General features: G+C 33.1%; 2 protein-coding genes and 1 pseudogene across 3 annotated transcripts; 2 read left to right on the forward strand and 1 right to left on the reverse strand.

Annotated features, from left to right (window-relative positions):
• The window catches only part of LOC114411232, a 7,775-nt pseudogene extending 7,146 nt beyond the window's left edge, over positions 1 to 629 (forward strand).
• Positions 630 to 22,361: 21,732 nt separating this feature from the next.
• On the forward strand, positions 22,362 to 26,330 carry LOC114412419 (heat shock factor protein HSF24-like). The gene is made up of 2 exons (XM_028376313.1): positions 22,362 to 23,088; positions 25,408 to 26,330. Exons 1-2 carry the CDS (start codon positions 22,879 to 22,881, stop codon positions 26,056 to 26,058), a joined length of 861 nt encoding a protein of 286 aa, XP_028232114.1. The 5' UTR covers positions 22,362 to 22,878; the 3' UTR covers positions 26,059 to 26,330.
• Positions 26,331 to 34,867: 8,537 nt separating this feature from the next.
• LOC114412420 lies at positions 34,868 to 43,670 on the reverse strand. Of its 2 annotated transcripts, none has more exons than XM_028376314.1 (7): positions 38,484 to 43,670; positions 38,149 to 38,399; positions 37,933 to 38,074; positions 37,437 to 37,635; positions 36,958 to 37,299; positions 36,133 to 36,857; positions 34,868 to 35,901 (listed from the first exon to the last, which is right to left on the reverse strand). In XM_028376314.1, exons 1-7 carry the CDS (start codon positions 43,242 to 43,244, stop codon positions 35,281 to 35,283), a joined length of 7,041 nt encoding a protein of 2,346 aa, XP_028232115.1. In that variant the 5' UTR covers positions 43,245 to 43,670; the 3' UTR covers positions 34,868 to 35,280. The 2 variants fall into 2 exon arrangements, with proteins under 2 accessions (XP_028232115.1, XP_028232116.1); XM_028376315.1 differs by having other exon boundaries at positions 35,255 to 35,901; positions 36,133 to 36,851.
• Positions 43,671 to 72,089: the final 28,419 nt, after the last annotated feature.

A 72,089-nucleotide genomic window follows, 5' to 3' on the forward strand; every position in this document is an offset into this window, starting at 1 on the left:
ATGACGTGTGTATTAATGATGAATCAGAAATCTGAAGCTTTCAATTTTTTCAACCATTAGATGATTTATGAAAAAAAAAACAAAAAGGAAAGACAGTAAAGTGTCTTAGGATTGACAATGGCTTCAAATTATGTTCTACTGAATTCAATGAATTCTATAGAGATGAAGACATAACAAGACAACATATTGTATGCTATACTCCACAAAGTAACTGAAAGAATGAATTGGACCTTATTAGAAAGGGCCAACTGCATTCTATTAATTCACGATTGAATAAGAGTTTCTAGGCTGAGGCAATTAGCACAACATGCTATCTCGTGAATCGCTCATTGTCCACTGCCATAGACTTTAAGACCCCCATTGAGGTATGGTCTAACAAACTAATTGAATACTCAATGTTGAAGGTGTTTAGATGTCCGACATACTATCACGTAAGTGAAGGTAAGCTACAACCTAGAGCCAAGAAGGGATTCTTTATGGGCTATGGAAATGGAGTCAAAGGATTTCAAGTCTGGTCTCCATCTGAAAGAAAGGTCATTCGGAATGGAGATGTCGCCTTTGACGAACTCTCTATGTTGCATTCTAAATTTGATGAAGATTTAGGCAAGGTTGAGTATGTCACTAGGTAGGTGGAGTTTGAGAGATCCACAATCAGAAACATTAGTGATCAAAAGCAGTTTGAAGCACCTGATAAGATTGATCAGGATATTCAAATGCACCATCAACATCAAAATTCAACACCAGTTAAAGGAACTAACTAGAGGAGTTAAAACCATCTGAAGTAGCCCAAAACCCCAACACCTAGAAAGTCACAAAGGCAAATCAAAGCTCTTGAAAGATATTGTTGGATCAAGTGGCCTCAGAATAATTAAGAAGGGGGGGTTGAATTAATTATTAATGAATCTTTACTAATTAAAAATCTATCATTCTTAATGTTACTATATTTAATTAGGCTTTTACTACCAAGTTAAGAAAGTAAAGAATAGTAATTGAAACTTAACCAAAAGTAAAAGCGATAATTAAAGTGCACAACGGAAATTAAAGAGTGTAGGGAAGAAGAAGATAAACACAAGAGTTTTATACTGGTTCGATAACAACCCGTGCCTACATCCAGTCCCCAAGCGACCTGCGGTCCTTGAGATTTCTTTTCAACCTTGTAAATTCCTTTACAAGCAAAGATCCACAAGGGATGTACCCTCCCTTGTTCTCTTTGAACAACCAAGTGGATGTACCCTCCACTTGAATTGATCCACAAGAGATGTACCCTCTCTTGTTCTCAGTCACAACAACCTAAGTAGATGTACCCTCTACTTGTACCACAAAGGATGTACCCTCCAATGTGTTAAGACAAAGTTCTCAAGCGGTTAGTCCTTTGAAACTTTGTGAAGGGGAAACAAAAGATATCTTAGGCGGTTAGTCCTTTGAAATCTTTTGTTTAAGGGAAAGGGAAGAATCAAAAGAATTCTCAGACTGTGTCGTTTTGAATTCTTTGAAAAGGGAGAAGGGAGACACAAAAGAATTCAGGCGGTTAGTCCTTTGTTCTTTTGGAAAAGGGAGAAGAGAAACACAAAAAGAATTCAGGCGGTTAGTCCTTGACGAATTCTTTTTGGCAAAAGGAGAAAAGAGACACAAAAGAATTCAGGCGGTTAGTCCTTCGTTCTTTTGGAAAAGGGAGAAGAGAGACACAAAAAGAATTTAGACGATTAGTCCTTGTTGAATTCTTTTTGGCAAAGGGAGAAGAGAATGAAAAAAATGAATAACACAAGTTTTTTATCAAAGAACTTTTCTTGAAAGAGAAAGTTTTGAACAAAAACTTTTAGAAAGATGAAGAGAAAAAGAATCAGAAAAATTTTGTAAAAAGAAATGAAAGAAGATGTTGAAAGATAGATTGAAAGATATAATGATTGAAAGAGATGATGGATCATTTTAATTCATGTCATGATCACATATTTATAATCTTTTGATGACTCAAGTCAAAGTTTGTGGCTCTTGGCAATTTCTTTTAAAACTAGTCACTTAGAAAAGTTGTGACTTTTGAAAGAATCTTGAGAAACAAGTCACTTGAAGAATTGTGACTTTTGGAAATGAATTTTTCGAAAACAGTCACTGGTAATCGATTATCATTAAGGTGTAATCGATTACACATCAACAGATGTGGCTCTTCATTTTGAATTTTGAAAATCTTAACATTCTAAAAACACTGATAATCGATTACATGATTATGGTAATCGATTACAGCTAAAACAATGCTGGCTACTGGTAATCAATTACTACCTTATAGTAATCGATTACCAGAGAGTAAAACTCTTTGGTAAAAGATTTTGTGAAAACTTCATGTGCTACTAAATGTTTTGAAAAACTTTTTAGTACTTATCTTGATTGAGTCTTCTCTTGATTCTTGAATCTTGAGTCTTGAATCTTGATCTTGATTATTCTTGATTCTTGAAACTTGAAACTTGGTCTTGAAATTTGAAACTTGATTCTTGAATCTTTGCTTGAAACTTTGTTTAACTCTTGATTCTTTGGCATCATCAAAATAACCTTGGAAAACATTGCTTCCACAGATATGTCTTTGATATAGTATCTTACGTGTTATAGGTAACAGAAGAAATCAATTCATTCGAACCAACCACTTATCAGGAAGCAATTTCTTGTTTTGAAGCTAAGGAGTAAACAATGGCTATGGATAAAGAGATGGAATCCCTTCATAAGAATTAGACTCGAGATTTAGTTGAGCTACCTGAAAGAAGTCGAGTAGTGAGGTGCAAGTGGATCTTCAAGAAGAAATCTAGATCGTCCATTGAAGAAATCATTTGTTATAAAACACATCTGGTAGTTAAGGGCTACAGTCAAAAGGAAGGAGTGGACTACAACGATATATTCTCTTTAGTAGTTTGACACACTTCCGTATGTGTTTTGTTGACCCTAGTGGCAACTCTAGACATGGAGTTAGAGAAACTCAATATCAAAACTACTTTTCTCCATGACAGACTGGAGGAAGGCATTGTGATGCTACAACTTGAAGGTTTTGAAATGGAAGGAAAGGAAAATTTTGTTTGTAGATTGAAGAGGTCTTTTTATGAGTTGAAGCAATCACCAAGGCAATGGTATAAAAGATTCAATGAGTTCATTATCTCTCATGGGTACATCAGAAGTTCCTATGACTCATGTGTTTATCATAGCAAGGTGGAAGATGGCTCTCACATCTATCTACTACTCTATGTTGACGACATGCTCATAGCATCTCAAAATTTGTTAGTAATTTAGAAGTTGAAGTCACTACTTAGTAGTGAATTTGAGATGAAGAAGATGGGAGCTGCTAAAAAGATTCTAGCCACGGATATCAAGAGGGATTGAGTTCAGAAGAAGTCTTTTCTATGTCGGAAGGAATACATTTAAAAAGTGTTGAATCATTTTGAGATGACATCCACAAAATCAATATGTACTCCTCTAATAACGTGTATTTATTTATTTGAACTCAATACTATTTAATCAAAATCAATGAAGGAATACATGTTAGTGTTCCTTATGCAAGTGCTATAGGTAGTCTCATGTATGTCATGATATACACTATACTAAACCTAGCACAAGTAGTAGTCAGTGTTGTGAGTAGGTATAAAAATTAATGTATAATAAAAAAACATTAAAATTAGTGTTATATTTATTTGTCTTACTACTAATGTAGATTTACATTATTTATATTAAAAATTAATTAAATATATAAATAATATTTTATTATTTGATTCTCTCTCTCAATATATTTTTATCAGTTAATAAATGATTTTTTTTGTAATAATAGACACGCACTATATAGAAGTGCTTAATTGTGATTAAAGTGGGTTATGAGTCTTATGATTCTAAGGAAATTTTACTACTACGTTATGGTGTTAACTCTGTTCTTGAAATTCAGTAGAAAAAAAAAACTCTGTTCTTGAAATCATTACTCTGTTGAGAGGGTATTCGATTTTAATTTTTGGTAAATAAATTGTACTAGGGTTTACATTTATGACTTTATACAAATTACTTTAGCCTCTTCACTATTCTAGTCTTAATAAAGTCTCATTTTTTGCTGTTAAAAATAAACAACTCTAGTTCTTTTTTAAAAGGCACTACTCATTCTTAATAGCTTATTTTGTTGAGAGTTTTATTTTTAAACTTAGGATATCTGTGGGTTGAGAATTAAAGATTAATCCTTTAATGTAGTGATTTTTACTTAAGGGTTAATATCTTTCAATATATATTTTTCATATATAAAATTAAATTTAGGAATTGAACTTTTTAATATATATTTAAGAGAAAAGGTGATTTCTCAATCCTGACACACTATGATGATATATGTTTCAAACTTGAAAGTTTTATATCTAGTTACCACATTTCTATCTAAGGTCATACAATAAGTTTAAGTAAAAAACGATCACCATTTGACATTTATTCGGACTGAATGCACCTTATTGAAGGAGAGAATTCGAAGTGACTTATACAAAAGGAAGAAAAAAATTGAAAGTGTAAAAATATCGCAAATGTAAGTTTAATATATATATATATATATATATATATATATATATATATATATATATATATATATATATATATATATATATATAAAATCCAGTAAGAAAAAAGATATATATAGATATTATATATTTTGCTTATTCAATGTAAAGACTTTTCATAGGAGTTGAGATGTTTGAAATGATTGTTTGGTAACAGCTGTTTAACACATGCATGGCTGCTGTAAAAAAAAAAAAAGAAAACACATGCATGGCTGCGAAATTGACTACACGACGTTCACCTACAATATTTTGATTAATGACTCGTAGAAATTTTTATTTCTCTGTTTACGGCCACCCACGACCACGAAATTCAGATTGTGCATCGTAATATTTAGCGGTTTAAACTTTAAATCGGTTTTGAGATTAGATTTATTTATAAAATAAGTTGTAATTTTATTTGACTTAATTTGAGGATAATATTATATTTGAATTAATTTAATGTAATTTTTGGTGATTTAGATTGACTCTATTGTTTATATTTATCTTATTTTTCTAAAAACTTTTAAGAATCGATAATTTATATTTGAGCCAATATATTTCATGTTTATTAGTAAAATATATATAAAATTACTATATTTGTGGTTTTGATCGATTGTACGTAAATATGAAACTTTAAAATTAAATTAATTCAAATTTTAATCAATTTTTGTTTTCTTTTTAATTTTTCTAATCAATTTAGGAATTTAAAATGATTTGTATAAATTGTTAAATGCTCCTAATAACGCCCTACCGTGTGGAATTCTAGATTGAAAAAACGACTTCCGTGAACAACAGAGGTTGCTTTCATCACCTTATAAGCATCGACTCCCTAAACATTAGATAGGTTGCTTTCTCAGGACATTTCTACGATGGACCAGTAGGTTTAGTGGTCCATTTTGGTCCAACTTTTATTGTCCATTGGATTTATTAGTATAATAATCTAAGGTCGGGATTTGTGACCAGAAACCCTTTATACCAGTTTTAAAACATTTAAGTAATTAAATTAAGATTTTATCTTTATAAAAAAAAAGATTCTATAACATAAATGTTCTTGACTCATTTGTCCTTTCATTTTATTATCCAAAATTATTTGATAGGCGTTGTTGTTTTATGAACCCGTCGGAAAGTGATTGTCGTTGAGAACAAGTCCTTGGATGGAAACCAAGGGTTGGAGCATCGCCGACCAGATATCCTGCATATCCGACCTTTTTGGATTCATGATTTTTGCTCTCCTTGATAATTGTTTTGGGCGGTAGACTTTTAGTCTTCCCTCGTTGAATACTCATAGTATTTTCCATTATTTGAACCCAAAAGTGGTGATCGAAGGCATCCGCAACGATTTCGGAGTGCATAAATGTTTTGGATGTTAAATTTGTTAGATTGCTTCTCAGTCAATTGAATCAAAAGCAACGGTAAATTTGTGCATTACTGTAATTGGGCATTGAATGTCTATGTAAGGTGGCTTTCGTCAAGATGTAGTTCACTTCGTTCAGGTGTATAGCCGATGCTGATGTTGACGGAGTCTATTTGTGATTTAAATTTAATTATATTAGATTGAGTTTTTTAAAGTGTTTAGATCCAACTCAATTCAATTTAATCTAATTAAGATTTAACTATAAATAGATTGGATAATAAATTTTATTTTTTTAATCCGACTCAATTCATATCATATAATTAAATTTATTACATTAATTTTTACCTTATATTATTTATTAAATTAAACCCACTCATACTTTATTCCTATCTAAAATAACAAATTATATTAGCATTGAAATTATTATATATTTAGAAAACTTTAGATAAAAATAAATTATTGTTTTACAAAAAAATTACAAAATGTTTCTTTTTCTAATATTCTAATCCGATTAACTCAACCCAACCCGATCCTAAATGAGTTAGGTTGGGTTGTATTTGTAAAAAAATTGCACAAATTTGATTCAACTCAACTCGTAAAAGTTTGAACTATTTGGATAGCAGGTTTAGTCAAACTCGACTCGTGAACACCCCCTAATGGCGGATGTGTTGTGACTTTTGTAACATCTTTCATTATCGACTTCTGGGTGCTCACACACTATGACACTTCACACGATGATACTTCACTCAATTTCTTGTTAGTCAGAATCTTTCATAGATAATCTTTTTTGAGACATCAACAACCAACTCTGACACTGCTCGACCTCTTCCAGGATCATTGACTGTCCCCACAAATCAATATGAGACTTTATGGCATGCTTTGTCCTCACTCACACATTTTCCATAAAACTTTTCTGAAGGTCACCCATCTCATAATTGTTCCAAATCAAGCATATTTAACTGTGAAATTGTTATGTGATGTGTTATTGAAAAGTAAATGCATCTTGTTGGTATATGTAGTATCAATCAATTCCTTTAAGTCATCTTCAATTGTACAATCTCATACCTGCAAAGTCCATAAATCCCTCTCATTGCGGTGTGATTTGCACGAGGTGTTACAACTTTAGTGGAGATGCAGTTCAAATTTTAGTTCACCTTCGTAATCCCTAGTAGAAACTCATAGGATTGGGATCCATTCTCTCACTAACTATTGAACTTTTGCTAGTTAACGGTCAAAAGGTCATTTTCCACTTAATAAAATATTCATTGCAAAAAATATAAAAGAAAATACCTACCAGTACAACATACTATTCCAAGTATTATCGCATGGTCCATTCTGGACCATTTAAATTGCTTGTCCAGTGAAGCAATGGCCGCTTTCATATTAATGTTTTGATTTGTGCTTGTGAGAGTTGTGAGCAAGGGATTTGCTTTTGAGACTAAACTGAAATTTTGGTCATTTAGGTATCATAATTGTGTGATTTTAGATTTTACCTTCTAATTGTGTCAAGTTCCTTAGGTATCGCAAATGTACAATTTTACTTCTTTAGATTTTAATTGTCTCATTTTGGTCCCTAGTCCTCACGTCTTGTAGATATGTGGTTTTAGTCTTTTAGGGTTTTTTTTAGTTGGAAGTAAGATATCCTTGCAGCCGGAAGTCATGAGACTAACCCTTAAGGCATGGATCACGAAAGTGAGTTTTGTCTCTCCCAACAAAGTTTTCTTTATAGCACAGCTAGGGAATCAAACTCATCACACAATTGAAGCCTAGAGTTCGGCCAATAATTGTTTTCGCCAAGGATTGAACTCAAATGATACTCGAACGATTTAACCTTAACTTTAATACATTAACCACTATTTCCAATCACTTGATTAAAATTATTTATTTAATCAATAATGTGTGTGTGTTGAATATTTAGAAAGAGAGGATAGAGGTTGTTGTCTATAAATATTTTAATTCAACTTAAATAAAAATTGTCTCCAATAAATATAACAAAAAAAAAAAAGGGTGAAGTTAAAATTATACATTATTGTTATGAAAAATTATCTTGCTTTGCTTAAATCTTTAAATCTTAAAAAGGTGTCATTTCTTTTTTTTTTAAAACAAAAAAGGTGTTATGTTTCCAATCAATTGTTAAAGCACATATACTCATGGATATATATGGATACACATCATTGCTAAAATATTATATATATATATATATATATATATATATATATATATATATATTATTTTTTTTGTTAAAAAATATATAAAAAAATTAATTAAAAAATTAAAAATATTTGATAGGAGACCACTTAGGATCGTCTTAAAAAATAGGTATAAACAGAAAGGAACTTGACCCTAACCGTGACCTACCAGTAGAACCAAAGTCATCAAAAAGAGTGTGACCCTAACCGCGACATGCCAATAGAACCAACACTATCAGTCCTTAATCCAAGAACAAGGGAAAAACTCTCATAGTAGAGAAACTCTCAAATTTTATTAATCTTAAAATTCTATCTCACAAAGTGTTGAAGGAGTCTATTTATAACTCCTATTAATAACCCTAAATTAGGCCCAGTGCCCAATAATTAATCTAATAATTAAAAGACTTAAAAATGAAAATAAATCTTATTCTAAAAAGTTGACTAAAAATTTATGAGTATGTTGGACTTAATTATTATCTAATTAGCCCAATATTAATAGTCCACCAAAATTGATCAACTTGACCCATGGATGCTTCTTGTCTTATAAATTGGGCTTTCCAAAGTAATTCTTCAAGTTGGCCCAAAGCATCTTGTAGGAGAGTGTTCCAATTAGGTGCAACCCTTAATTCACATTGTTATTTTTTCTCTTTGATCTTCAGAATCAGGCCTTGCAAAGCTTGCTTCATCATCCTCTTAGTCTTGGACCTTATCATAGGACCTTCAATCCCATGTAAAGAATCATTAGACGGGTTGGTTGCACCTCTATCATTCTCTCCCTCTTTGAAAGGATTCGTCCTCGAATCTAATTTGTTACCTACACCAAAGGAAGATAGATCAGCCACATTAAAGGTAGCACTTATGTTACCGTATTTTCTTGGTCCAGCTTGTAAGCATTGCCATTTATCTTTTCTAGAACTTGAAAAGGTCTATCTCCTCTTGGTTGCTGCTTGGATTTTCTTTGAGCAAGAAATCTTTCTTTCCTCACATGAACACAGATCCAACCTACTGTTCACTAAAGTATGCAACTAGTTTAGAGTCCAACATCAATACAACCCCTATTCCAACACCAAAAGCATCACATTCAATTTCAAAAGTTTTATCAAAATTAGGCAAACAAAGAAAAGGTGCATTGGTTAGCTTATCTTTCAATAAATTAAAAGCTTTCTCATGCACATTAGTCCACCTGAACACCACATTCTTTTTTACAAGTTCATTTAAAGGTGCAGCAAGTGAACTACAATTCTTCACAAATCTTCTATAAAAACTTGCTAAATTATGAAAACTTCTTACTTCATTAGCATTCTTAGGTACAAGCCATTCCCTAATTACCTTTACCTTTTCTTCATCCACACTTAATCCTTTTGAGCTAATGACAAAACCCAACAACACAACAGATTCATAGCAAAAAGAACACATTTTTAGATTGACATACAATTTATTTTCTCTCAAAACATTAAAAATAACATGTAAATGATCAACATGTTCCTCTGATGTTTTGTTATAGATCAAAATGTCATCAAAATATACCACAACAAATTTTCCAACGAAAGCACGTAAAACATGGTTCATTAACCTCATGAAGGTACTGGGTGCATTAGTTAAACCAAATGGCATCACCAACCACTCATATAAACCATATTTTATTTTAAAAGCTGTTTTCCATTCATCACCTTCTTTCATGCTGATCTGATAGTATCCTCTTTTCAAATATATTTTTGAAAACACACACGAGCCATGCAATTAATCAAGCATATCATCCAATCTAGGGATATGATATCTGCACTTTACAATGATGTTATTTATGTGCTATGTCCCTTCTTTATTTGGAACCAAGATCATAGGAACAGAACATGGGCTAAGACTTTCCCTTAGAAATCCCTTTTGCAAGAACTCATCAACTTACCTTTGAATTTCCTTTGCTTCTTTTGGACTTGACCTATAGGCTGGCCTGTTTGGAAGTGAAGCACCAAGAATGAAGTCAATTTGATGCTCAATACCTCTTGAAGGAGGTAATCCATATGGAATTTCTTCTGGAAAAACATCAACAAATTCATGTAACAAGGAAACAACCTCACAAGACAAAGAAGAGTTAAGATCGTTAGTAAAATAAACATCATTGTACATGAGTACAAGTAGCTGCTCTCTAGCTATCAAAGCACTCTCAACCTCTCTTTTTTTTTTTGCAAATGCATTCATTTTCTTATTTTTCTCTTCTTTGTTTTCTTTTATATTCTTTTCATTCTTTTGCTCACTCTCATTTTTCTTTTCTTTTCTCTCTTTTTCTTGAATGCTCAATTGCTTTTCTCTCAACTTACACTTTCTTACTATTATGATTTGATCGACATAGGCCTCAAAGTGTTAACACAATGGTGCGATTGTTCAAAACAAGAGAATATCTATTTTTGTTACCAACATGTGTAATCTTCCTATCAAATTGTCGTGGACACCCTAGCAGTATATGCCTAGCATGCACAGATACCACATCACAAAGAACTTCATCTTTGTATTTACCAATGGAAAAAAGAAACCAACACTTGCTTGGTCACCCTTATGTCTCCACAATCATTTAGTTATTAAAGTCTATATGGATTAGGGCGTTTTAATGTGGGCAAACCCAATTTCTCAACTAACAAAGTGCTAGCAACATTAGTACAACTTCCACTATCAATGATCAAATTGCATACCTTGTCTTATATGTGGCATCTTGTATGAAAAATATGCTCATGTTGATTTTCATCACCTCCTACCTTAGACTGCATGTTAAGAGCATGCCTAGTAGCAAGCACATCTCCATTTACAGGTTCAACAATAACAACATCACAACAATTCTCCAATGATGGTATTTCCTCATCACTTGAGCTCTCACTCTTTATTTCTCCATTATCCAACAATATCATGGCTCTTTTATTTGGACATTGAGAAGCAATATGTCCAACTCCTTGACACCTGAAACATTTGATATCATGAGATCTAGAAGATAAATTAATTTCCATTTTACCTTTAGGTGCATCAAATGAATTTTTGGACTTAGCTTCATCGTTTGACTTTGTCACAAATTTGTTGTTTTTCCAATTTGACTTCCATAAAAAGTGGAAGCAAATTTGGAAGTACTCTTACCTTTCAATTGCCTCTCCACTTGAATAGATTTATGCAGCAAGTCCTCCATCTCCGTATAATGTTGCAATTCCACCACATCAGTTATCTCCTTATTTATACCTCTAATGAATCAGGCCATAGTTGCCTCATGGTCTTCTTCAACATTGGCTCTAATCATGACTATTTCCATCTCTATAGTAGTCCTCCACACTCATGTAACCTTGAGTTAGAGTTTGCAATTTTTTGTGCAAATCCTTATGATAGTGGTTAGGTACAAATCTCCTTCTCATGGCAGTCTTTATCTCCTCCCATCTACTAATAGACCTTTCACCATTCCTGCGCCTACTAGTCATAAGTTGATCCCAGTAAATACTAGCATAATCGATGAATTTAACAACTGCTAGTTTAACATTTTTCTCCTCGGAATAATTATGGCAATCAAACACATGTTCAACCTTTCTCTCCTACTCCAAATACAATTCAGGGTCATTTTTACCTTGAAATGTAGGGATTGTCATCTTAATGCTCCCTAAATGATTATCTCTTTTTGGTTTGCCTCTTCGCCTTCTTCCATGACTTCTTACATCTAAATACTCCTCATCCTCCTCTTCTTCTGAAGTTGATTGTCTACAACTTCTAGATCAAAATGGAGATTGCAAACTATCCAATCTCAAGTATAAAGCTTGAAATTGTTCATTAAAAACTTTAACAAACAACTTGAGATCCACTCCTTCTTCTTCACTCATGATTAAAGTTGCAGCAAGAATTGTGTTAGAAGTGATCGTAAATGGACAAATAAATATCCTCACACAAACACTCTCTCACATGTTTACACTCAATAATTTTTTTTCACTCGTGTTTCACTCTTTTTGGCTTTTCCCCTCTAATAGTCTCACTTTTACCACCCAACTTCTCCTTATGAGCTCTTAAGTAAGAACCTTTGGTGTTGATTATACAAGACAAGACACAACAAGGGATCAATGATAACTTAGTGAGTGAATAAGAACAAACAAAGGACAAGGAACAAGGGATTTGATAAAAACATTTTTTTTCAACTTGGAAACAAATGTAAAAAAACTGCCCAAATTTTTTTCAGGTTTTTTTTGCATTGTTTTTTTTTTTTTGCACGAAATTCAAATTTGAACGCAAATATGTGATTGGGCAGATCCGAATCTAGATTGTACCAGAATTTTGGTTCCAAATTTGAAAATCAAATTCAGATCCTAACAACTTTAATTATCCAAATATGGATTGTAACAGAATTTTGCCAACTTTAATTATCCAAATATGGATTGCAACAAAATTTTGGCTCCAAATTTGAAAATTGATTTTTTTTTCTATTTTTTTATGAATTTTTGATAGTAAATACAAAAAAAAAGAAAAAAAGATATTGACACTAGGTAGAGTTCAGAAAAGAAAGATAGACTAAGAAATAGAACAATGGAAAACAAAACAATAATATAGAGTTGAACAAAAGGAAAAAACAAACAAAGGAGGAAACACAAAAGAAGAAAGAAAATGCAAGGATAGATAACACCTGATTCAAGAACCGAAGCTCTGATACCAAATGATAAGAGAACACTTAGGATCGTCTTGAAAAACAAGTATAAACAGAAAGAAACTTGACCATAACCGTAACCTGCCGGTAGAACCAAAGTTGTCAAAAGGAGTGTGATCCTAACCACGACCTGCCGGTATAACCAACACTACCAGTTCTTAGCCCAAGAACAAGGAAAATCTCTCACAATAGATAAACTCTCAAATTTTATTAATCTTGAAACTCTGTCTCACAAAGTGTTGAATAAGTCTATTTATAACTCTTACTAATAACTTTAATTTAAGCCCAAGGCCCAATAACTAATCTAATAATTAAAAGACTTAAAAAATAAAAATAAAAAGATAGTAGTCCATTACAAGTTCAAACATAGGCCCAAAATACAATTAAAAACGAAAATAAATCTTATTCTAAAAAGTTGGCTAAAATTTATGAGTATGCTAGATTAATTATTATCTAATCAGCTCAATATTAATAATCCACCAAAATTGATCAACTTAGCCCATGGATGCTTCTTGTCTTGTAAATTGAGCTTCCCATAGTGATTCTTCGAAGTTGACCCAAAACATCTTCATCAATTTGTAAGAGAGTGTCCCAATTAGAAGCAACACTTAATTCACATTGGTCTTCTTTCTCTTTGATTTTTAGAATCAGGCATTCCAAAGCTTGCTTCATCCTCTTAGTCTTGGACCTTGTCATAGGACCTACAATCCCATGTAAAGGATCATTAGACGGGCTAGTTGCACCTCTATCAATATTGTAGAAGACAACATGGTAGAAGTAAGAAATATTAAATTATATAATTATAATTTTAAATTTACACAAGTGTATAAATACTTACAAAAACCATTTTCAATAAAATTCATTTTGTTTATTGTACTATCTAGGGCCCACAAAATACACGTGGTGGCAACCTACATGGCACTCTGAGACACGTGTCAATCTTCAACGTCAGTCCTGCAATAGGAGCACAGACACTCAACCCTTAGTAGTCAGGCTCCTTAATTGACAAGTTATCTCTAACCTATTAATATTTGAATATCTTTATCTTTTGGCAAGTAGTTAATTATCTACAAAGCAACACATTATCTACAAAGTACAATTATCTTCTATCATTCTCTAGCTGCTTTTATCTATAAGCTATAGTTTATCTCTAACATTGGCTAATATATATAAGTCTAGAATTATATGCAAATGTTATAATAGTCCCTACAAATAAGGACCTGCAACTACACTCCACTCCTATAAATACCGGATTCCATCGAACCCTCAATACAATTTCACACACTTCAGCACATGAACAACAAACTTGTGCCTCCTCTCTTTCGCTCACTCGAGCTTATATTTAAGCATATACTTACTTTATCTCCTAACTCGTATACTTACTTGAATGTCGAAATCTTTTATTTTGTAAGTCTCCCCTCCTATCCTCTTAACAAAGATGTCTCTATAAGCCGACGTGTAAACTTCGGGAGCCCACTTTAGCCACGTCTACTCTGACGTGTCCTAGCTCCGAATTTTAATAAATACATTTATCTAATCAACATTGTATTATTGTACTTATATATGTAAATGCAAAAAAAATCTAAAAGTAAAAAAATGCATATTTAAAATGTTGAAATAGTATCTACTCCCTCCTCCATTCTTATATATAAAACTCAATTACCTAATTTATCAAAATTAAAAAAATGATTAATTTAATGGATGTTAATAAATTTATCTTAAATTTATATATTTTTTTCAAAACTATGCTTGTCATTAATATTCTTTTCTATTCTAATTGTTTGTTAATACATTGTCTCTATTCTTTAATGAGAAATATTTTTAGTCTAAAAATAATTACTATAAAAAATTATAAATTAAATCTTATAAAAAACAAATAATTTTAAAATTAATTCTTATAAATAATAAAGGTGAGAGTATTATTGTAACATTGTACAACAGTTTTCTAGTGTATATTTTTTTTTTTTAAAAAAAAAATATTCAAAGCATTAGACCGGTTCAAGGAGAACATAAATGACAAACCAAAATTTCTAGATAACGGTTTCGGTGACCAATGTCCTAAGATACTATTTTAAGGAATTTTTTTTTCATATATATATATATATATATATATATATATATATATATATATATATATATATATATATATATATATATATCCTATTATAAAAAGTCAATTTTATAACTAATATTTATATTCTTAAACGCTCGTATGTCATAAAATTTACATTAATCGTTTTATATAATAGTCTCTTTATTTTTCCAAATTTTTGTTTGAATTTCAAAGCATGTAATTTTTCTGTTTTCCCCTCATTATGGTAATTATTTTTTTAATCTATTTTTTATTTTTAATTAATATTTATACATCAATTTATATATATATATATATATATATATATATATTATATTAATGTGCATTTGATTTTTCTGTTTTACAAATTAATTTTCTAAACAATGATAGAAATTGTAATATATACACACACATAATATTCATTTTTATAATAATTACATGATGTCTAATAATAAATTATGTTTTAAAAAATATTATATTTTATTAAAAAAATAAATAAGTTTTAATGTATACTTACGCAAATACAATATTTGATGATATTATTAACATTAATAACATATTATATTTAATAAATATAGTATTCGATGCTTTATAAGAAAAATATCCATTTATCTATATGTTCATGCAAATACTATATTAATAACGTTAATTAAATACTACCTTAATTTGATTTCTTTGAAATATGTTATATGAAAGATTTAAAATATTTTCATTTATTAAAAAGCAGTAGTGTAAAGAATATTTTAATAATAATTTTTTAATGGGAGGTAATGGAACATTAACAAAAAATTAAAATATAGAATAAAGTGTCATATATTTAAACCCCATAGGAAAAAGAAAACATGGTATTATTTTTATTATTGGCACGGAGTGTATATCTAACATAAGAAAACCCCATAAACACTTCTCGCTAATAATATAATAATTAAAAAATATATCATGAGGGAAAATTCCGTTTATATTTAACATAAAAAAAACAAAGTGACAGTTTGATTTAAATGTTTTTTATTTTCATTTAAAAAAACAGATAAAAAATAAGAATGAAAATACCTTTTGTTTAAAATTTAGAAAAACAAACTCATACTACAAACAACATATCAACATTTTAAAACTTTTTTAAAGAAGTGAAAACGTGATAACATTTTATTTTCTTATCAACATGATTTCTAAATCTTAAGAATTTAAAAATAAAAATTATTTCAAAAAAAAATACTCAAGTCAAACAGCAACTTAGAATATATAATAATATTTACATTTGGGAGAAAAGGAGTGTATTATGATCATTTCCTTAATTACGATTTGGGTTAATTAAATTTTTAGTTCTTAAATTATGGAGTTTTGAATTTTTTATCCCTAAACTATTTTTTTAAAAATTTGATCTTTAAAGAATTTGTCATTATTAAAAATAGTCTCTGTCGTTAATGATTTGTTAAATGCTGAAATGTCTAATTAAGTGATCATGAATATCACCATAGATTATAGATGAAGAGGATGAGTTGCTCCTCTACATCACATATCTACTGATGAGTAGTTATTGAGGGGTGCTTAGAACGTTAGGATTCAATAATAATTCTTCTCTTTTGATTTTATATTTTAATAACATAATATTCTAATTATTTATCTAAATATAATAAAACTTACATGACATATATATTGCATACACCTGATATTTAATTTGTCTTGTTTCATAACATTTCATCACTTGATAAAGGACATTAACAATAGAGAGTAGAGACTATTTTTAACAACGACAAATTCTTTAGAGATCAATTTTTTAAAAAAGATGGTTTAAAAACCAAAACTCCATAATTTACAAATTCTTTAGGGATCAATTTTTAAAAAAAATAATTTAAAAACCAAAAATTCAAAACTCCATAATTTAATTACTAGAAACTTAATTAATCGTTTCGTTTTTTTTTCTTTAATTGTCCATCCTATTATCGTTGGGCGGTCATAAAGAGCCACAAAGGTTTAAATACCAGAAGATGGGAAACAACTAGAAATTCAAGGGGATAGACAGCGTACATAACAATAATCAGAATAGCTGCGATAACGATGAATATAAGCAATTGAGAAATGGAAGGTGTTAGGTGGGGATAGAAGAAAAAGTCACCTTACCCGCTTTGCTAAGCTTCTCACTCATTCCCATTCTTCTTCGTCTCTTCTCTTGGGAAAAAGTAAAAGAATGTCAAGCCCACACGTCCATAGAAAATATACACATTCCATTCTCTAGTAGTACATGAAAAAAAAAAAAAAAAGAGTTTCCAAAGAGAGAAAGGTGTTGGAAGTTTCCTTTAATTTCAGAAAAAGAAGGCTTGAAGAAAATATGATCACAACAATTACCAAAAAGTGGGTACAGTTCTTGGCTTCTCTATGTTGAGCCTTATGTATTAGGCAGGTTTGTTTTTACCAAATTTTTTTATCATTTGACTGGTACAAGTATCTATCAACTTTTTTTTATGATTAATCTCTATCAAAAAATTCATTAAGTAAAATTATTTCTTCCTAATTATGATTTTTTCATTCAAAGATTTGAACACAATATCTTATCTAAGAGAACCAAATACAGTACTACATACTCCGACCAATAATTTGTTAGTTGACTAAATATTAATAATTAGGTTTTATTGCATTTTTCTCTGTCAAGTATAATGAATTTATGATTTTAGTCTTTCATATTTTAATTGTATAAATTTAGTCTAGCACCAATATCTTTTAGTTCCTTAAATTTTATAATTGTGCAATTGAAACTATCTTTTAGGAGGACAAAAATTACATAATTATGATACTTGGAAACCCAATTAACACAATTAAAATTTGGAGACTAAAATTGTAATTTTATAATATTTGAGAGAGTCAATTAGCACCATTGAAATTCAAGAAACTAAAATTATACAATTATGACACATAAAGATCTAAAAGAACAATTAAGTCTAATAACTATATTTGTCCAGACATAAATGTTTTAACTATTTTTTTTCATAGTATTTTGAAACTGATTTTTGTAACATTTATTTTTTCAAAATAGCAATATGTGATTGGTTCAAGTGGAATTGAATTGAATCTCCTTAATTAAAGTAACGAATTCAAGCATTCTGAATTTAAAAAAAAAAAGTGATTAGAAGAAAAACTTTCTTAAAAGTGGTCAAATTTAATAGAGATTAATTATTATCAAAGTTAGCCAATAGTTTACACCAATATCTTTTTTGTTTATAAATTGTCTACACCAATGTCATGGTATGGAAAATGTATATTTGTAAGAAAAATGTTTAATATCTATATACACTGACATTGTAAAATAGTTTTATATTGACATTTGATTACAAATCATCGTTTAAATTACTTTAAGATAATTATTTTAAAAATTAATAAATTTATTATACATGATAGATTATGATTGAATGACTATATAAAATTTTTGACAAATCTATATATATAATGATTTTTCTGTTAAATGGACAATTAATAAAGTTAATTGTTTTTTTAATCATAATAGTTTTAAATAGTTTTAGAACAATGCAAACTAGATTCAAAGTAGGAAATTCTCTCTAGAATATATATATAGAGAGACAATATATCTTTTGGTGACTAGTAAAATGCATTTATAACTTTATTATTAAATGTTTTCTCTAATTTTTTTAACATATAACTAATAAAAATTTTAAAAGTAAAAAATCAAACTCCTTTTAACTATTCGCATTTATAAAATAATTAATAATAAAAATGACTACCTGATTTAGTCAATCGTGAAATAAAATAACATAGCCAGCCTTAAAAACTGTAAGAAAAGCGTCTAAAACATATTATAAAGTGGTGTATATTTCTTTTGAATTATTCCCTCCGTTTTTAAAAATTATTTTTATTTATCTGTGGTCTGCAAGTTTAAAAGCGATTGTGATTATTAAATAATAATAATTTAATAATAATAATATTTATATATTAATTTATTTTAAACATTTTGTCAACATCTTTAATATTTTTTTTAAACCACAATATTCCCAATAATTTTGGTTAAACCAGAACAACCTCATGCCAGTTGACTCATGCGGATTAATTGTTTTTCTCTTTCTACCATACTCTCACTTTACTTATTATTATTTCATTCTCATATCTTTTAATGTTTAAGGTTACTCCATATAGATTAAGAAATATTTAATAAAACTAAAAATCGTTATATTTGGGGTAAATAATCATTTTCGTTCTTGAATGTGTAATTCATTAACAAATTCGTCTATGAAAGATTAAAATTCTAAATTTAATTCTCAAAAGTGTAAAAAATGCAACAAATTTATTCTGTCGTTAACTTCTATCTCTTAGCATTAATAAAATAACTTACCTAACACAGATGAACGAATTTGTTACAAAATTGATTGTCAACATGACCATGCTGAATATATTAGATGGAAATATCAGTAATTTTTTGTTGGACGAAAATGTCAGTAATTTTTATTTAGAGGAAAATGTCAATAATTTGTTTGGGACCAAAATGTGAGTAAGTTACCTTTATTGGATTAAAATGTCAATAGTTTTCCATTGTATCAAAATGTTAGTAATTTTTTATTAGACATAAATGTCATTAATTTTTGGTTGGACCTTAATATTAGTATGTTTCTATTGGACTAACTTGTTAGATCCCAAATTTCATTTCATTTAAGTGTAAAATATAATTTTAGGGTAAATTTTTTTCCCTTTTTTAATTGTTACAAACATAACATAACAATAATCACTTAAAAAATATTTTAGCAAACATAATTTAAAACAAACATAATAATAACTAATCATAATATTGATTAACAACCATAATTTGTCTGTTATAATTGGAATTATCCAAAATAAACATTCTACTAGTTTACCAAAATAAACATCTTAACATTGTACCAATCATTATAAATTTATCTAAATTATAATAATTAGTCACAATATGCTATAAATAAAAGATAAACATATACCATATTTCACTTAAAATAAGGGTGACTATTTATTATTGTTGTAGGAAACAATCTTCATACCTCCACCATGTCAACTATGTTTAGACCACTTCCAGTTAAGCCTTCAGCACCAATTCAAATTATATTTCCAGATGGAGTATCTCATAGGATGAACCACAAGTTGTAATGATGTTTATTTTTTGTTTATAGCAGATTGTGACTAATTATTATAATTATAAGTGAAATATGATATATGTTTATCTTTCATTTATAGTAGATTGTGACTAATTATTATAATTTGGATAAATTTGTAATGATTGATATACTATTTTGGTAAACTAGTAGAATGTTTATTTTGGATAATTTCTATAATGTTATGTTTGTAACAATAAAAAAATGGTGAAAATTTATTATAAATTATATTTTACCTTTAAATGAAATGAAATTTGAGGTCTAACAATTTAGTCTGATAAAAACATACTGATATTTAGGTCCAACAAAAATTTACTAACATTTATGTCCAATAAAAAATTACTGACATTTTGATACAATAAACATTAATGACATTTTGATCCAATAATGATAACTTAATGATATTTTGGTCCAATGGAAACGCACTTACATTTTCTTTAAAAAAAATACTAACATTTTTATTTAATAAAAAATTACTGACATTTAGGTCCAATAATGTTAACTTACTGATATTTTTGTTCAATCTATTCAGCATAACCATATTGACAATCAATTTTGTAACAAATTCGTCTCTATGTATCACGTATGCTATTTTATTAACAGTAATGGATGAAAGTTAACGGTTGAATAAATTTGTCACATGTTTTATACTTTCAGGACTAAATTTAGAATTTTAATCTTTTAGGGACAAATTTATTAACGAATTACATATTTAGGGATGAAAATGACTATTTATCCTGTATTTTAACTTAAATGTCTATATTTAATATATTGATTTTTGATACTTATACCACTACTAATAAGAGTATATTTGAGAAAAAAATACATTTATTAGAGTTTGAAATCCTAAAATATCAATTGTTTTGAAAAAAAAGAAAGTTAAAACATTTAAAAATATGAGAAGGAAGTAATATATCTGTAATTTATTTTTTCCTATTAAATGTTGAATACTCCCTCTTTTCCTTTTATGTGTCGTTTAGAGTTGTTATGTAAAAAAAAAAACAATAAATTTTATTGATGCTAATAAAACAGTCACGAAATTTCTTGTTTACCTCTTTTTCTTCTCACTCCAGAGTAAATAATTAAGTATTAGAAAACAAATAAATATATAATTGATAAAAAAATAATTAATGTGATCTTGAATTTTATAAAAGGTTTGTTTAATTGAGCCAAGATACACATGATGTTAAACAATTCCATCCATCTTTAATGACCAATAAAATTGAGATAATTTTCTGGTTTTAAATTCTGCCACTAATTTTTTGCATTTTTATTTTCATACTTTCTGTTTTATTTTTATTTTATTCATTTTGCAATGTACACGTATAATATTTTTTAATTTTTTTATAACATTTTGATTATAATTGTTAATTAAAAGTTATACAGAAACACTATAATTGTGAAATTATAGATAAAATCTTGAAAATTGGAAAATTGAAATTATAAGATTTTGATTATCACGTACATGTCATATTATTTATTACTTTAATAGATAAAGATTTAAATTATAATTTTTAATTAAAATTTAATAATTAGAATTATCCTAAATGCATAAATATATGTAATACAATATAAAAATATTAAATCTTAATAATTATTTTTTAATTAATTATAAAAATCTATACTCTTTATTCACTTAGATAAATAGTTTTCATTTATTTTAAAATTAGAAAAATTAATTTTAATTTATTAATCCAAATTAAATATGTAAAATTAACTTTAAAAAAATCGGACGCCTGACAATTTTAAAGACCAAAGTAATAGTTTATTCATGAATAATTCTTAAAATACTCTTATTTAAGAATAAATCTTAAAAATAGATTCTTATTCAAAATGATTATTCAAATTTAGTTATATTACAAGAGTAGATTTTACCGAAAAATTCTTTGTGGTTAAAAATTATGAATTAAGTTCAAATTTAACAACTAAAAATAACTAGATGTTAAGTAATTAATTAATATGAAAGTAAAATGTTGTTGAAAAACTATTTTATATATATATATATATATATATTTCAATCACATTCAAATATAAAAAGTAATTTATGTAAAGTTCTAATTTTAAATATAAATGACACGACAGAGAAAGGATGATGAATTAAATATAATGATAGAATTTAAAATAAAATAATTGTCCAATTTTTATTGGCCATTGAAGATGAAATTGTTTAATTTTATTTTCATCTTCAATTAATTAGATAAACCTTTTTATAAACAGCAGATAAATAAAAGTAATTTTTTTAAAAAAAAAAACTGACTCTTGAAAAGAATCCGAGGAAGTAATATTTCGTGTATGCAAGTATATTTTTTAATTAATATAATATAAAAAAAAAACATTGAAACAAAAGTGTATTCGCTGTAGTCAAAAGGTTCTGGGGCCAGGAATCCTTTGAAAGTGGGTTCGTTTTATTTCGTCTGGTCTCGTCGCTGTGATTAATTTTAGACTTGAGTGCCTGCCTCTCAAAAATTTCTAGAACCCACGTCACTTTGGAAGTTGGCTTCCTTTTCTTCTCTTTTCTCTTCTTTTCCTTCCCAATATTGATGCTAATATTTATACAAGAGTCCTTTGCAAGAATCCATAACAACACCCTCTATTAACCTTTCTCTCTCCTCTCTTTCCTCTCTCTTGGAACAAACGACAAGTTATGGTAGTATTTGTCATTCATTTCACAAAACTGGTTCACCTTTGGACCCATGGCTTCTAAAAACTCCACGTTGTTCCAGTCTCGCTTCTTCCTCTTCGGCTTCTATTGCTGGGACTGGGAGTTTCTCACCGCTCTTCTCCTCTTTAGTTCTTCTTCCTAATCAAATAACCTTCTCCACCATACATAAACCTTTTTTTTTTTGTCTTTTGTACTTAAATTTCTCATTACTACATCAACAAAAGAGGCATAGATTTTTTCTTCTTTTATTAAAATAATAGTTTGTGAGGTAGGTGGAGGGTAGATCGGGAAGAAAAATGTCGCAGCAGCAGCGTTCGATGCCGGCGCCGTTTTTGACGAAATCGTATCTGTTGGTGGATGATCCCGCCACCGACGACGTCGTTTCGTGGAGCGAAGGTGGCAACACCTTTGTCGTTTGGAAACACGCCGATTTCGCTAATGATTTGCTCCCCAAGTACTTCAAGCACAACAACTTCTCCAGCTTCGTTCGCCAACTCAACACCTATGTAAGTGTCTCTCTCCCCCTTGTCCCATTGTTTTTTTCTCGTTAAAAGATTACACCATAACCAGTGATATAATTAAAATGAAAAAAAATTATACAACTTACATTAGAAGTTAGTTTAGTAGGTTCAAATGCCTATTCTATGAACGTATATATGTTTGTGGAGAATTATTAGATAGTCTTGAATTATGACTTATTCATGGTGTCATTTATAATAGTACTTGACTATGTGATAACTTCTCTTGGTATGGGCATGACTAGATTCATGGTGTCATTTATAATAGTATTAGGAGCGTGTTAAAACAAATATTTCTGGTATAGTATTTCGTCATGTTTGCGTTACGAATTCTGTGTGAAATAAATTAATGACGCTTGGTGCCTTTTAATCATATGATTTGATTATTTTGCTTGGTTTTTTAAATGCGTGAAATCGTGGGATTGGATTCTGGTGTGGAAGTTTCCACCCGAGTATCATTTTGGCGTATATCGAATATAAAAAAAGTGGGTTGTAAATTGTGGAGGATTGCTTGGCTTTGACTTTGTCTCTTGATTGTTGAAGCATCGATGTTTTTTTTTTATCAGTGTTATTCTTTTTCCTAAGTTTTTTCCACACCGAATATTCTTCGTGGAAGATTACTTCTCCACATGCGGTTCAAGAAACAAATGTTAAGATTTGAAGAGATTTTTTGTGGTCGAAGGCACGTGATGCTTAGTGCTTCAGATCTTTTCCTGTTGGGTGGCCTAATTGGAAGAATTTCTTTTCATTTTTTCCCCCCAGCAGTGGAAGGCCTTTAAGTGCTTTTTGGTGATTTTTTAACTTGAAAAAATAGCAGAAGCATGAAAAGTTGAAAACTGAAAAGTGTAATTATGGAATGGTCAAAATAAATAAATAAATGAGTGAACTGAATGGGTAAGGAATTAAGGATCCTATGCCTATACATAAGTATCCTTTTTATAAAATAAAATGAAATAATCTCTACTCTCATCCTTTGGAAAACTACCTTCTATATAATGCATTGATTTAATTTGGAAAATAATAGTTTTTCCTAATAAAGTTAATGGTGAGATAATTGTGAGTTGGGTTTAATTTTAATATATGAAGTTGTTAAGGAGGTTTAACTCGTTGAACAGGATGGCGTAAGTTTTATAAATCTCTTCTTTTGATTTTTATACATAAAAAAATACAATATGCTCAAAAGTCAAATAATATTACCTTTGGAGTGAAATATAAAGTACTAGTATATCATATGATGAAAAAATGATATTATAGTTAGTGGGGTTGGTGGCTAAAATCCATAATTAATTTTGAGTTTTGTTAGATGGAAATTGTAGTTGCCACCTGCCTTTGTTTAAATGCGAAACTGAATAGTGGTGAGTGGGGACAGTAGTTGTGCTGCCACTGTACTAATCGATTCGACTATGCTTCGATATGAGCTCATGGCGGATTGCGCGGATCATGATTTATTTTATTTTTTTTCTTTTCTGTTCTGTTCTTTATTTTTGTTGTTTCATTTTGCTCTATTTTTTATTGCATGCTGTCGTTAATTAATGAACTGGGTCATTTCAATACTAAGGTAAAATTATAAAACTATATTCACTAAGTTATATGTTAATTATTCGAACTGAATAACAATATTCAAACAAATTCCAATTCCTTTGAAAGTTTCTATATTTTTTATTTACTTAAATAGAAAAAGTAATTTCTAATTGATCAAAGAGGAAGAAAAAAGAAATAAGTAATTTTGAGCCTCAAATGCTTTTTTAGCTGTTCCCCCTTACTGTTGAATTAATTAAAATTATTAATTGAAATTCAAAGGAAGGATAAGTACTTTCCAAAATAAATTTTATTCAAATTAATTTTAATTTTATTTAATTAAATAAAGTTTAATATACTTTTCCTGTTTATATTTTAAAAAAATAAAAGAATTTAACATCTCTCCATATTTAATGGATTTAGTTTCATATTACATTAGTTATCTTTTTTATAATAAGTTTCAATATGTTTCTGGTCATATTTTACCAAGTCAAAGTAAAATATTTTTATTAAAATTTTCATTAAATAAAAATAATGAACATTTTTATTTTTTATTAATTCAAAATATGTAATTTCTATGTTATAAAAAATATATATAATATGTAGGATAAGTTTTATATTTTCATATCATATATCATAATCCATTTTAGAAAAACCGTTTAGGGTAGTATATTATTAAAATAATTTGATTTTTAATATTGTTATATCTGTTGCTAAAGAATGAAGATGAATGAATAGATAAAAAAATATTGGTGGTTTTTCACATTTTTTTAATGTTGAATAATTCAGGGATTCCGAAAAACTGTTCCCGACAAATGGGAATTCGCCAACGAGTATTTCAAGCGAGGACAAAAGGATCTTCTCGCCGAGATCAAGCGGCGGAAGACGGTGTCTTCGGTGTCCGGAAAATCCGGCAGTGGCGGTAACATTTCGGCGTCCCACTCCGGCGGCGATGACATGGGGTCGACATCGACGGGGTCGATGGAGGCGGCGACGGCGACAGTAACAACGACTCAGTGCGCGGATTTATCGGGCGAGAACGAGAAATTGAAGAAGGACAACGAGAAATTGAGCGACGAGTTAGCCCGCACGAAGAAACATTGCGACGATTTGGTGGCGTTTCTTAGAGACTCGCTGAACGTGGGCCCCGATGTGATAGATTGCATCATTCGGCAAGGAACGTGTGGGTCCAGCAACGATGATGCGGTGCGTTTTGATGCTACTGAAAATCTTAATAATCATAATCATGATGACGACGAAAATGCGGTAGGTGAGTGTGAACCAGAACAACCCAAAGGTGACAATGGAGAAAGTTTGAAACTGTTTGGGGTTTGGTTGAAGGGTCAAAATGGGAAAGAGAATTCAATTGGTAGCTGCCGCAAGAGAGGGCGCCAAGACCCTATTGCTGCCACTGCCAAGGAATTGAAGACCCTTGTCTAGGACATATCCTAAGGTTGTTAATTAATTACCTTATAATATTTCAAGAAACAACTATTATAGTCAGATCTAGAACACAAAAAAGAACTCTCTCTTGGTCATCATGGAACATGTATGGTCGATAGTAGTTGTTGTTAATTCATGGCATTTTGTAGTTTGGTTTGGTGATGGTGCAAGGGACTTCGTAAATTATACTAATAATGATGATGATTAAGATTATGTGTATAAGCATTAATTTGTATGATTGGATTTAAATGGGTCGTGTTTGTTTTCAACTTTTTAATTAGTGCTTCGTACTATTAATTAAGGAATTTGACATTGAAGGTCTCATTATTGCGTGGGACGACTATTGTCATGCTAATCTTAATTACCTTAGGTCGTACTATGTTACATGACTCGAGTTACAATTTATGCGTCAGGTTTGTCGGTTGATCCCTCGCGAGTATGTTTTAGTCAAATTTTAGGATGATGACATTGAGATTTTTTATAAGCAAATTTTAAAGACGTTGCTTTCATATTAGTTAGAACGTTAAGGAAACGAAGTAACGTATTTCATATTTGACTTTTAAAGTATAGAAGACGCTAATATATTGTTTGATGTAAGCAAAATTAATTTCGTCACAGGAAAAAATACTGCTGTATTCGTTTTTTTATTGGACTTATTTTGACATTTGTGTCACAGGGTGATTGATTTTGTCTCGTACCTTGTAACTTGTGTAATATTGATAAAAAAAATATTGGTCAAAAATCAAAATAATGTTCAAACAAGCACTAATATCATTTAAAATCATAACTCAAATAAAAAATTAATAGTTATGATTTTAATCCTAACTTATAACGTATATATATACATATCATCTTAATTGTATTTTTAATTAATAATTATAATTAAAAAAATTATTGATAGAAGTTAAAGACAAATACCAGGAGATTTTGAATAAGTTATATAATCTTAGTCAATACCGTATTAGATCTCTTAGCAATTACATTTAAAATACAGAATAATTAAATATAACTCCGTAACCATCAATTTGCTGAACTTCCTCAAATTATAATTTACCCACAATTACGCATTCCACTTGAAGTCCCGTCGGCCTGCACTTTGCAGAAAAGAATTGGATATAGTGGGGTGCAAGTTGATTATTTATTAGTGAATTAAAAACAAGTCTAGCTTCCACCGGTAGCTTCTAGTAAAAAAAAAGTGTAGAGCACATTATATATAACAAATTAAGCTGACTGTGTCCATGCCCTAACATGAAACACCATGTTCGTAGGCCCTTTCCTCAGTTTTGTTTTGTAATTCTATTATATTTCAATCTATTTCAAGAAGAAAAATTGCAGCACCTGTCCCGGTTTTCTTCTTGTCCTATAGTGATTTTCAATTCAGTTTGATTGTTAATTATTTTCTGCACTCTCAAACATTTGTTTTCACAAATTCAATAAATTTTTGCTTATTGTGTTATTTTTATATATAAAAACATTTCTTATATATTTGTATGGTCAATGGATTGTGTTTGGCAAGAAGTTTGCCTTCTAGAAGGTTTCTTTGTTCTTTAAGTAACTCAATAACTACTTTTAAAAAATAAAACAAGAAGATAAAAATGATTAAATTTCTTATAAATTAAAATCAACTTGTACACTTCAAGTTTTATAAAAGTTCACTCATCTATTTTTTTTTTCAAAAATTGAGGTGCATAAATTAATTTTAGTTTATACAAAAGGTTTAATTTATTTTGCTTCTTAATTTTTTTATAAGTGCTTATAGACCAAAGTGACCAAATACATCTTAAACCTTCACTTTAAAAAATCATGTTTAGATGTTTAAAACCTAATCATATATTAAGTAGATTCCTCCCAGTCCCCCCTCCCCTATCTTTAGATATTTTATAGTGAATAATGAATGACTCCAAGAACAAATTCTGCACTACTCCAAGAACAAAAACTACATATAAATAAATATATACAAGATTAAAATCGAGATATTATAAAACTAATAGGCCTTGACTGTGAATTTGGGCTTGTGCTGATCAGGCCATTTTTTTAAAAAAGAAATTAGACTACAACTTTTTTTTGACATTTTTTTTATGAAACTTTTAATCATCTGGTGCTGGTAAATTGCATTTGAGACAATTCTACCTATCACATAATATAAGAATAGAAGTATTGTTAACAAGTACTACTTTGAAAGGACGTGCCATAAAAAAAACTCGCTCTTCCAACTTTGAAGAAACAAGGTTAAATTGATTAAAATTTTACCAAATTTTTAATTAGGTTTCTATTTTTTTAATTGAGTCTTCCAATTTAATTATTATCATGAAAAATTAACTGTAAACACTTAATTAGAGTTGCAAAGAGTGTGGACTATTAATGTTTTGAAGTGTATTGTAAGCAAATTGAGTCAACTGTAAGAGTTTTTATTTTTTTTTACAATTCAAAATAATTATGAGAGACTTATGAAAAAAATAATTAGATTAAATTAACCTACAACAATTAAATGGCAGGATCCAATTAAAAAAAATTGGGAACTCAATTAAAAAAATAATGTTTAAGAATCTAATTCAAAATTGATTAAAATATAAAGACCCGTAGAAGAATTGAACCAAGAAACAATAATGATTCATTATTTTAAGAATTAAGATAAAGGTTTAATCCATGCTCAATTAAGATAGAAAAAGGAGAGAAATAAGAAAAGAAAAAAAATTAAAAAAGAGAATATAATATATGTAGAATAAAAAGATAAAAATAAATAAATAAATAAAGTAAAAATAAAATAAAAGAAAAATGAGTATATATTTATATTTTTTTATTCTAATATTATATTCACACACAAAATATTCATTTGTAGAAGAGGAAATTACGAATTGGATGTGCTAATATATAATTTTTTTTCAAGGGAGTGTGACTCATTTTTTCGTGCTAAATAACACTTTTTTTTTCAAGAATAAGATGGATCGCTCATCAAATTGACTCTAGAGCAATAGTCAATAGATAAGTTAGACAATCTACGTTTGAAAGTTTTGACCAATAAGATGGCTTGGTTTTGTTATTGAAACTTCAAAACAGATTACTGGGATTTTTTTTTTTATCTCAATTCAAGTTACGAATTTTTTTTCTTTCAAAAACCTCGCCATACATGCTATGATAGACTATCATTTGAATTTAATTTTAGAATTTTATATTATCTCACTAACAAGAGGTGCTACGTTATTGTTACATTCACAACGATATTTTGATGGACAAAATATATATTCAAATTAGATCTTTTTTCCATAAAGGATATATGTGTGTGAGAGAGAAAAATTAATAAAAAAAGAAAATTTATAATTAGAGAGTTGTATGATCAATGTAATTGTTTATAGTTTTGTCTTTCTCTTTCTCTGCACCTTTAAGTTCGTGCATACTCTTCTCTTATTCTAAGACTGAAAATATTTTTATTTCATGTGGCAGTGTGCAGTGGGGCAAGAGAATTCTATAATAGTCTTGGCTGTCACCCGTGTTATCTTTTCTAATGCATGTACTGTTCACTATGATGACACTGGCATTAGATGAGATTAGCTTAGATAAGATGGGACGTCTCATCAGATTCAGATACTTCCCAACCAACACGGGGAATTAAAGATATACAATTTGGCTTGGAAGACCGACACACGTTAGATTTAGTTAACCAATAAAATTTAATCTGTGTAATAATAGGATGTTAATTAGGCTTTTTTAAGTTAATATGTATTTTATACTATGTAGAAATTAACTTATGTGTAAGAAGGACGAGAAGTTTTAAATCTAATTAAGTCTCAAAAATCGATAATTAATTTTATTGTTGATCCAAAGGATTAAAATTTATAAAAATATTTGATGGGAAAGTTAAAAATCCTACTAAAAATCAACTTTATGTTAAAATTGATTGGATTGGAGGATATATCAATGTGATTTTAGTTTTTTTTTATATAGTTTATACAATAAAAATAGAATCCTGATTTTTCTACCACTCCATAGTAACATGCTACAATTGCGCACTTGCCTACATGGCTTATTTAATTATTTTAATATTATCATTATTTTTTTAAAAAAAAGGGGAAAAAGGCTCAATTCTTTAAGTTTTTTTTGCAAAGGATATGATTTTCGCTAATAGAAATATGTTGAAATACTGGACTTAAAGTGTATCATCCAATGAATGTAAACCAGCTTGTTTAAAAGCAAAACAAGGACTATCATCCAATGTTAATTAACAGTTTTCACAAAGCTTCTCAAATACAGATTTCTTGTATGATAAATGTGTCACAAGGTAGCACAAGGGAATACTAATCAAATAGTTTTAAAAATAAATAGAAACACTTAAGTTTATATTAATTCATTCAAATAAAGTTATGTCTAGTTCTCCTTTAGAAACTAGTAAAGAGTTCTAGTAATCAAAACTTGATTATATCAAGTATTATGTCTTGCTCCTCCTGCCTACAACAATATTTTTTAGGCCATTTCTAGCACAACTCTTAGATTTTTCATAAATTTAAGAAATTCAAGTATTGTTTAAGATCAAGTCACTCCTTATTTTCATAAACAACAGATGTTTGAATGAATCACAAATTCAAATCACTCAATAGAGTGGATAAACACTTAAGCTTGAATACAATGAAACAACTTTGCTAAGCAAAGAATGAACAACTTAAGCACAAGAAAGTCTCGTCCAATAACTTGTCAGGAATATCACTTTGAAATCTCTTGCTCGTTTTCTCTTCATTTTCTTGCAATGAATATGAGAGCTTAAGTCACCTTTTACAGACTTTAGTGAAGAGATCTATTATGAGATTAGCGCTTGACTTGATATGATCGTTATCTCACAGCTGAAGGCATTGCCATGTGTTGTTTTCTTGTGGAGAGAGATAGCAACATGTGCTCCTTCCTCTGCAACACTAACGACTTGGAAGAATATCCTCCCAGATTTCTTCTATTCTCTTCTATTTTTTGTTCTTTCTTACTCGAAATTCAAATGTTAATAATTTAAAATAAGAGAGATAAAATGAATTTACTAAAGATGAGTTCGTGCACTTCCTTTTTTAGCTAACATGAATCTAGTACATGAGTGGATATCACTTAATATAAAATAGTTTGTGTAAGTGAATAGGTCCATTGAACACGAATAAAGAAACACAATGTAAATACAATGATTTTTACAACTGATTGGACACTTGTTTGGAATAGCGCGGAGGACGTTGAATATAATACTTTATAAAAAGAAGTCTCTGTGAGTGAATGAATGACAACCAATAAAGAGCAAATAATAGATGCTTGTTATCATATGTGCTCACATATAGTGAGTTCTGTTTGCTAAAGAATAAATCATTAGTTCATCAATAATTTATATCTTTGTAATCATCAAAATGCTATATATATGTTAGTCAAGGCAACACTTTATCCAGTACATATATAACATTTCTTGAAGGAAAAACGCTATCTATTTTTTTGGTTACATACAACGCTTGTTTGAAGAAGCGCTCTCTCTCTCTCTCTCTCTCTCTCTCTCTCTCTCTCTCTCTCTCTCTCTCTCTCTCTCTCTCTCTCTCTCTCTCTCTCTCTCTCTCTCTCTCTCTCTCTCTCTCTCTCTCTCTCTCTCTCTCTCTCTCTCTCTCTCTCTCTCTCTCTCTCTCTCTCTCTCTCTCTCTCTCTCTCTCTCTCTCTCTCTCTCTCTCTCTATATATATATATATATATATATATATAATCTAATTTGGTTCATTTTCATCTTTGTAAACCCATGCACATGATCCAAGCCATCTATACACAAATAATCCAAGCTATATATCCAAAAAAAGTACAGAGTTATACAAACATAATCCAACATAGCAATCAAAGATGTTGCCAATGCAAACATCATTCTTAGTATACAAAAGGCATAATTTACTACTACAATAGGCAATTATGTAACAAAATTAAAAAGGTACACACACTATATATATATAATATAATATAATATAATATAAACCTAGCATATATATTACATTTTGAAGTATATATTAAGTTGTTTCCATTAACTCAATAGATTATGTTTGATACCAATTGTGCAACCTTCTCAACTTTTACCCTTAATTTGACAAAGTTGCTTCTTCCTCTCATAGGCCAATTGTGTTTTTTTTTTTTTTTTTTTTTTTTTCCATTCTCTTTCAAAGTTCATGTTAACAAAGCAATTAGAAACTACAAACAAGAGGGACGAATTCTAACAAGGGGACCAATCTAGCTAAAACCTTAATGACAGTTTGATTTAAAAAGAGAATAACGTATTAATGAAAATGATAAGAAATATTAGCAAGAAATATTCTACAAAGAGACAATATTCATTTTTCAAGTTTTTGAACTAAAAATTTATTCTCACAAAATTCACATATCAAGAAAGAGTTATAAAAGGAGGGAGAAAAAACAATAGTTAAATCATCAATTACTATTTACATAGAAATGTGTTCAAGTTATTCATATGTTAGAGCAACCATATGTGCAACTACTATATCGAAATACTTTATCCAATGTAATATGTAACATATCCTTAAACTCAAGTAATCTGTAATCTATATTTGGAAATGCAAATGGATTCTTATGCCACCACTCATGTGAAGCACTTTAATTAAAGTGTAAATGAATCACATGGTAACTTTTTGTGACCACATAAATCCCAAAGCATTGTTTTAAATTTTAATCAAGAAAAATCTTCCCACGTCATTTCTTTACAACAAATCGTATTTGAATCTCAAATGAGACATTAGTGCCAAAATTTCTATTGTATTACAGTAATATATATATTGACACACACACACAAATAAGTTGCTAAAATAAATTAGTTATGGAAAAAATTAAATATATTATTATGCTTTTTATAGTTCAATATATTGCTAATTCTTCGAAGAGTGCAAGGTGTAAATAACATCCTTAAAATTTAGAAAACTTTTATCATCCTTATACTTTTAGCATGGTTGCTTGATAAAATATAATCTTATTTGAATCATCGAGATATTTGATATAGTTGATTCATAAAGATGAGCATCCTAGAGAAAAAAATTAGTTTAGACAAGAATTGTAGGTTGCTTCAGGATCCAATTGGTAAATTTGAACTTTAGTTATGAAAGAAATGAAAAATGGAAAATTTAAATAGAGAACGGAAAATTAAATACATCTTAGGTCAACACCATGTAATAAAGAAATGCCCAAGAAAGAGCAAGTACAAGTACAAAATGGCAAAACTTGTTAAAAATATAGGTAGGGTGGATACAAAATTCTTAAAAGAATATGACACACATTATTATGTAATGTTGATAAGTTCAGACACAATTTCAATACCATCATCAACCTTTATGTCCACTATGACAATGTGTTTCTCTTTATCAAGGACAACCTACAGGAAAACAACATTTAGTTATAAAATAATTTAATCAAGAGAAACAATTTGATCTTTTAGACAAATTATTTTTCAAAATTATAACACTGAGCTACAATTTTTCTTAGGTATTTGCTCAGTGTTACACAACATTTAACATACTTATTTAGCATAAGCTTCAGAAATTTAAGCATCCAATTTAAGAAGGGTGAGAAACAACAAGGGACCCTAATGAAATTAAGAAAGCATGTAAAGATTTGCCCCCTTAGATTTTTGGCCACTTTTGCACTGCTCCACATACCATTCATCCCAGGCCATCTTCTGCACATCTTTCTCCATTTTTTTAAATTGCACCATCCACCATAGTCAACTACTTGCCTTTATTGCCTTTTTTTTTTCTTTCCTGCCTTTGAACTCAACTAACTTTCACTCTAAAGTATACTTATAAAAGCCCTTCCTCTTTTCCTGTATTACTATTACTATTATTACTTCTCCTTAAAACCCCATCCTTTCCCCATTCCAAATTAAATTCACATCGCATCTACAATATAGTATTAAGCTCAAAATTAAAACCCCATCCCAACCCGTAACAGATTTTCACAGCCACAAAATTCACATACAAAAAACCAAAAAAAACACGGGCCAAATTTAGAGGCACAAAAACCCTAATCAAATGAAGGAAAAAAATAACAGGAATACAAATCACAAGTTCATGGGGAGAAATGAACACCAACATTGTTCAAATTTAATAAACTAAAAAAAAGGTGAAACCTTACAAAAAAAATAAACACAGAACCCTTTCCCAGTGAGTGAAAACCAACGAAGGGCCAAGGATGACAATGGGGTAACGATGACGCGCGACGAGAGTGAGAGGAAGACGGATGGTGAGGCCATGAGAAATGAAACTAAGAGCACACAAGGCAAAGATCCTTCTCCCACTCTCCTTTAAGTTTGCTCTCTCTCTCCTTCCCTCTCCAAAGAGTTCCTCTTTCTCGACGGTGCTGCCCTCTTTCCCCTTCCTTCTGTTTCTTCGCTGACCCTATGTTATTTTAGAGAATTTGAAGGTCTTAATTTTTTTAATAAAACTCCCAGTAGGATCTACTGAATGGCTCAGCAAGCAACAATCAAAATAAACCGGGCGTTCGGTAATATGCTGGGGTTTAAGTATAATTTTCCATCAAAATATTGGATGCGTTGATATTCGTTTCTTTGCAAAATGAATACTGCATTTTTTTTTTTTTTTTTTTTCTTTAGTCAACATTGACAACTAGCCACTACATAGAGGCTATCTGGCCCCTTTTAATCTTTTACTTACATGAACTTGCAGAATTATCTGATGCTCCCATTCAGTCTTTTAAAATTTTAAAAAATTAAAACCCAATCTCAAACCGTGATCAACTTCTAATGGTCTAGGAACTCAAATATAAACGAGTTCATAACACTAGAATACCAAGTATTAAAGTAAGACATGAAAACTAACATTAATCAAAACTGATACTTCCCATTTATTAATGGAAAGAATAGACAACAAATGATTTCGATACACACGCCCAATAAATAATCTGCATGGTTCTTTTTTTTTTTCTACCATCAAAAGAAAACAAATACCGACCAAGCTTGGTTGATAGATACACCATTGCAAAAGGACAGTGTCCATCAAAGCCACATTACCATGCTAAATACCAGTCTCCTATATCCCTACCAGAACCTGCTACGGAATTTGTTGTAGCCAGCAAAAATCAATCTAAAAATCAACCTCCCAAGTAGAAGAAGCTTAATCAAAACTTTTATTTCTGCCAGACCAAAAATTAATAATAAAGCCTTCCTGAGTTTTTTTTTTTTTCAAATCCAGCTGATATTTCTTGCTCCTCATGATACTGTTGATGCCCCACTAATGGTCTGTTTAGCCACATATATTTGCTTTACCTTTGTTGAGGAAAAGTTTTTGTCTGAACCCAGAGATTGATTTCTACCTTGGTACCCTCTACGATGGGACCATTCACCCCCAGAATTATTCCTCTGAGAAATACCACCCCTCTGATAATTACCATGCCCTGAGGAATGGTCAAATTGTGAGGGCTGATTCTTGAAAGAAGAACTTGCATTCTGGTTATTACTACTATGGCTATTGCCATTCAGAACATCAACCTTCAAAGTATCTGTAATGGGGATCACAGATGGAGTCTTGTTGACAACACTCTGTGCTGAAGTCTTGGTAGGAGTTGAGTTTGAAGTGTCCCCTAACCCAAGTTCATCGGGCAATTGGTTGACATTCACATCAGTGGCTCTAGGAAAATTCCTATCGCCCTCAGAAGATGTTGAAGCTCGAGAACCGGTAAACCTTTTGGCATTTAATGGCTGATCAACAGAAGGGACATGGCTGAACTGAGAAGTCTGTATCCCTTCTTGTTGCTGCAATGGCATTGACAGAGGAAGTTGTGAATTAGGAACATGTGACCATCGAGCTTGTACCGACATCTCAGTAGAGGGCTGGCAAAAATTTTACACAAATGTTAATTACAGAAAAAAATCTACCACATTAGATAAACTACTACAAAAGCAAAGATCGATGACTTTTACTGTCTTTTTGGTACAAAGCTAAATTATAATATTGACAAATCCCAAACAACAACTATACTGACTACAGACATTGAACAATAAGCATTGAAGATTTTGTATGATTATTGCAGAAATCAACCACAAGACATATCAAAACTTTACCTGGAAAGGAGAAACATCAAACATTGCCACAGGAGAAGCCATTGGCATAAGTGGTGAACCAGGAGCAAGATGTTGAATTGGAGAAGGAATGTTAGCAGGATTCCTCTGTGAAGATGCCATATTCATACTGTTTATATCCCCCTCACCAGCCCCCGCAGCAGAAGATGTAGGAATGTGTTTCCAATCAGGCTGCTTTCCAGAGGGGATATAAGTGGTTCCCATGAAACTCAAGCCAACTTGACCAAATTGCCCAACAGGAGCAAAATGGTTATAAACAACCATGTGTGGTGGCCCCTGGACTCCTGGAATGCCTCCAGGAGGAGCAATAAAAGGCCCAGTGAACCCTGTCGGAGGTCCATAAAAAGATTCCACACCAGAATGGCACTGTTGCCAGCTCCCAATTGGCCTTGATGCAGATGTAGTACTTTTTTGAGGCTGTGACTGTGTTGTAGATGCAGACTCATCATGAGGTCCATAAGCAAAGACAGGACCACCCATCATAGGATTCATTTCATAGAAAGGAAAATGAGAAGGAGGGCCTGAAGGAAAATGAGGAGGGACAGAAGGAAAATGTGAAATCATTTGACCCGAAGAATTTTGTGTACTTGGTAAGGGAGGCCACAAGGAAATTGGCAGAGTCTCAACAGATAAGTCTGCTGGAAGAGATACGCTAAGAGGCTCCTCGGATCTAGATTGATTAGCTAATTGCTGCTCACAACCTACTCCTGCTCAAGTAACTAATATAGATAAATACAAAGTTCCAGAATACAAATTGGTGATGTCAAGAAAGAAAAACTATGTGTAACAAAGAGGAAGAAGATTCACCTGCTACTACCCTATCAATATCTGCAGCTACAAAACTTTTACCATCTGAAGCAGGGACAGAACAAGTACCCAATCCATTTCCAACAATCTCGTCACTACTAATGGCAGCAACAGCAACAGCTGAAGCAGCTGCTTCGGCTTCGGCTTCCGCATCACAATCTTCTAAGTGACCATGAGTTTCATTACCATGTTTCTCTTTATCAAAGAAAAGGCTGCAGTCATTGTCAGATCCAGTAAGATTGTGGGACATTTGCATGTCTGATCTAGATGATCGAGGTGGACCAATGCCATGAGACACAACACGGCTGTTGGATGGAAGAACAGTTGGAGATGTTACTGCCCCTGAATACAAAGTGCAATATCCTCCATCAGTAAGGCAACTGAAAATACAGAAATATTACCTCAAACTGCAAGAAAATTTCCTATCACTAAACAAATGAATAACTAAACAAATCCCAATGCAAAGTTTATTTGCTAACCAAACTGAATTTTCTCTCCAGCAAGCAAGGAATTAATTGGGCTGGAAGCAGATGAAAAGATTTTCTCCTTTGTCAAAATGGATGATGTTGGCAAACTGGGTTCATTAACAGCACCAGTCATATTGCCAACAGAAACCTGTGAATCAAACTGTTGAGGCTTCATAGCCTCATCAAGTTGTGTCTGTGTAAGTGCCATTACCTGCCATAAAATTTTGCTTTAGATTCTCTCAACAAAGGGGTTGTACAAATAAAAATATTCATGCATATGCCTGAATTCAAACTACTCATCTTTAAATTACACCAATTTGATTCCCATTCCCCAAACATCCCCCCTCTAAAAAAAATCAGAAATACTAAGTTGCTCCTAAGAAAACATTTCAGTTCCTCCAAAATAATTAGATAGGCAAAATTTGATTATGGGTTAACTCATCAGCGGAACTATGCTATGCATAGATTGCCATTGTTCTGTTACAGAGTGAGGGAGGAAAATTCAAACCTGTTGACTAATTTGCGCATTACCCCAAGAGCCCAGAGATGCCTGAACATTATCTAGAACCTTGTTCTTGCTTTCAAATATCACACCAGACCCAGGGTCCTTTTCACCACCAGAAACTGCTGGGAGACTTGTCTTATGTGACCTGTAATAGGAAAAAAATACATTATTTTTTTGTACAGTGATAGCCACCAAGAAATCTTACAAGACAGAAACTACCTGCTCATCTGTGATCTTAAATCGGGCTGGGCATCAATTTTCAAAGGAGGTGTGCCTATCGGAGGTAATGCTTGGGACAGTAAACTTGAATTAAATCCAGATGAGGCATCCATCTTAGTCATTCCCCGCACATCAGCAGCAACAAAATCGGCATGGATACTGTTTGCCACTTCAACTGCAGTTATGGATCCTTTGGTAGAATTGGCCACTGCCACAACACTTTGCGAACCGGAACGGGGTCTCCGTTGCGCCTAGCATTAAATAAAAAACAGTTAAGAAATATGCAATACATACAATTATGATATAAGGTTATATGTACAGACAAAAATTATAACCTTTGCAACCCGAGACTTGGCCTTGATTTCTTTCTCTCTCTGTTCTCGACGATCATTTAACATTTGCCTCTTTGACCTTACTTCTATAAAGTCATCTTCATCACTAGGAACTTCAATTCCAGGTTGCTCAAACACACGTATAATTCCACTTTGCAATGGAGCATCAACATCTTCCTCAGAACACAAATTCCTTTTGAGATTACTCTGTCCAGAATGTGAGAAGCCCTGAGTCTTTGCTGATTCTTTTCCATCAACTTTTTCACCTCTGCTTCCAGAATCCATTCCTTGTGAATTTTCTGTAGCTGACTCTACTGTCTGTTTTCCCAATTTATTGGCCATAGCCTTCCTATGTCCAGTCCTTCCAGATACACCTGCTCCCCTCCCATTGATATTTGACCTATTATCCAACCCAAACTGATCGGTCAAAACAGAACTAGTAGACTGCCTCTTTTCAGCACTTTCCCGAACTCGAAACTCAGTGCGCTGCATATTCCGGCGAGGCCTCCTCATAAATCCTCCAGAGTCTGGGCGATTAACCCTTGTAGCTGGACCTGATGATCTTGGGTTTGAATTTTTTACAGTAACGGCATATCTCTTTCCCCTGCCACAAAATTGTGTTTTTGACTCCATAAAATTCTCTTTTGAAACTGGATGAAGTGATGCATCTCTAGTGACAGGCTGAACTTCTGATTCTTTTGCACTGGATGAAATATTGCTGCTCTTACCAACTACATTTTGATTCCCCTTCTTATCCAATTGGAAACTAGAAGTCCTACTGCTATTATTAGGATCATGAGCAGCCTCAAATCGACCCTTTATTCCAGCAATATTTTCTGCATCTTCACTTGGCAGTGAACTTTGTGGTAAGTTTCTTGAATTACCTGGTTGGCTGTCAACAGAATGATGCCTGATCTCATTTTTCATAAAGGAATCAGAAGTTTCTGGAGCAGTTTGAACTGGCATTTGACCTCCAGGGTTATGACTGTAAGAGAAACTAGATGGTATATTAGGCTGAACAAATGACATGGATTGAGGACCCAGAGGCATTATAGCTTGTGATATGGGAGATGTATATCTTAGCTGGCCAAATTGAAACAAAGGAGGCTGCGATGGATGCATGTGTGAGAGGGGTGCACCAACCTGTGGATGCAGATGCAGTGGCATCTGTATAGAACCAATCTGTATGGCAGGTACGGGTGATGGTATCAAAGATGGACCAGAAAACAGACCAAATTGAAGCTTAATGGGTACCTCAGCTTGACTTGGAGCATTAGAAGATGAGTAGTGAGGGGCAACAGTAACTGGACTCGGTGTTGTACTATGTTGGGTCAACAGGCCATTAGATGCTTCCTCATTAACTAAACTCTCAGACACCACAGGGGAAAGAGAATTACTAGGCTGAATGACCAAATCTTGAGCAGGCTTCTCTGATTCCTGGAACACAGTGGAAGTGCTGTTAAGATTCACTTGAGAGGTATCATTAACAGGTTGGAGGGCCTTGCCATTATCACGTGCATTATCATAAGATACACATTCTTCTGAAGCCTGTGGTGCCATAAATGTCGTTTCTTCATCTTTCAATGTCCTTTCAAACTCTTCATTAGGCATCCCAACCTGTACACCCTCATCAAATCCTAATACAAGGTTATCCATCAAGTGGGGCAATCCTTTCTCCTGCAAATGCATATCTTCAAAATCTTGGTTGAGTTGAGCATGATCATCTCCTTCATGCACTTCATCTTCTTCCTGATAATCTTCATCTTCATCATATTCCTCTTGTTCCTGGAACTGCTCATTATTCTCAGTAGTCCATTCATCATCATCCCCACTAGAGACAGGACATGGAGTAACTACGTTCTCATTTCCAGCAGGTGTTGCAATGGATTCATTGTCTGGAGCTGTGAGGGGGCCATTTTTGCTTCCTTCAGAAGTCAATATTGTAGGAGAATCTCCAGAGTCATCCAAGTCATCTTCATCATATAGATGTGTTGGAGAACTTGGAGGGTTTGAAACAGAGAGTGAAGACTGAGAATCACACCTCGGCGTGATTTCCACTTTATGGTCCTCATTCTCTGTAGTCTCTTGCCGGGCATCCACTACTTCAGGTTGTCCACGGTTCCCATTGTCATAACCAGTTGGAAGGGTAGAGTCACTCCTGGTTGCCTGATTATAATGCATCTCATTTTCTAGGAAAGAAGAAGGGCCAGGGTGCTCATTTTCATTTTTGTAAGTTCTGTGAACAGAACCTAGTGAAGGAGGAGGAAGTACTCGAGGCTGCCTGACAGAATACCGTGACGACCTCCCCAAGGCATAGGGTCCCTCTGATTCAGAATTTGGATAAGTACGCTCAGGGAATGGAGGACATGGATTGCCACGGGAATGACCCTGCGTTCTACCATCACCAAATCTTTCAAAATAATTTTCATGAAAATCAGAATCAATCTCTGTATTTCTGCTAAGATGATCTCCATCTGCTGATTGGTTCCACCTCTGTGGTTTTACATGAGCATATTCATCTAAATGAGGCTCTGAAATTTCTCCTTTATGATAAGGCCTTGAAGACACAAATCCAGCACCAGCATTATAGTCTTTCCTCATAAATGGCTTTCCACCAATTGATAAATCTCTTCGGGGACTGTTGTGACTATTATCCTGGTCTTGTGGATAAAATGCTGAGCTGTTCCAATTCTCATATCCATCTCTTCTCCATGAATTAACTGGTTTTCCTCGATCCACAAAGGTGGAAGATAAATCTCTAGAGAAGTGAGACCTAGAGCCCATCTCCAATGCCCTATTCACACTTGACGAATCAGAAGATGCTGAAGTCAATATCCTGTCAACCATTCTTTCACTATCCTCCCAGTCACCCACATCTGTAGCCCTTGATGCTTCTTTTTCATTCAATATTGCAGGCATTTTCTCATCCACAACAACTGGAGCATTACTGCCACTTTTGGATACCTCAGCCTGCCTTCTAGCAATCCTTTGCTCCAATTCCAAAAGCTTTTGCTTAGCAGCTTGTTTCCTCCTCTCTTCTTCTAAAACGATCCTCTGTTTCTCTTCTTCCCTAGCTAACCTCTGTTCTTCAGCCTTCCGCAAAGCTTCAATCCTCTCTTGCTCAGCTCTCCATGCTGCCTCTCTTGCTTCTTCTTCCAATCTCCTCTGCCTCTCTTCCTGTTCTCTAGCCTGCCTTAATCTTTCCTCCTCTTCTCTGCGAGCCAACTCCAATGCCCTTTCTTGCTCCTCAATGATTCGCTGTCGCTCCTGTTCTTGCATCCTCTGAACCCTTTCAAGCTCTGCCTCAAAGGATTCTCTCACAGGATCATGGAAATCAGTTTGCTTCAGCACATCCTTCTTTTTCTTGACCACCCCAACAAGACCACCCAACAAATCCCTCCCATCAAAACCAGAACCTCCAAAATCTTTCATAAACGGATCCTCCAAGAAACCTTTTTCACTCTTTGGCAAGGCCCACTTCTCTCTACCAAAATTAAGCAGAGGATCATTAACAGGCAGCCCCTTACCACCCATCAAAAAAGCTGTTCTGGACACCGAGCTCTGGACAGAATCAGCTCTACTCCTGTTGAGTTGATCATGATTCCGATCACCATATGGTTCTACCACATTATTCCAAGGCTGCTGTTTCCCACCCTGACCATCCCTCTTTCCAGCATCTTCATCTCTAAATGGTGACGGAACATACTTGTTACTATCCTTCCCCACATCCCTACTCCCACTCGACGGCCTCACACCAACACCAACACCATTTCTCTCATTTCCAGCATCCTTGGGAAAGGACAAATTCGAACTCCTCCAAGAATTCCCCTCCGGCCCCATTCTATCATAAGCCTCCACTTCACTGTTCATAACCTTTCCAACTTCATTGCCCCTCAATTGTCCCCTCTGGTCATGCTTATGAGGCAAACCACCAACCCTAGGCATATCAACATCCCAAAAAGCCTCCCCCCGAAAACCATGATCCCTGCCCTCCCTGCTCAAACTGTAACCAGTGTCACGCTCATCATCGGCCCAATCCGACCGTGGGTTCAACCGAACCAGCGGCAGAGGACCAGGGAAATACTCCTCCTGCTTCCTCCCAAGACCACCCCCATACTTCGGGTGCACCACCCGCGAACCGCGACCACCATCACCACCACCAACCACATTCACTCTGCGAGGAACACTAAACTGATCAGTAACCAAAGAACCCTCCTTCTCCTCCACAAACACATTCTCATCACCCAGAGAATGTTTCTGCTTCTGATTCAGATTCTGATTCTGAATCGAATTCTGATTCTCCTGTATCTTCTGATTTGGGCCAGGCCCAGGCGCCAAGGTGGCACGCAGAGATGGAAAATCCTCTCCTCTCAAAACGGCAGACGAAACCGGCACAGCAGCCGCAGCAGCGGCCGGTTTAACGACTGGCCGCGACACATCCTCTGCGATGGGCTTGGTCCAGCCCAAACCGGAGGAGCTGGGCCTGGCCCCGGTTCCGGAACCACCCGGGCCGGCGGGCCCACCTCCCGATCCCAGCGAATCGAACCGCTCATGCTCTTTCCGCAGCGAAGGAAGGTTCAAGGGGGGCGGAACGGAAAGCTTGGGCCCGGCCTTGTGCGAGCTGCGGGGCCGCGACGACGACGGAGCTGCGGCGGCTCCGGCGGCAGGGCGCGGCGTCCGGGCGGATCCGAAGGCGGAGGAATGCTGGCCATAGGACTTGTTCAGATTCACTGAGACGTATTTGGTGCCGGAATTGGCCGCCATCGCAATCGCGAACCAAGTGTGAATCGCCAAAGCATGAAAACCCTAACTTTATGCGATTTTTTCCTCCGCTGACTTTTGATCCTGATTCACGGATTGTTGAATTCCAACCCTAACCCTAACCCAGTGATCTAAACGACAGGGTTGGGTGCAACTGCGATCGAAAGACGGAAGACTGGGATCTGGGGCGATGGTTATTAATTTTTTGTGTTTTGTTTTTAATTTGGGTTTGAAAGGGAAAGGGAGGAGTGTGGGATAAGAGGATCACCTTCGGGGGCGCAGGAGAGCGCGGCGCTGGTTAAGAGTGCGACCAATAGGAGAAGCCCTACTAGTCTAAGCGGCGAGAGAGAGAGAAATGAAATAAACGTAAAGAGGAAGTTCGAGTTAACCTTAACAATGTGAGAGCGAGCTCCAGCGAGGAAGCCAAACCAAGATTTTTTTTTTTTGAAATAAATAATTTTTTTTTGTCCTTGTGAATGTTTGAATTGATTCCGAAAGACAAATATTCAAATTTTAATAAGTAAAAAAAATGTAATAAATTTATTTATTTTATTTATTATCGTTAATGAAAAAACATACGTAACTAATATATTCATAGACGAATTTTCTCAAAAATATAATTTAATCTTTATCTTTCTTCTTTTTTTTAATCACTACAAGCATAATATTGCAATAAGCACTAAAAAATTAGGAAAGCAAACATAAATTAGTGATCAATAAGCATTATTGTCATAATAATAAGTATAATATTGATCGATAAGCATAATATGTCTATTACTTTGAAATTACAACAACATTAGATAGTGACAAAATCAAGTTGGATATCATTTTTTTAAGGATTAACTCAATGACTGTACATTTTTGTTTGAGTCTCAAATTTTGAGTATGATACTATCACATTAGAAATTTCATAGCAATATAATATTCCATCCCAGATGGTAATATCTCTTATCCTATTCCTAGAATAGAATGTATATTGTCATTTCTTTCCAAAAGATAATAATCAACTCTTACAATAATAAAGAAATATGTAATCTCTTATATCTATGGATTTAATTCTCAAACACCATGTCTTAATAACAATCTTCACATTCATACCTTGACAAGTATTACAATATGATAATTATCAATTAATAACATTACACAATATCACACCGGTATATAAATAAGTATATATACATATATAATTAAATAGTATTTATAATATGAAAACAATACACACCAATGAGGACCTAGAATCCGTGGTTAACTAATGTATTCATAACTATGTACATATAACGAATTCAACATATACATATATTAGTAATGTATATATTAGACACAAACATGAATGAGAAAGCCTCTCAATCAATTTCTCACAAGATCTCACAATAATATTATGATATTTAATTTTTTTTAACCACACAAGGATCAATTCATGGAAGAATCAATGTATAAATTATCAATTTATAACTAGTAAATTTAATTCTCACATAGAATTAAATATGATAATTATCTCTCATCCTATTCCCAAAATAGAATGTATATTGTCATTTCTTTCCAAAAGATAATAATCAAATCTTACAATAATAAAGAAATATGTAATCTTCTATATCTATCGATTTAATTCTCAAACACCATGTCTCAATAACAATGTTCACATTCATACCTTGACAAGTATTACAATATAATAATTATCAATTAATAACATTACACAATATCGCACCGGTATATAAATAAGAATATATATACATATATAATTAAATAGTATATAAATATGAAAACAAAACACACCAATGAGGACCTAGAATCAGTGATTAACTAATGTATTCATAACTATGTACATATAACGAATTCAACATATACATATATTAGTAATGTATATATTAGACGCAAACATGAATGAGAAAGCCTCTCAATCAATTTCTCACAAGATCTCACAATAATATTATGATATTTAATTTTTTTTAACCACACAGGGATCAATTCATGGAAGAATCAATGTATCAATTATCAATTTATAACTAGTAAATTTTAGAAGACGTTTTTCCAAAACAATTTACCATGAAAGTTTAGAAAAAAAGGTTATTTTACTCACCTCTTGTAAATCTCCCTAAGCCTCTAGATGTTCCCACAACATATCTCTATAATCATGCCATGTCCCCTTTCTATGTGTCCTCTTGTTTCTCAATTTCTCTCTCTCTCATTTTTTTCTTTTGTGAACATCCTCTAATTCCAACCTTTATTTATACTAATTCATAATAACTTAATCATCTAATTATTTGACTAGATCTTATCTTTTTATCTAAGATTAAATCTGCCATAATAATAAATAGAAGAAACAGTCTTTCAGCAAGATTTACTGATTATGAAGATATACAAAATCCCCCACAAGAGAAAATGGAACCCTCTAGAATGACCATGATGAACTTATGGCATTGTTCATATTTTGAATCATACATTCCTTACGAGGAACACAAACAAACCGCAACCTATTTCCTAGAAGAAACTCACCTTTCCCAAAAACTTCTTAAAGCAGTTGAAAAATGGGAAGAAGATAAAAAGTGTCAAGGACAAAGTTTTGTAAATAATGAAACAGCTTCAGATGATACTGATGAAGAAAATGAATATGTTTTCAGACAAAGATTATTTTCATCAATAGATAAAGAAAATTCCGATGAAGATAATATTTAAGATTTATTGACAAAAATTGATTTAAATAAATTTTATGAAAATGAAATCAACTTTAAACAAATGTTTAATACAAATTCTGAAATTAATGAAACAGAATCATTAATGTCGTTTCCTGAAACTCACAGGGGACTCATGAATGATGCTTCTAGCTCAAACTTCAACCCCCAATTTGATTACATTACAGAAGATTATAATATGGGATTCCCATTCCCCCCTCGTGAAAAAGTCATTACTCCTATAGATTTAACTCTAGAAAACATAAAATCAAAAGGAAAAAGGATGCCTATAGAACCAACATTCAATATGCCATCTCTTTTATTAAATATAGGAAGTATTGACCCACAACTACTTCCAAATTACATGGAACAATGGACTTCTGTTGTAATAAGAGACTATAAGGTAAACCATGAAAACCTTGTATCCAATAGTCAAGACATGATAGCAAGAGCCGAAACATATCTAGGAGACATAGCTAGAGCTTGCTGGGAATCTTTTAAACAAACCTTCCTAGAACAAATCAAAACAAATCTAATAGACCCTGGTCCAAATATCCATAATTTTTGTAGTCTAATACAAAGAATTTTTACAGCCCAATTTGTAAATGATGGAAACACCATCAGACAAAAAATTTATATGGGCAACTTAGAAAGACTCTATATAAGCTATTTTGTAACATGAGGATTTACAGATAGATCTTTAGGAGAAAAACTATTTTTAAAACTCCCGGGTAAATTAGGACAAAAAATTAGAGACAGTTGGAATGACGACCAAGTTGACCCAGTTATGAACAATTTAACTGTCAGAATCCAACACATAATGAAGGTAATGGAAGAAACGTGTACCAACATAGCCATTAATAAACAAATAAAAATGGCTGATTCAGAAATTTGTAAACAAATATATACTCCTCAACAATACCATAAGGAAATTAGGAGGAAAAGACCCCAGTATAAACCTCCAAGTAAACAACCTTCCAGGAGAAAGAACCTAACTAGACGGTATTCAATTAGAGCCTCTAACTCTAGAAAGCCTACTCTCAACAAAGAAAGACGTGTTAGGAAACTTAGAGATAATAAAACATACACAAAGCAATTAGAATGTTATGCTTGTCATCAACCAGGACATTACTCAAGAGATTGTCCAAATAAAACCAATTTGTTCACAAGAGAAGCAGAACTGATTAAGAGCTGTAGAATGAATCTTATCCCCATAGATGAGACAATCTCTATAGATTCAGAAATATATTCAATAGTTAGTTGGTCTGACTATACCTCTGAAGAAGATGAGCCTAATAAAGATTATAAAATTTTAAACAAATTCACAAAAAATGAATATACAAATATATACCCAGTAGATGATAAATACAATTAGTATGGAGAAATCCTTGATGATTTGGGATACAGTTTAATGTTCAAAACAGAATTAAATGACTGTGAACACGAAATACAGTTCCACATAGGACCAGATCATAAAGAATGTCATTTCTGTAAAAGATATCCCCATAAAACGTTAAGAGCTCACTATAGCTTATGCTACAAAAACTTCTGCAAAACTTGCGTACAAACTATCCTGAAAATGGAATTTCCTGATTCAAAGAAGGAAAATGATTCTGGAAATAAATTATGAATAACCAGATCTCCACTCTAGAGATCAGGTTAAACCAAATAGAAAAAATGGTAGATTTTCTTTACGAAAATTTCGAAAAAGAAAAAAATCCCAACTTTTCTGAAGAACATACTAGTGGGCTTATGGCATTACAAAACAAAGATTGTATCCCTATAATTTGTAATAAAGAGAAAAACAAAAGCCTACACATTTTAGTTAAAATAAATTTTCCTAAATTAAATAAATTTAACCAAACAAAAATAATTTTGCAAGCCTTGGTAGATACTGGTTGTTCTTTTACTTCTATATGCCAAAGTGTTGTACCCCAGCACAATTGCTTCAAAAGCAATATAATAACCAAAACTAGAACGATGTCTGAAGACATAATAACAAATGATACAGAAACACGAAATTTCACTATTCAATTATCTACAAATTGTGAAATTTTTGGTAATAAATTTTTTATAAATAAAGCAGATGTGGTAGACTTACGACCTGCTAGAGAAAAAATGCTTTTAGGACTCAATTTCATCATACATAATAATAGATCAGTTACTATTACAAAAGATTACCTACTAATCTCTACAAACTCACAAATGTCACCTATAATAGATGAACTCATATCAGAGTTACGAACAAAGCGTGGTGATGCCCCCACCAATGATAAACAATGTCCTTGTGATACACCCGGTAGTTGTAAAATAAAAGAATAAAAAAATCATGGCAATATAAACACTATAGAAACATACGACACATCCCATGATTCTTACTATGAAAGTATTTTAGAAAGCATAAAAACTGAAACAGAGCTACAATATGAGTTATCTATAGCAGAATCTGATTACAAATCTGTCAAAATTAACATAATTATGACCTTTGATAATATACAACAAATTATAGATGGATTGAATAAAACTAGCATAATAGGAGAGGACCCTACAAAATATTGGGAAAAAGATCCAGTTATATGTAAATTGGAAATCATAAACCCAGATCTGATAATTAGAACCAAAGATATTCAGTATGGGAATTTCGAACAAGAGGAACGTAAAAGCCACATAAAAACCCTCTTAGATCTAAAAGTTATAGCACCTAGTACTAGTCCTCATAGAAGCCCTGCTTTTATTGTTAATAAACATTCAGAACAAAAAAGAGGAAAGACTAGAATGGTCTATAATTACAGAAGGCTTAACGATAACACCCACATAGATGGATACACTATCCCCTCTAAAGATGTGTTGATAAATAGGATACAAAAAACTAAATGGTTTTCAAAATTCGATTTAAAATTGGGATTTCATCAAGTAAGAATGCATCCTGATTCAATAAAGTGGACTGCTTTTTCTTGTTCAGAAGGGTTATTCGAATGGAAAGTAATGCCTTTTGGACTAAAAAACGCGCCACAAATTTTTCAAAGGAAAATGGATAATATTTTTGGAAATTATAAAGAATTCACTTGTACGTATATAGATGACGTACTTGTCTTTTCAAAAACTAAAGAAGAACATTATTTGCATCTTAAACAAGTTCTTCATTTATTTGAAAAATTTGGGTTGATTATTTCAAAATCAAAAATGGAAATTTGTAAAACCCATATTTCCTTTTTAGGAGCAGAAATAGGAAATGGAAAAATAAGGCTACAACCTCATATCTCCCAAAAAATCCTTGGTTTCCCAGATAAAATGGAAGATATAAAGACCTTGAGAGCCTTTCTAGGTCTGCTTAATTATGTAAGAAATTTTATCAAAGACCTGGGAAAATATACAACCCCTCTTTATAACAAAAAATCTTTGACTGGACAAAGAAAATTCAATACTGAAGATATAAAGTTAGTTCAGAAGATTAAAGAAATGGTTAATAGCTTGCCATATCTATCTTTACCATTAGATTATGACTATCTAGTTATAGAATGTGATGGTTGTGAACAAGGATGGGGAGCCATCCTAAAGAAAAAGAAAAAGAAATATGAAAAGACTCATGATGAAGAAATTTGCAGATATGCCTCGGGAAAATACCATACAAAACCTCATGTATACTCAACATCTACAGACTATGAAGTAAAAATGCTGTAATAAATGCTTTAGAAGGATTCAAACTCTTCTTAATCAATAAAAGCGAAATTACCATAAGAATAGATTGTGAAGCAATAGTAGCTTATGGTAGTTAACAAATAAATACTGATAAAACCCCCCACAAAAGATGGCTTTTATTCCAAGAATATGTTTATCATAATGGAATAAAAATAAATTTTGAACACATAAAAGGAGTAAAAAATGTTGCTGCTGATATTCTCTCTCGTTTTGCAAGGATACAACAAAATGAAGCCTTGTAAGGTTTCCTACCAAAACATAAAGCAGAAGATGAAGTTCGGTATTCAAGAATTGCCGGTACTTACAAATGAGTTTCACTACCCTGGTAGAGAAGCTGTTAATGACAAATTCAATTGTCTCATTGACAATATTTGGAATATTCCAAAAAATACAAATAATAATGAGCAGTTTGTTTGTTCAGTAAAAAAGGGCATCATCTGTGCTCTATACAATTTATGCATTGCAGATAACCATGGAGTTCCTCTTCTTACAAAAGCCTCTCCTTCTGGAAAAGGTTATACAGCTTTTGTCCTGTTATCAGGACCGCATAAAGGTGTTTATACCAATTTTAAAGACCTTTGCCTTGCAAAGGAGGGTATTCAAAGCCCAATCTATAAAGGTTTCTATTCAAGGGAAGAAGCAGAAAAAGCCCTTGAATTAAATACCACAGACATTAATAAAATTAAAAGGTCTCTTGAACCAGAAAACCCGACTATAGTTATAAACGCTGACCAAACCAAGACCAGCCAAAAGACCTATAAAGACACAGTCAGCCCAAATGTCCCAGGCTCAATAAATGACCTAAACTTAGACAATTTTAAGAAAATACAAAGTTTATTGTTTAAGGTACACAATAACCAAACCCAAATTCCGGGACTCTACATAGGTGTACATGCTTATTTTAACCAAAAATTTGTATGCATCAATAAAACCCCATACTGCCAAGACAAAACCAATTGTCCTTGCAAGATAAAATTCCTCTTTAGAAAAGCCAGACTAGACATTGACCAGTTTAAGTCCTTCGGATATGAGGACTTAGCAATTTCCGCAAAAAGTCTATTGGACTATGGATGTTTGGAATCAATCCTGATTCCTCCATCTGATAGATTCGAGGGATTTAATTCCTCAATCAATGAAACCATAAACTTAATCCAAGCAGAAATGATGGACTACATTGCCATCAAGATAACAACCTGCCCGAGCAATTTCACTGCTCAGAATTATCCTTGCCATGTTATGAAACTCTTAGTAGAGGATCATAGAGATTATCCCTGCCTATTCGATGATGAATACGAAAGCTGGGATGTACAAGGTAATACACAATACCAATATAGCCTTATGAGGGCACAAATTCAGGGCTATCAATGGTTCTTCTCAGAAGAGGAAAAACGTGAGTTTGATCTGATAAAAGAAACTCATGACACAAAGCTTTTCTTGCCCTTATACAATGGAAAATTTTTCATTCCCTTCTCGGTGGATCATAACAACAAACTGGTTCAGTTCTTCCAGAAAGAGAAAAAAGACAAGGAGATTTATGAAGCCAGCGGATGTCATGGACAACAAACTCCTCCTTTCCCTTCTACTGAAATGCCAATGGAAGATTCATCTGACATTTTCTGTTCTGGGAATATCCAAGATGAAGAAGATGTTACGATCACAAAGTCAACTAAGAGTTAAAGACAAATGTATTCTGCCTAAACACAGTTAATATCCAAGGCAGGAATCTTTACTATTTCATAGATTAGACATTGAGCTTATCTATAATAAATGTATTTGTAAAGGACAGCCCTGTGACAAAGTAAATGAACAGTAATTTTACTGTTCTTGACTGAAGGGGTTTTGTCTTGTTATGTAAACTTTCTCTATATAAAGGGTGTTGAGGTTCAGTTGAAGACACACGCTGACCAATATCATACCCAATAGTGAGAGAGAGAGAAACTGAAGAAAGAAAAACTTGTAATAGTTGTCTGTGCAATAATATCAAGTTCTTTTGTGCATCTTTCCCCTTCTTCCCTAAAAATTTTCTCCAATAAACTGTAAGTATGAATCTTACTATGTCTGGCTAATTCTTTTGAAGGCACCCTCAAGGGGCCTTAGTTATCTCTATTTGGAAAATGCGAATATGATTTATCTCTCTCTCTCTCTCTCATTTTTTCTTTTGTGAACATCCTCTAATTTTTCCAACCTTTATTTATACTAATTCATAATAACTTAATCATCTAATTATTTGACTAGATCTTATCTTTTTATCTAAGATTAAATAAATATAATATCTTATCTCTTTTTTTTTTTGGAATATCTTTATTTTACCATACTTATCTCAGATATACATATAAGATAAAACTAACATATTTAAAATAGAGGATATAACAAATAGCTTATCTTTTGTTGTTTTATTTAAACTATATATTTTCTATTGTTGTCAAATATAAATATTTTATTTTTGGGATGCTAAGAAAAGTATCGATTCTCGAACAACGGTTGCGTCGGTACACATGAATAGACATTAGAGGACATTTTCCCATTGACTATAGGGTCATACCCCCTAACTCTCGATATGACCATCTCTCTAACTCTAACATGCTTTCACTATCACATTCATCCATTCCTTTCCTTTTCCTCATAATGCATGTTGATCCACATGAAGCTTCTGACCTTTAAGCCTTCTCTGTTGTGCACACATACAAAGTAACAAGAGAGGAAGGAAATTAACTCTCTTCCCTCTCTTGGGCCACCATTATTAATATGGCCCCTTAAGTGGAATATTCCACTTCACACAAAATCACATCGTGTTACACATCACATCATTTAACATCAAACATCATCAACCAAATAATAACTTTGCAAAGGGTTGGATTGGATACCCTTGGACCCAATCTCAAATCATGGCAATTCATAACAATATATTATCAATAAGCTTACAATCATAAACATGCATCATTCTTTGTCAAGTGGTCACATTCACTTGGTCTTATAACTCATAACATATAAATTTCCATGAATCCCAAATCATAATTCATCAATCAAAAGTAGACAAACATTTATGCAAATCACCATTTATTTATTTCATACATAGTCTACAAATTAAAGTCATTACTCTATCTCATTTAGATTTGTACACCATAGCTAAACTTGATAGTTAAATTCCCATTGATGTACAAATTCATTTTGGGAAAATCATATATGTATATGTAGGTTGTCAAACATGAGGGACTCATTTTTAAATTAAAAAATTCCCAAATCCACTCCCATTAAACCCAAGCCCGAACGACCCTTGCACATTTTTCTTAAAATTCACAAAACTTGTTTTCTAATTTCCAAGAGTTGTAGAAGTCTGAAATTCGCAAGCTTTATGTTGAACTCAAGGTTTTCAAATATGGTGGATTCATTCCAATGGTCAAAATTAACAAAAACTGAGCCTTTATATGCAGTTCGTGCAAAACAAAGTTGTATTTACTAAAATAGGACAAAACTTGAAGTTGTGGTTCCATAAGCTATAACTCAAATGGGGTATATTTTATGTCCAACCCTAGGTTTTAAGACCTAGTGAGTTCATTTTTGAGGTCCAAAAATACAAATTCCAGCCCCCACATTAAATATTTCGAAAACAAAGTGTTACTCACACATAATATGACCTAAACTTAAAATTTCAATTCCAAATGGTATACAGCCCCAAATGAGACAAATTATATATGTGTCCCTAGGTACCCATAATTCACAAATAATGCACGAGTCTATTGCAGTGCCATTTCACAGAGTTACGAGTTTCATCAAAATATAAGGAAATGCACAAAACAATGTGATGTAGCTCCATATAGAGCTTGTAGGCCTTGGATCTTCTTCATCAATGGAGTCTTTTGCTTCTTGAAGATCAATGATAGTGGAATGGAGAAGGAGAAAAGGTGATTGGAGATGCCACTTCAAGAAGAAGATGAGTCAAGAACAAGCTCACCACCATAGGAAGCCATGGATAAGAGCTTGAAGGTAGGAAAAGATGAGCAGAGGGAAAGGGAGAGAAGGGGCACGAAATTTATGCCTCAAATGAGGTCTAAACTTTGAATTTTAATTTCTCAAAATGATCAAAGTTGAAAAAATGCACACACAAGGCCTCTATTTATATCCTAAGTGTCACACAAAATTGGAGGGAAATTTGAATTTCTATTCAAATTTCACTTGAATTTGAATTTGTGGAGCCAAAATTTCACTAATTATGATTAGTGAATTTTAGCTATGGTTTAGCCCACTAATCCAAGATCAAGTCCAAGATTCTCTACTAAGTGTGCTTAGGTGTCATAAGCATGTAAAGCATGAAGGACATGCACAAAATGTGACTATATGATGTGGCAATGGGGTGTAGCAAGCAAATGCTCACCTCCCCCTTAGGATGGTCCAAAATTTAATTGGATTGAGATTCTACCAATTCAATTAAATTTCTCTCCCAACACACACACATCAAATAGTGCACTTAATGCATATGAAATTACAAAACTACCTCTAATACAAAAATTAGTCTAGGTGCCCTAAAATACAAAGGCTAAAAAATCCTACATTACTAGGGTATCCTCCCTACACTATGGAGCCCTAAATCCAAGGCCCAAAAATAATGAAACCCTAATCTAATATGTACAAAGATAAGTGGACTCATACTTAGTCCATTGGCCCAAAATCTACCCTAAGGCTCATGAGAACTGTAGGGCCTTCTCCTGCATTTCTGGCCCAATCTTCTTGGAGTCTTCTAGCCATGGCTTTGGTGATGGGTCCCCTCCTTGGGAGGATTGCATCATCCCCTCCCTCTTGAAGAGGATTTGTCCTCAAATTTGTAGACCCCTCATCATCTGAATCAGCTACACTTGCAAAAGGAACCAAATTAGTAATGTTAAAGGTGTTGCTAACTCCATACTCCTCTAGGAGGTCTAGCCTATAAGCATTGTTGTTGATCCTCTCCAAGACCTGAAAAGGTCCATCACCTCAGGGGCTAAGTTTGGACTTTCTCTCAGTAGGAAATCTATCCTTCCTAAGATGGAGCCAAACCCAACCCCCTTTATTAAGCACCAACTCCTTCCTTTCTCTATTGCCTTTAGCTGCAGACACCTTTATTTGGTTCTCTATTTGGTTCCTAACCCTCTCATGTAATTTCTTCACTAACTCTGACCTAGATACCCCTTCTTTATGTATAAAAGAGGTGTCAAGTGGAAGGGGAATTAGGTCCAAAGGTGTGAAAGGATTGAACCCATAGACAACCTCAAAAGGTGACTACTTGGTAGTTCTATGAACCTCTCTATTATAGGAAAACTCCACATGAGGAAGGTATTCATCCCAAGACTTGTGATTGCCTTTTAGGAGAGCCCTTAATAATATGGATAGAGATCTATTCACTACCTCTGTCTGGCCATTAGTCTGTGGGTGACAAATGGTGGAGAAAAAGAGCTTAGTTCCTAGCTTAGCCCATAAAGTTTTCCAAAAATGGCTAAGGAACTTAGCATCTCAATCAGACAAAATAGTCTTAGGCAAACCATAAAGCCTCACAACTTCTCTAAAAAAAAGTCTTGAGATATGACTAGCATCATCTACCTTGTGGCATGGTATGAAATGTGTCATCTTGCTAAACCTATCCACCACCACAAAGATAGAGTCTACACCCCTCTGGGTCCTAGGAAGCCCAAGGACAAAGTCTATACTTATATCTACCCAGGGTGCAGATGGAATGGGTAAGGGTGTGTATAGCCCATAAGGCATCACCCTAGACTTGGCTTGTAAACAAGCCACACACCTAGCGCAATACCTATGGACATCTTTTTTCATATGGGGCCAAAAGAATTTTTCCTTGAGGAAGACAAGAGTCTTATCAATTCCAAAATGCTCCATTAGCCCACCCTCATGGCTCTCTTTGACCAACAACTTTCTAATGGATCCTTGGGGTATACAAATCCTTCTCTCCTTGAGCAAATACCCCTTAGCAATGTAGAATCCATCTTGGGCCTTGTGCCCACAGTTAGCATAAATGGGAGAGAAGTACTCATCAGAAACATACAATTCCCTTATGTTATCAAATCCTAAAATTTGAGCTCCAAGGGAAGAAAGCAATGTGTGTCTCCTAGAAAGAGCATCTACAACTACATTAGTTTTTCCCTTTTTGTATTTGATAACATATGGAAATTGCTCTAGGAACTCTACCCATTTTGCATGCCTCTTGTTTAACTTGCATTTCCCTCTAATGTACTTAAGTGATTCATGATCACTATGAATAACAAACTCCTTGGAAACAAGGTAATGTTCCCAAGTTTGGAGGGCTCTAACTAAGGCATAAAGCTCCTAATCATATGTAGGGTACTTGAAAGCATCATCATGAAGTTTCTCACTAAAGTAAGCAATAGGGTGCCCACCTTGCAACAACACAACTCCCACACCTACACCAGAGGCATCGCACTCTAGCTCAAAAGTTTTAGAAAAGTCAGGGAGAGCTAGAACGAGTGCCTTAGTGAGCTTTTCTTTGAGCAAAGAAAATGCTTGCTCTTGTCTCTCTCCCATGTGAATGCCACATTCTTCTTCGCCAACTCATTGAGTGGCAAAGCAAGTGTAGAGAAATTAGGAACAAACCTTCTATAGAAACTTGTCAACCCCTAGAAGCTCCTAATATCTCCTACACTTTTTGGGGTGGGCCATTCTTCGATGGCCTTGATTTTCTCAGGGTCCACATGGACCCCATTTTTGCTAACCACAAAACCTAAGAAGACTACACTATCGACACAAAAGGTGCATTTATCTATATTAGCAAAGAGAGTGTGTTTCCTAAGAACTAAAAGAACTTGCCTTAGATGTCCGAAGTGATCATCTAGGTCCTTACTATAGACTAAGATATCATCAAAATAAACAACTACAAACCTACCTATGAACTCCTTTAGGACATGATTCATTAGCCTCATGAAGGTGCTTGGTGCATTAGTGAGCCCAAAAGCCATCACTAGCCACTCATACAACCCAAACTTGGTCTTGAAAGCGATTTTCCACCCATCACCTTCTCTCATCCTTATTTGGTGGTAACCACTTTTAAGATCAATTTTGGAAAATATGTTTGCACCATGCAACTCATCAAGCATAGGAATTGGGTGCCTATACTTCACTGTTATGTTGTTGATGGCCCTCCAATCTGTACACATTCTCCAGTTACCATCCTTCTTGGGCACCAACAACACAGGCATAACATAAGGACTTAGGCTCTCTTGGACCCAGCCCTTCTCTAACAATTCCTTAACTTAGGATTCAATCTCCTTGGTCTCTTGAGGATTAGTCTTATAAGCTGGCCTATTAGGAAGGCTTGTTCCTAGGACTAAGTCTATTTGGTGTTCTATTCCCCTAAGAGGAGGTAACCCAAGGGCTATCTCTTTGGGAAATAAATCACCAAATTTCTATAAGAGTTCTTGGACCTTTAGGGGAATGGTCTCAAGTGGGGGAATTGTGGCAGTGCTAAGGGAAGTCTCCCTTGAGAGGAGAAGGTAGAAAGATTGCTTGAGAAGAAGAGCTCTCTTAATATCTCCTTTTGTTGCAAAATGACTCTCATTCTTTACAACTTTCTTAGAGGAACACCTTTCCTTTTTTTCCTTCTCCTTGACCTTTAGAGCTAAGGCCTTACTATCCTTTTTTTTTTCTTTTGTTTTTCTAACTTTTCCTCATCCCTCTTGTCCTTCATTGTAAGTTGATCCTTAGCTACCTATGAAGGTGTTTAAGGATGCAACACAAATTTAGTGTCAAGATGGGTGAGGGTAATCTCATTAGGCCATTGTAAATGATCTTCCTATCAAATTGTCATGGCCTTCCTAAAAGAATATGCCATACCTCCATGGGAACTATATCACAATTAACTTCATCCTTATATGTCCCAATAAAGAAAGGTACCTTCACTTATTGGGTAACTATCATTTCCCCTTGCTCATTGAGCCATTGAAGTTTATAAGGTTTTGGGTGGGGAATGATAGTGAGGTTTAACTTGGAAACTAATCTTGTGCTACAACAATTCCACAAGATCCACTATCCACAATGAGAGAACAAGTTTTATCTAAAATTTTGCATCTTGTATGAAAGATGTTCTCTCTTTGGAATTGAGATAGATCACAAGATTGACCTCCAAGGAGCCTTCTAACCATTAGGAGGTCACCTTCTTCATGGGGGTAGACTTCCTCACTAGACTCTTCTCCCCTTACTTCATCTTCACTTCTACTAGAGGAAGGGGAAGAAGTAGTCTCCTCTTGACTACTATAAATGTCTTGACCCCTCATAATCATGGTTTTCTTTGTGGGGTATTGAGAGACAATGTGACCTCTCCCAAGACATTTGAAGCATTTAATTGCTAGTCCTTGCTTGGGAACTAGTCTTAGAGGTGGGTTTTTCTATGGTCTTACCCTTATCTTTTGGGTTTTGAAGGTGCAACCCACAAAATTCCTTGGATAAGAGTGAAAGCCATAAGATTTTGAAGAAGACTTTCTTTTAAGTTGTTGCTCCACTCTTATACAAAGTTGGACTAGCTCATCTAGGTCCTTATATGGAAGAGGTTCAACCTTGTCCCTTACTTCCATATTAAGTGATGGAAGCTTGCTTGTGGGGCTTCTATGGAGGCTGGATCTTTGAGCTTCAATGAGGTCCTTTAATGGTGATTTTCCACCATGGAGATGCAGCGGAAGACAAAGGAGAAGAGGTGAGAGGAGGCACCATCCACTAGGGAATAAGCCATGGAAGAAGGAGCTTCACCACCAAGATGAGCCTTGGATAAGAAGCTTGGAGAGGATGCTTCAATGAAGGAAAAGAAAGAGGTAGAGAAAGAGAGAGAGGGGAGCACGAAATTGAAGGAATAAAAGAGGTAGAGAAGTGGAACTTTGAAGTATGTCTCACAAGACTCTCATTCATCAAAGTTACAACAAGTGTTACACATGCTTCTATTTATTGACTAGGTAGCTTACTTGAGAAGCTTTCTTAAGAAAACTTCCTTGAGAAGCTTCTTTGAGAAAACTTCCTTGAGAAGCTAGAGCTTAGGTACACACACCCATCTAAAAACTAAGCTCACCTCCTTGACAAAATACATGAAAATACAAAAAAAAGTCCCTACTACAAATACTACTCAAAATGCCCTGAAATATAAGGCTAAAACCCTATACTACTAGAATGGTCAAAATACACGACCCAAAAGAAGGAAAAATATTCTAATATTTACAAAGAAGAGTGGATCCAACCTTGACCCATGGGCTAAAAAATCTACCCTAAGGTTCATGAGAACCCTAGGGCCTTCTTTAGTAGCTCTAGCCCAAGCCTCTTGGAGTCTTCTATTCAATACCCTTGGGGGGTAGGATTGCATCATCCCCTCCACCTTGGAAAGGATTTGACCTCAAATCCTGAGGTTCTTCATACTCTGGGCTCCTTCCCTTGACACCTGTAAAAAGAATAAAAACATATGTATTAGTGGTGTTGGGTATGTTAGAGTAGGGTAAGGTCTGAAAACTCCTTTCATGGACATCTTCCCATGAGGGAACATGGTTCCTCACCAACTCAATGAGTGGTGCTACAAGTATAGAAAAATATGGGGCAAACCTTTTGTAAAAGTTTGTTAAGTCATGGCAGCCCCAGATTTCCCTTATACTTGGTGGAGTGGGCCAATCAGGAATGATCTTTATTCTCTTAGGGTCCTTGGGAACCCCTTGATCACTATTTAAAAAATTAAGGAAAGTAATGCAATAAAGCGTACCTTTTTCTGTATTTTTATGTTGATTATTCCTACAAAAAAATATGACAAAACCTAAGGTGTCCCATATGAGCACCTAAGTTTGTATTGAAACCAAAAATAAGAACAAACCTACCTAATGAGTCCCTATGTACATGAATCATGAAGACGTTGGGTGCATGATTGATTTTACAAAAGAGGGTTGCAACACTCAACAAATTCATCATATCACTTATTGTAGGGATTTGGTGCCTAATAATACTTATTTTGGGCACCAACAAAGCACAAGGATTTAAGCTCTTACGAACCAAACCTTCATCCAACAACTCCTTTACTTGAGGAATAACCTCAAGCCCAAGAGGTGTGACAGTGCTAACAAGTGTTTTTTTACAAAAGAGAAAATGTGGAGGTTGTCTAAGAGGGAAAGTTTCTTTAATGTTTGTCTTTATTGTAAAATGAGTTTCCTTCTTAGCTAAACTCTTGGAGGAGACACTTACCTCCTTACACTTCTCTTTAATCACTAATGGTTGTCCTTCTTCTTGGGGGTAGATTTCTTCACTAGATTCTTCCCCTTTTGCTTTTTCACTTTCACTAGAGGAAGGTGAAGTAGCCTCATCTTGGCTACTAGAAATGTCTTGGCCCCTCATATTCATGGTTTTTGTGGTGGGGCATTGAGAAGTAATGTGTCCTCTTCCAAGGCATTTAAAGCACTTTATAAAGCTAGTTTTCTCTTGCATACTAGCCTTAGGGGCTTGCTTTTCTATTGTCTTCCCCTTATCATCTTTGGGCTTAGAAGGTGTCACCCCTAAGATGCCTTGACCTTAGTCTTTCTTTGGATAAGAGTGAGAGCCATAAGATTTTGAAGTAGACTTGTTTTTAAGTTGTTGCTCTACCCTTATTTCCCAATCTAAGTTAGCCTCTACATTGTCCTTCCCAGGGAAGTATGAGAGGTTAATGTTAGCCTCTTGAGGCTTTCTTTCCTTTTCTCTTCTTTGGGAGTGAGGTCTAAGATGTGACCTATGCCTTCCTTCGTAATAGTCACGAAGTTCTTCACTTAGGCTCTTGCAAGAGTTATGACTACTATAGGAGACATATTTTTCTCTTTTTATTTCTTTCATTATTTTTCTTCTTTCTTCCTCTCTTATTTTCTTTCTTTCATCTTGACTTATTTCTTCCACTCTTTTTTTTCCTTTTTCTTTTCTCTCTTGTTTTTCTTTCCATAACTTGAGGGAACTCAACTCATCTAAGATTCTAGATAAAGGGTCTTTATGACTAGTACCCTCGCCATTAACACTAGATGAATGATGACTCACGTTGTTTCTTAGTTGTGGTTCTTTCTTGTTGGAGGTTTGAAAACAAAAGGTAAAAGAAACTATGGTTGAAACTAGCCAAAATAAACACTAAAAGAGGTGTGAAAGATAAGGTAAAAAACTAATTGGTAAAAGGAAAGATATCTAGGCGGTTTGCCAATGGAAGGTAAAGGAAATAAGCTATAAAAGTAAGCAAGAAATGTAAACTAGGCGAATCCTAAGAGTGTTTGGATGATCACATTCAAGGTTCCCAACAAAACACTCACTATCCTAAGGAAAAATTGCCAAAAATTATTACACAAATGGAAGTTTGGTAACCTATTGGAGGCTCCCAACACACTTCCAATGAAAGGCCTTTTTGTTACAAAACTTGAAAGCAATGAAGGTAAGTAAATTGCAAATTACAAAATTACAAAACGGTCCTCAATTTTGGTGGTTGTTCTCTCTTTGGTGATTCACTCAATTTGGAGTGCTTCTCAGTCCAATAGCTCTTAAGGTGGTTGGCCCCTTTCTTCTTGACTCAAATTCTTCAAGGGATGACACCAATCCTGCTTCCACTTCCCTATATGGCAACCCACAAACAAGGAAACAAAGAGATAAGCAATAACCAAAGACAAAAAAAAAAAATGAAATGAAATCTAAACCAATGGAGTTTTAACAAGACAATTTTTCAAGGATTACTCAACAATTAAAGCAATGAAAAGGACATAGAAGCAAGCTAGGACTCAAAGAGAAACTTAGAATGGCTTTAGAGTAGAGTAAAAAAACTATAAAAAAAAGACTCAACAAACCTCTAGCTTTGGCACTTGTTTTCACAATAATTTTCAATTGAAATTTCAGAACTAAGATTGGTATAACATAGGCACCAATTATAGAATAAATTTTGAGCCAAAAGAACAAGCACACTTCCCTTTCACTTTTTTTTTTCCTGGATACTGATTTTTCTGCCAACTTGTGTGATTTTTAGTATTTTTTCTTTTTATCTAAATCACTTGGTTCTTTTTGTATAACTTTTTCCCGATGTATAGAAAATTCTTTAAAACTTTCAGCTCAAAATTCGAAGTAACCAATTCTCAGTAATTTTTACAAGTTTGTATGTCCAAGCTGCCAGCACTAGCGATTATTTTAAGCATGGTATATTGATTGCCTTGGGCTTACTTTCAACCTTCCTATGTATGTTGAACTCACTAGGATTGTTTACCATAGTTTTAGAAGTTCAATATTCACTTAGGATCAACATTTCAGCCAGCAATTCAATCACCAAAACTCAAATTCACAATAGACACAATCATAAGGAAACCTAAAAGTTCAAGAAAAGGTTCACAATCAAAGACTCTCTAAGAATTTTGCATGAACATGTTAAGGACTAATTAACATGAAAGATTTGACTCAAATCAAATAATAGGCTAAAAGAATTTCATACACTCATGAACAAATGAGTTAGACAAAGAAACAAGAAAATAAAATTCAGCACAACATAAGAAATCTTATGTGACAAGTTTCATGACTAGACATGACTTCTATGACAAAACTACAATAGGTGAACAAGTCACTCTAGATTTTTGAGGTTTTCTTCTACTTTAATATTTTTGTAAGAATTTTATGGTTTAGGTTTCAGCCACAAAAAATAACAAGACAAAACTCAAAGGAACCTAAACTCAACACAAAACAAGAAATTTGAACCATAGAAAATCAAATCTAGCTTCTATAGCAAGTTTAATCAGTGGAAACTCTAAAGAATCATGTTAAAAACATTTAGCACAAGACATGTGAGGAGATACATGGAGAAAAATGAAGAAACAACAATAGAAGAGAAGGTAAAGCAAAAAATTAATGGAGGTTTAAGGAGCACCTACTTGAAGCTCTTGTGCTCTGATACCACTTGATGGAAGCTTGCTTGTGGGGCTTCTATGGAGGCTGGATCTTTGATCTTCAATGAGGTCCTTTAATGGTGATTTTCCACCATGGAGATGCAGCAGAAGACAAAGGAGAAGAGGTGAGAGGAGGCGCTATCCACTAGGGAATAAGCCATGGAAGAAGGAGCTTCACCACCAAGATGAGCCTTGGATAAGAAGCTTGGAGAGGATGCTTCAATGGAGGAAAAGAAAGAGGGAGAGAAAGAGAGAGGGGGGAGCACGAAATTGAAGGAATAAAAGAGGTAGAGAAGTGGAACTTTGAAGTATGTCTCACAAGACTCTCATTCATCAAAGTTACAACAAGTGTTACACATGCTTCTATTTATAGACTAGGTAGCTTCCTTGAGAAGCTTTCTTAAGAAAACTTTCTTGAGAAGCTTCTTTGAGAAAACTTCCTTGAGAAGCTAGAGCTTTGCTACACACACCCATATAAAAACTAAGCTCACCTCCTTGAGAAGCTTCCTTGAGAAGCTAAAGCTTAGCTACACACACCCATCTAAAAACTAAGCTCACCTCCTTGACAAAATACATGAAAATACAAAAAAAAGTCCCTACTACAAAGACTACTCAAAATACCCTAAAATACAAGGCTAAAACCCTATACTACTAGAATGGTCAAAATAAACGGCCCAAAAGAAGGAAAAACCTATTCTAATATTTACAAAGAAGAGTGGATCCAACCTTGACCCATGGGCTCAAAAATCTACCCTAAGGTTCATGAGAACCCTTGGGCCTTCTTTAGTAGCTCTAGCCTAAGCCTCTTGGAGTCTTCTATCCAATACCCTTGGGGGTAGGATTGCATCATTAAGCCCACTAAGGAACCTAGTTATGCTTGTTCTTTCCTCCTCCCTAAGTCCAGCTCTTAAAAGGAGTAGTTCCATTTGTTGTCTATATTCTTCAACAGTCATACTCCCTTGTCTAAGCCTTTGGAGCTTGTCCATAAGCTCTCTTTCATAGTAGGAGGGAATATGCCTCTTCCTAAGGGAACTCCTAAGATCACTCCAATACTCTACTAGAGGATCCCCATGAATTCTTCTTTCCTTAGCAAAGGAAGTCCAACAATAGAGGGCATACCCTTAAAAGCTAAGGGTAGCCAATGGAAATTTTCTCTCTTCACTAATATGATGGAAAACAAAGAATTGTTCAACCTTCATTTCCTAATCTAGGTAGGCCTAACCATTATCTTTTCCATGGAAATATGGGAGGCTAATGTTAACCTCTTGAGGCCTTCTATCCTTTTCTCTTCTTTGAGAGTGATGTTTAGTATGTGACCTATGCCGCCCTCTATAATAGTCGCTAAGTTCTTCACTTAAACTCTTGTAAGAGTCATGACTACTATAGGAGACATATTTTTCTCTTTTCATTTCTTTCATTATTTTTCTTCTTTCTTCCTCTCTTATTTTCTCTCTTTCATCTTGACTTATTTCTTCCACTCTTTTTTTCCTTTTCCTTTTCTCTCTTGTTTTTCTTTTCACAATTTAAGGGATCTTAACTCATCTAATATCATATGCAAGGGGTCCTTAGGAGTAGAACACTCACCATTAACACTAGATGAAGAATGAAGACTCATGTTGGTTCCTAAGTTGTGGTTCTTTCTTGTTGGGGATTTGAAAAACAAAAGGTAAAAGAAACTATGGTTGAAACTAGCCAAAATAAACACTAAAAGAGGTGTGAAAGATAAGGTAAAAATTAATTGGTAAAAAGCAAGCTATCTAGGTGGTTTGACAATGGAAGGTTAAGGAAATTTAAAGCAAGCTAAACGGTTTCCTATGTGAAGGCTTGGATAGTTACAATTTGTGTTTGCTTATGCTCAATTGTCTTGGATAACACAATTTAAGAGAGCTTAAGACTTATTTTGATACACAAATCTAGCCACAACTTAGCACCACAACTCAATTTCTTCATAAGCATCATATAAGAAACTTAGAAAACAAAAAAAAGTTGAACAACAAGACTATTTCTAGGAATTGATTTAGAACATGTTATGAACTAAATAACATGCATGAATTAGACTCAAAAATAAAATGATAGGCTAAGAATTGCAAGAATACATGAACAAATGTATCTAGAATTCAATCAACAAAATCAAAATTCAACACAAACATAGAACATAATGTGACTATTATTATGACTAAACATGACTCTAAGATAACATGAATGAAGTGATTTACACTTAGATTTTTGTGTTTTCTTTTCTAATCAATATTTTGAAAGAAAATTGAGATCTAAAGGTTCAGCACAAGAAGATTATGACTGAATAAATATAGAACCTAAATCAACACAAAAATATGATTCAAGAGTAGATCTATAAAATTTGAACCATAGAAATGAAAGAACAAGTGTAGATCTAAGATTTAATCGATTTATTTTTTTGAATATACTCAAGACAGAACAAAACCACAAGACAATGGAGGAGATACATGGAGAAGATTATGAAGAACAACGAATTAAATTGAATTTACCGAACAAAAGATAGAGGAAGCAAAAGAACATCACCTAGATGAAGATGCTCTCGATACCACATGATGTAGCTCCATGTAGAGCTTGTAGGCCTTGGATATTATTCATCAATGGAGTCCTTTGGTTCTTGAAGATCAATGGCAGTGGAATGGAGAAGGAGGAAAGGTGATTGGAGACGCCACTTCAAGGAGAAGATGAGTCAAGAACAAGCTCACCACCATAGGAAGCCATGGATAAGAGCTTGAAGGTAGGAGAAGATAAGCGGAGGGAAAGGGAGAGAAGGGGCACTATTTATGCCTCAAATGAGGTCTAAACTTTGAAGTTTAATTTCTCAAATGATCAAAGTTGAAAAAATACACACACAAGAACTCTATTTATAGCCTAAGTGTCACACATAATTGGAGGGAAATTTGAATTTCTATTCAAATTTCACTTGAATTTGAATTTGTGGAGCCAAAATTTCACTAATTATGATCAGTGAATTTTAGCTATGGTTTAGCCCACTAATCTAAGATCAAGTCCAAGATTCTCCACTAAGTGTGCTTAAGTGTCATGAGGCATGTAAAGCATGAAGGACTTGCACAAAGTGTGACTATATGATGTGGCAATGGGGTGTAGCAAGCAAATGCTTACCTCCCCCTTAGGATGATCCAAAATTTAATTGTATTGGGCTTCTCTCAATTCAATCAAATTTATCTCCCAACAAACACACATCAAATAGTGCACTTAATGCATGTGAAATTACAAAACTACCCCTAATACAAAACTAGTCAAGTGCCCTAAAATACAAGGGTTGAAAAATCCTACATTATTAGGGTACCCTCCCTACACTATGGAGCCCTAAATACAAGACCCAAAAATAATGAAACCCTAAACTAATATGTACAAAAATAAGTGGTCTCATACTTAGTCCATTGACCCAAAATCTACCCTAAGGCTCATGAGAACTTTAGGACCTTCTCCTGTATTTCTGGCCGAATCTTCTTGGAGTCTCCTAGCCATGGCTTTGGTGATGGGTCCTCTCCTTGGGAGGATTTCATCATAATGGAAGCTTGGCTTCCTACAAGAAACCCCTAGGTTCCAAGAGTTAGAGTACTCCTCCCTCACCTTGGTTCCTAGTGCTTATGTGCTCAAATTTAAAAATCCCACCACCCAAGTGTAAGGTTCAGAGTGTTCTCTTACACAAAGCTAACAAAACAAAACTTAAACCCTCCTTTCTTTCTCCTTAAGTTGGCTGTGAATCATCAGGGAAAAGGGGGTCCTATGTTGGCTTTTATAAGGCCCCTAAAATTAGAGTTTAAGGTCCATTTTTCTTTCTCCTAAAGCTAGGGTTTTAATTTCTAGAGTTTAGGCATTTTAAGTGAGGTTAATGTGAATTATTTTAACTTAAGTAAATCACTTAGCTTGTTACAATTAATTTTATATGTCATATGCTGGAATCACTCAATTCTAGCTTAAAATGAATTTTCTACGCTTAAAATCCTAATAATGCTCAAGAAATTAATAATTAGCACATCATAATAGATTTTTCTTGAACTAACCTCACGATTATCCTTAATTATAGTTAAACTAATTTTATTAAGGCTCAAACTAATTTTTAGGCTAAAAAATCACATAATTACCAAAATGTCATTAATGAGAATATTCCTTTACTTAGACCCCCTTTAGCTATAGTTGACTGGATAATAATGATAGGAGGGTCAATGAGATTATAAGAGAGAATGTTCATGTACTTTTTAAAGTTAATCCCATGACATAGAAACAATGGCCATGGAGGTGAACTTGATGTTCTATACCTATGAACAAGTTAGTCCTTTGAAGAGCAATCTCTAGCATTGAGTCACACTCAAGAACATTCACTGTTGGCGTGGAGGTATTTGGTAGGAACTTCAAATTGTTTGTTGGGAAGATACGAGAAATTCTATTAAGATAGGAAAACACAAATGATAGAAGGAGAAGAAAGATATCGCACAAAATTGTAACATTTATTACGAATAACAAAATTTACAATGAAAGGGTTCAAAGTACTCTCAAGCTCTCTAAACCCATGATACAAAGCTCCTTATAAAGAAGACTATAGGTAATTGTCTAATCGAAAACAGTTACAACAGAAATGTAGAAAACAATTACAGTTACAACATAGCCTTTCCTGATGAACAACCAGATTGGGCGTTCCCTTCTATGTGACTGGATACTCCACCAAATTACCAAAGATTGGACAACCTATACAGAAGACAAGAGTATTGGACCAGATGACCAACATTGTTGTCCACCCTATCTTTATCGTCCATCGTCCAAGAATCAATAATCTCCACCTTGGTTCAATAACATTTCTCAATTATAAGTAACTCAATTCATTTCTAGCAATCTATGTTAAGTAGATCCAGACAATGCATGAACTTGCTTCTTGGAATAGGCTTCGTGAACATATCAGCTGGATTCTCCATCAAATCAACTTTCTGGACTTTGAACCTCTTCTCAGAATGGATGAAGTGGTATTTGATGTCAATGTGCTTAGTTGTCTCATGATGTAATTGATCGTTGGCTAAATATTTTGCACTCCGATTGTCGCATAAAATGATAGTCTTTTCATGTGGAAACCCAAGATTGCTAATCAGACCCTTCAACCATATTCCTTCCTTTGTTGCTTCTACCAAAGCTATGTACTCTACCTCTATAGTGCATAAAACCATTGTGGGTTGAAGTGTTGCCTTCCAACTGGAAAGAGAGTTGTGAATCATGAATGCATACCTAATCACATATCTCTTTGCATCCAAATTTGTAGCATAGTCAGAATCTGAGTAACCAACAAGAGCACAGGACATGTCTCCATGGTAGACGAGTCCAATATCAATTTTACCCTTATGGTACCTAAATATACGTTTCATAGCTTGCCAATGTTTCTTCCTAGGATTTCCCATATACCTACTCTCAACATTGACTGCTTGTGCTCGGTTCGATATGGTGCATACTATAGCATACATGAGACTGCCTATAACACTTGCATAAGGAACATGAAACATGTATTCCTTCTCTAATTCTGATTGAGTTAGATAGACGAATGAACACTATCAGAGGAGTACATACTGGTTTTTCAAATGCCATCCCAAAACGATTCAATACTTACTGAATATATTCCTTCTGGCATAGAAAAAGCTTCTTTTGGACTCGATCCCTCTTGATCTCTATGCCCATAATCTTTTTAGCAGCTACCATTTCCTTATTCTCAAATTAAAAAGCTTCTTCTGAACTTTAGCTTTTGAATTGCCAACAAATTTTGAGATGCTATGAGCATGTCGTCTACATAGAGTAGTATATAGATGTGGGAACCATCCTCCACCTTACTATGATAAACACATGAGTCACAGGGACTTTTGATGTCCCATGAGAGACAATGAAATCATTAAATCTCTTGTACCACTGCCTTAGTGATTGCTTCAACCCATAAAGAGATCTCTTTAATCTACAGACATAATTTTCCTTTCCTTTCACTTAAAAACCTTCAGGTTGTTGCATTAGAATGTCTTCCTCTAGTCTTCCATGGAGAAAGGCAGTTTTGACATCGAGTTGCTCTAACTCCAAGTCCTTAGTTGCCACTAGGGCCAGCAAAACACGTATGAAGGTGTGTTGACTACCAGATGTGCTTTATAACATACGTGCTTTATAAAAGATGACTTCTTCAGTCGATAATCCAGATTTCTTCTTGAAGATCCACTTAGAATGACATCTCTAAAAAAATGATGGAACTCACAAAGCAAGAGGAGGGGGGTGAATTGGTTTCTAAATCAAATCAGACTTTAAAAATCAGAGTTTAAAAAAAACTTCTTTTCCAAGGATCGTATCATAAACTTTCGATAAACCAATATTTAATCAATCACCCTTTACACAAAATCTTTTGTTATAGTTCTTTCTTAAAAGATATTTTCTTTTACCTTCAGTAAATTGATCAAGACTAGAATGAGAAAGAAAGACAAGATCAAGAGAAGATGCACACCAATTTTTATACTGGTTCACTCTCTATCTCTAGAGAAGCTAATCCAATTATCTAATCCAACCCGAATTAGATTTTCACTATGCATATAAAATTCTTACAAGCAGTCACAATCAATCTCAGTTCCTACTCTAGAAAAAAGAGACTAAGGTACCCAACCCTAGGGTCCTTTGTGAATAAGAGACTAAGAGAAACCTACCCTTAGCCCAAACTAAAACCTATTCTAGTATGCCTTTAGAAATTCATGCATATGCTAACAATGTACCCGAAAAATAGAGTCAAAGATAACCACAACTTGATAAATCATACGCAAGAACCTTGCTTGAGTGATTGAGTGTCTTCTTGGACTCAAGAGAAATTCACAACTCACTTTTCACTATAAGATCTTCAAGAACGAAGTTTAGAAGTTGTGAGTCACACTTTTTCTAAGCACTTAATCTTTTCTCTTTATTTCACTTATTTCAGCTCACACTTTTTTAGCACACTTAGAAGTGAGAACGCAAGGTGGTTATTTATAGAGAAAATAGTTATAACCACCTATAGTCGATTAAATCTACAATGTAATCAATTATTTCAAAGAAGCAATTGATTATATTATCTTTTCAATTGATTAAAGTGTTCTTCACAAATTTGGAAACTTTCAAGAACAATGTAATCGATTAGATTCTTGACATAATCGATTAAAGTATTCTTGATCACTTATGGGAACACTTTTAAGAATAAAGTAATCGATTACGATCATCTGGTAATCGATTAAAGTAGAGACTCCTGAAAAACTAATCATTTTCTCAATTGAACTATGTAATCGATTAAATTGATACAATAAACTTCTCTGCAAACTAGAAACACTAGTGTAATTGATTACGATCATGCTTGTAATCGATTAAAACAGAGAATTTTATGCACTGAAGAAAGTTTCTAACTTTAGAAACACTCTTGTTACTCCTACATGATGATGTATGATGTACATATGAAAATATAGAGACTAAGATGCAACACACAATACAACAATCAATACAAATGATACTCAAGAGAGTTAGGCATGTAAAAGACAAAACTTCTGCAAGCTTCTTCAAGCTCCAAGACTTAGTGTTCATGTTGCACCCCCTATTTCTAACAATCTCTACCTAGAATGACATCCTCAACCTTGCTTTAAGTGACATCCATAGCCTTGCCTAAATCTTCATCAGATTTAGAATATAGCTGTTAGTCGTCTTTTACGATTAATTTTTGTATAGAAAAGTTTCAAAAATGTAAATAAATCTCCCAATTTATGGTTATTTTTTGGTAGGATTGTAAATATTTCTAGTTTAGTTTTCATTTGTGCTTAGTAGAAATTTATCTCTTCTCTCTCATACTATTTTCTTTCTACAAAATATTTTTTTTAAAAAAATGTAGAAATTTAAAAATTTCTATTATTTTTTCTCCACTTCTATTCACTCTCTCTACAAAAGTTATCCAATATTATTTTGTTTTATTTTATTTTGAATTTTTTCATGTTTCACGATTTATTTAACTACTCACATAAATACCCATATTTCTTTTTGATTATGAACTACCCACAATTTTGCTACCAAACATAAACTACTCACAAAAGAAAAAAAGAAAATTAAAATAAACTAATCTATTCTCTTCTTCTTTATTCATCTTTCACTTTTGTTATTTATATTTTTCTCTTTCTTTAATTGCATTTTTATGTATTTACTTTCGTTGTATAATTATCTTTTTTTTGTTGTAATTTGGTTTACATGCTGTTTGGAAAATTCATTTTGTTTAGATTTAAATGGATGAAAATTGTAATGCGTCAATTATAGCAATGCATTCAATGACCATTTTTTAGTATTGTTTTCATGTTTTCCAGGTGTCACATTGGTGAATGCTAGGAAACAACTCAACACATTCGATACAACCCAAACTTCCATGATCCGTCCATGATTGCTTGTGGTTGCATACTATATGCTTCAAGCAAGAAGGAAGTAGCAAAGGAAATAATTTTTCTGTGTGAAACAACCTCCACTTCAAGAAAGAAGGAAATAATGACCCATTGTTTTAATTCTTCTTCTTCTCCATCTATTTTGTTATCTTTTTATTCAACACGTTTTATTCAATACATGTATTGTTATATCTCTAATCTTTTTTTATAATCATCATCATCATCTATTGTCATATTTGTTTTATTTTCCTTCATCTAATCAACTTTTTGCTTCCTCTTCCTCATATTAATCAAAGTTGTTTTAAAATATATTAACAACTCATAATAATCAGAAATGTTTTTTCAATTTGAAAATCTTAGTTTCCTTTATTTTTGTTTTAAATTTTAATTTGAATTTCAATTTGAAATTCTTAGTGAATTTAAATTTGAAATCAACTTTTTTTGGTCACTAAAATTTTTTGATATCTTTTTATTCTTCATCTATTTTTGATATCATTTTCTTTATCATCTATTGTAATATTTTATCTTTTTCCTTCATCTATTTTATTTTATCTTATCAACTTTATGATCTCTTTTCATATTAATCAATGTTTTTTTAATATATAACTAAATCATAACAATCAAATTTGCTTTTCAATTTGAAATCTCTAATTTTTTCTGACATTTTTCATTGTTAATTTTTAATTTGAAATCAACTTTTTTAATTCATAAAAAATTTTGATTTATTTTTAATTTCTGTTAAATAATGAGCAATGCATTTGACAAAATTCAATAGATGATTTTGTAGGGATTGCTGATGTGTAGTGTTATTTGTTATTATCTTTGCTCTTTCCATAAAGATCCTAAATTTAAATGAGATAGTTTATAGAATATATGCTTTCAAGGGGAAGAATATATATATTTTAAAATTGAAATCCTATTTTTTTTAATAAAAACTTATGTGATACTTTAGTAATTGTTTTCAATTTACTTAAAAATTTTCAGCTTCTTCTACATTTTTTCTAATTATTTGCCTCCCTTAAGTCCCTTTAAAAAAGTAATAAAGATAACTAATTTTAAATTGACTTCTTTTTACTTATTGTTTTTAGAGTCACATAAGCGGTCAACAAATAATTCAAAGGGAACAATAAGTAAAAAAAACAAAACAAACTAAACCAAATAATA

The sequence above is a fragment of the Glycine soja genome, chromosome 5, assembly GCF_004193775.1.
Source record: "Glycine soja cultivar W05 chromosome 5, ASM419377v2, whole genome shotgun sequence".
Lineage (NCBI taxonomy): Eukaryota > Viridiplantae > Streptophyta > Magnoliopsida > Fabales > Fabaceae > Glycine > Glycine soja.

Excerpts from the sequence above, each read along its gene's own strand:
- LOC114412419 (XM_028376313.1), top strand. The coding sequence starts at position 22,879 with ATGTCGCAGCAGCAGCGTTCGATGCCGGCGCCGTTTTTGACGAAATCG. Across the intron at positions 23,089-25,407 it reads TTCGCCAACTCAACACCTAT|GGATTCCGAAAAACTGTTCC; the intron begins GTAAGTGTCTCT and ends TGAATAATTCAG.
- LOC114412420 (XM_028376314.1), bottom strand. The coding sequence starts at position 43,244 with ATGGCGGCCAATTCCGGCACCAAATACGTCTCAGTGAATCTGAACAAG. Across the intron at positions 37,636-37,932 it reads ATGCGCAAATTAGTCAACAG|GTAATGGCACTTACACAGAC; the intron begins GTTTGAATTTTC and ends ATTTTATGGCAG. Across the intron at positions 36,858-36,957 it reads TATTGATAGGGTAGTAGCAG|GAGTAGGTTGTGAGCAGCAA; the intron begins GTGAATCTTCTT and ends TTACTTGAGCAG.